A 72,089-nucleotide genomic window follows, 5' to 3' on the forward strand; every position below is an offset into this window, starting at 1 on the left:
CAAGAGAATGGGACAACACTTTTTTTTCTGTAGCATAGAACAAGGGGTAATGGACATAAGCTGGAACACAAAAAGTTCCACTTAAACTTAAGGAATTTTTTTTTTACTATGAGGGTAAGGGAGCCCTGGCACAGGCTGCCCAGGGAGGGTGTGGAGTCTCCTTCTCTGGAGGTTTTCAAACCCTGCCTGGACATATTCCTACGCGACCTGATCTAGGTTGACCTGCTTTAGCAGGGGGTTTGGACTAGATGATCTCTAAAGGTCCCTTCCAACCCCTACCATTCTGTGATTCTATGCCTGTGTTCAGAAAATGAAGCTACATTATTCTCCTGTCTGTCAACTTAGGATGGTGAGTAGCTGCCCTTGTGCAGCAGAAAGATTTCCTTCCTAGAAAGAAACCACTGCAACATCCAAAAGACAGAGAAGCCCCCCTGCCTGGTTGTATTGCAAAGGAGGAAATCATAGCTCACCAACAGTCTCCAGTAACAGCAAGGCTGATAAGCACTTTCTGTGCAATCAGAATCACTCTGAACTGGGAGTAACAAAAGATTGCAAAACAAGCAGCATGCTGTGAACATTATCAGCCTCAACACCATGATTACATGCTCTCAACATACAGCTTTCTTGTTCAGTCTGTCATCTTCCCAGGCCTCAGTGTTTCCCATTTCAGGGTTCCCACAAAGACTGAAAATAGTTGGGATTCTCTCAGGCCTGAAAAGATGTCTCCCTCTTTTAGCAGCAGTGCCAACACTCTGTCTTTAAATCACTATTTGAACTGTAAAGCCTATGAAGTCACAATTTTCAAATTTCAGGTTCTCGTCCCTCTATTTTTATTTTTACTTTCATTTGCAGTCTGATGAATATCTCAGATGGGGCTTGGGATAAAAAAATAGCTGTACTTGTAAATGCCGTTGTAAACTGTGTTTCCTTTGTATTTTGAATTGGTACCTAGCACAAAATAAATTCAAGAAAGCAGAGTAAGAATGTATCATGCCAACTAAATCACATACAAAGTACATTACTGTTGATATAAAAAATATTATTTTCTTCATTTGGAGTTGTGTGCTACAGATTTAGAAGCCACCTCCTGGTGAGGATGTTTTGTGGCTATTTACTGAAAGAAGACCACTTTCTTATTGAAAATCTGGCATTGTACCTAAAATGTAATATTGAACTGCAATTTGAAGTGAGGCTTAGTCACGGGATTAAGGAAGAGGAAATAACAATACTTGCACTTAAAGCATGTAATGACTTTCATTCAAAATCCTGAAAGCACTCTCCAAATATTAATTTTCACAGCACTAGCCTCCCCCCAGTCCTTCCAGGAGAGGATCAACCCTGCATTCCTTCAGGATCCACATTGCCTACTTGGCAGAAGAATGCAGAACAAAGCCAAAAGTATTATTCTTCTTTAATTATTATCTTAAGTGTTAATTGAGATGAGTAAATTCATCCACACAGGGACTGACTGCCATTTATAAGATGATCCTTTTCTATCACTGGCAGACAGAAAATGTTATATTTTCTTGCAAGGCCACCAAATTATTAAGACTTGTAGTATAAAGCAGAATTAAAATACATTAAATAAGATGCACAATTAGTCAGAAATTATAAGAAAACATGGAAGTCTTGACTCTGAATTTTCTGTCTTGGATCACACATGAGGTTTTATTTCCTCTGCACTACTACCTTTCAAGAGGACTGGGAATGGAAATACCACCTCTGGATTACATGATTTAGGATGGCCTTGTCCTGCGGTTATGGCTCAGATCTGCTAGTTCTGAAAAGCAGAATAGCCACATTTGAAACCTTCAAGGAACTGGGCACCTTGGTTTTTATGTCATTTACTAGAGCAACATTAAAAGATTTCTATAGGTAACTAAATACAAAGATGATAAAATATCACCAATATTAAAATATCTTTCAGGCTTGTATTTGGGTTTGGTTGAAACCCAAATTTGATTTCTGGTCCCAAATATCTCCACTCTATGATGTATATAGAATCAAAGAATAGAGTCCAGTGATTAACCCAGTACTGCCACGTCTGCCATTAAACCATGCCCCAAAATGCCACATCTACACATCTGTTAAGTACCTCCAGGGAGAATACATAGACTTTTAAAACACACTGCCCACCAGCTAGACATATGCTAGAGATGCTGAGATTTGGGCTTACAGAAACAGGTAAAAAACATATATTGGTTTAGGATACAGAACTGGAAAGTGTGTTTCCCTCCTTCATCCAACCTGTTCACAAGCAAGCTTTACTGGAGGAGGACAGCCTTGAGCTGAAGGCACAGGGCACGCTGCCAGGAAATCCGAGTTCTATTCCTGGCTCTTCTACAGATTTCCTTGGGCAAGGCAATTAACCTTGTGGAGTACATTTTCAATGGACGTGAGGCCCAGCTTCTCCTTCTGCATTCATAACATTTTCAATGGTGAAAATTGAATTGTAAGAGCAGGAATGAGTGCCTGTACTTTTAATTACCTGATATGTTTTCTCTGTCAGGTAGTTGGACGCACAATAGCTGATAACTGTGTCAGCAACAAAACTAAGACTTCAAACACTGCAGGTGCAAAAGACTCCTGATGCTGCCACAACCAGCCTCAGTGCTCAGTTTCCTCACAGGTAAAATAGGCAATGAGGCTTTTAAAATGAAAATACACTGCCAAACAAAAAACCTAATTTTTGAAGTCCTTGAACATTTGTTACCTGAGATCACAAAAAGGAAAGAGGTCTCAATTTCAGTTTACCTTTCAATACCAATGTTGTATTTTTACTTCATGCATGTTTTGCCTGTTAAAATTTCCCCTTTGTACCTCAATCAGAATAAAAGATTTTCCTTTTAAGAATTCTGAAAGGACAGATGAAGTAAAAACATATTTTAGCTAATCTGGGTACCTTTTAATATCTCTTAACAAAAATGGAAGTGAATTAGAGAATGAGTAAAGTATCCTTTTGGTAAAATAAATGTATTTTAGAAAAGAAATACCACGGCTAAATTTTTTTTGTTGTGCTCTGCAAGAAGACCAGCACTTGAAATAAATGGTGCCACATCTTCTTATAACAATAAGGAACAGGACCCTGAGATTCCAAAGAAGGACACTACTCCCTTAGACAAGCTTCTATAGAAATGAAGACACATACCTCTCTGAAGAGAGGTGAGACAGAACATATTTTTAGTCAATTTTTATACAATTAGTACAAGCATGCAAGGTGGGGGTTTTTTTCCTTTCCTAGAATGATGAAATAGAAAAATAATACAAAAATTGGCAAAAAGAAACAAAAAGAGTGACAAATATCTATTAGTTGTAGGAGAAACATTTCACAATCACTGCTTCTGACAAAGTTTTCAGGTTTGCAGAGATTATTTCTTTTACATATTATTGTAACTGGAGAGTAAATGTATACGTATAAAGCTTTTAAGGCTTTCAATTCATGTCCTTCAGACACTTCTTTAAGAAAGAGAGAAGTCAACAGTATGTTTTTCATAATTACAAAAGTCCTTTCAGGCTCTTTAGACAACTGAAACGATGACCCCTCCCAGGTGACAGTTTTGCCCACACACATGTTAAACATGCCCATGAAAGAAGGTATTTTATACTACCATGTGACAAAATAATAACTACGACCTTCATGAAGACAGTAAGGTAGTCTGGAAGGTTAAAATAACAGCAAAATGTGCAAATTTTCATTATGTGCTTCACACACAACAGTAACACCACAGATATTGTAGTCAAAAGTTGGAAAGACATAAAGTAACTGAAATTACATTATTCTTTCAAATATGAGAAACTGAATTTTTATCTGTGCCATCCTCTATACTTACAGAAATAGCAATTTCCTTTTCCATTCATCATCCAATATACATGACTTAAGTTTTACCTCAACCAAGGTTTGCTCCAAATGGACCATAAAGTAGTTCATTCAAACAAATACATGTTCTCATAACAATGAAACCTCTAGTCTAAATTAGGGATGCCCTAATCACCATGGCATCAGAGAGGGGGACCTCTCACACATAGCTTTTGCTGTCTAAAAGTCAGATATATGTTTTATTTTATTACCTAAGCTCTCTTTCCCACTGTCAAAAGATCTCTAGATGAGAATTCACCACATCTATAACAAAGCCTTTTCTAGGGCAGAATGGACTACAATCTGAGCACAGACTTCTCCGCCACCTAGTGAAGAAGTCTGTGTGACTTTAAGCACCTCCTAGAGACTGATTTTATATGAGACAAAAATGACTGCACTGATCAAGAAATAAGCAAAATTAGTGTAACGGATTCACATCACAGAGCATAGCACTACCAGACAGAAACGTCTACTCAGATAATTGTTTACAAAGTATTCATCATGGGCAAGAAATACAGTCTCAAAACATTTATAGGTCTTGTAAGGCAAACAGAGTTCTTTCGATATGCATTTCTTCAAAATTCAGAACCTCAGTTTCAAAATCTTACAAGTGAATGAGCATTCATAGTCCTTGCCCTGACACAGGTCTTCTGGAACTGCTCACATAGAAATATCTCACAAGTTCCTTGTTTAAGGCTTGATACACAACCTTTGTCAAAACTGAAGTGGAAAATAATCTAAAGAAAAATTATTAGGGAGAAGCATCTTTGTAATGATTTTTTTAGACATTGTTTAGAACCCCTTAAACTGATTCAGTATAAAGTGAAATTCTGCCCTCATTAGAAAGGGGAAAAGCTGAGCTTCAAAAGTACTGTAACATCTAGCTAATCACGATCAGGTCAGATAAAGCACCTGCATAAGGAAATTCAGTTCATTTAAGATTATCTTTTATCTTCTGTCAACCTGAAACATGTCATCTACACTATACAGCAGAAAATATAATTCTGGAAAGAGAGAGAAATTTGATGAACGAGTTACATAGAATCACAGAATCTTAAGGGTCGGAAGGAACCTTGAAAGATCACTTAGTCCAACTCCTCTTCCAGAACTGCCTTTTTCAGTCCTTTAGAACAGTTCCTTTGCATGGCATCAGCCATCTCTCCTCCCCACCAAAGTCCAGCTCAAAGTTATAAAAGTCCTGGGAGTTTCAAGCAATTCTGGCATGCCATGCAGTGAATCTGTGGTTTGGATTAAATAATGTAGAGGTGAAATCAGACAATGCAAAAAAATTTTATCTAAACACATAACAAAACCAATGGAAACAAAAACCAAATACACTTTTAAGCATCAGCTTCAGAACTAGGTTTCAGTTTTCTGCATTAAACTGACACCTGACTGCATTAGAAGTCTATGAAATTTCCAGGGATCTCCAACGCATTTTTTTGGAACAAACTGCGAATAATTGATTATTCAGTCTTCCGCTTGACTCATAACCTTTCAGTAAACTTCTAGACATACACAATTTTATTTAAAAAAAAAAAAAGCCTTGACTGTGAGCCTTTTGCAAAGTGTTATGTGAAGCCACCAGCAAAACTCTTGCCGATTCCCTGAGCAGCAGGCCTCAGTAGCAAAAATCTGGCACTGATGAAGTCAGTGACAAGCCTACAAACCTTCTACTGACTTCTGGGAATGTGAATCTCTACAGCTATGAACTTGACTTTACACCTAGACTACACAAAGTAATTTTGCTAATAAAACCAGGTTGCTACACTTGTCTTTTTCAAGCATCAAAGGCTGTGTCTACAATAGATGGCCAATGTGGATCAGCAGAAGAATAAAAGGGCTGGTGCTGAGGACCTAAGGCCCATACCACATCCCTTTCAAGATTTGTATCTCACTTTAGCCTGGTGCTATGGGTTGAATCCTGACTGGACTGCACTTCTGAAGCACATCTTCCAATTTTGTTTCATTTGAGAGGAATCCAGCCCATGAACTCGGACTGCTCTGCAATGCACACAGTACGTGGGGACAATTAGGAGATACATTTCCAAAACACACTCTTAATTTGAACTAACATGCTAACGTAGATTCATCCAGTGAATTTAGAACGTGATCCTGCATTAAAATCTCTAAAATTAAGGAGTACCAAGGTCAAGATTTTTACCTCCCTCTCAGTTAACAGGACTTGGAGCTTTCGATACGCTTCACACACATGCAACAACCTACAGGGAAGGTGAGTTTTGCTGCAGCACGTACTGTTTCTGATTCCAAGTATGTTTGTTTCCCACCTGCTTAAAACCTTGTTATCGCCAGGATTTTTATTCAACTAGCTCTCCACATTTAGAAAGCTTTTCGATGTAGCTGAATATTTTATCTTCAGAAGAGTCTGTCAGTCATTACTATCTGTTCCACTGACAAGCATCTTCTTTTCCTGGACAACTTTGCAAAGTACACATTATTGCATTGAGATGATCATTGGATGTCTCACACACTTGTAATAAACTGAGCTTTTTGGCCTCTTCACTTGAATTCCCTCCCCTGCCCTTTCCAGTTTTATACCAGTCAAAAAGATTTACTTTTCTTCTAAAAAATAATATATAAATAAATACATTGGGAGTCACAAACATTAAATACTTAATTTGAACCGGCAGAAAGACCAGCTACCGGAATTCTGCAGTGGTCTGTTAGCTCATATGTCTCTGCATGTGCATATTGAAGGAAACAGCAGAAATAATACTTTACAATTTGATGAACAACATATGACACAGAAACTCTACACTTGCAAAAAAAGAGTTACAAACTTTGGAAAATACCTGCCATATAGAATTCTGCCCTCTCCAAGAAAAAAACCAAAAAACCTACACATTCCTTACTTTCAGATACAGAATTGTCATCATTAAGATCTGACATATAAATAAATTGGATTAAAGAACAAAATAATCACAGAGCTCTTAACTGAAGTTTGGGACACCTTCTGAGTACACATGGATGTCAAAAGCCATCTGCTTTTAGGCAGAATCCTCCCTTGATTTCAACCATAGCTTTGCTTGTAGTTGGCACTGTAATGGCTTATAATAATTTAACCACATTTCTTTCTGGAGCAAAATACAACATAACTCTCCATCTCAGTCCCACTACAAAGTCATGCATAAGTCTGCTAGATAACCAAAGTTCCCATTTCTACAACTCAGATTATTCCCCCAACAAACAGTTTGTACTAAATCTAACGCTCTGCTAATACTGTCCTTTCTTCCCTATAAAGACACCAAAATAAAAGAGAAACATTCTAGCCTAAAAGATGCCATGAATGTTATATTTAATCCTTTTCACTGAAAACTCACCTTAGTTTCTGACTATTACGTGTTTCGGAGACAAAACCTTGTTGATTTTTCAAACTGCTCCATTTCCCCTTTTCAAAGAGCTCTTAACCATTCCTATTCAACTGCCACACATTTCTAATGCAGTGGGGATGACCTATCAGTTATAAATTACTCTCATAAACTTGCTATTTTTGCTGCTTCCCCTGGGATTGCACCCAAGGTGAGGATCAGGCAAGCAACACTCAGCATCCACAAGCGCAAAGTCCAAGCTGGATAGGAGGAAGCAGACAGTAATTGGTCCATGTTTTACTGCACTTAGCATCTTTGAGTAGATCACCAGCACAGGTACGTTTGAATACACCCCCTTTTTCCTAATACAAATGAGCCTCTTCATGTACATGAAATCTGCCTGACTTAAAAACTACAGTCACAAAGAATATATCTATTGTGTGGGTGTTACATACATCTAGCATGTCTGTTTTCTCCAAAGAAATATCCTGGGGTACTTTATCACTGGACAATGCTACAGAACTAGTTCTTAAAGTGACTGTGAAAGTCATCTCTCCCATGTTTAGCTGCTGATACTCTGGAGAACCTCAGCTGAAGTTTTAAGTACCTTCTGGTGCCATTTGAGCTTTTGCAAGTATATACTTCAAAGCTGTGTTAACATCTATGCAAAAGAATTGAACCAAATAAGGAAATGAGGAAAGAGAAGGCAGAGTAAAATAAGGGAGCAAAACTGAGACGAGTAGGGATGGATTTGAAAAAGAAGTTTAAAGAACAACGTTGACCAGACAAAGGGAAAGGGAATTGGAAAAGGGAAATCAGAAATGTTAACTTGTGATGGAGCACACGGTCATACTTTCGCATCTTCTAACACTTGATCACATTTTCTAAGTGACATCCCCATCGCTTTTCTTTGGAAAGCCTACGCATAAGTGAAGACTTGCAGAAGAGAGGTGCACAAGGCAGTGAGCTGCATGTTAGCTGTAAACTTCAGTAAGAATACAGAATTCCAAGTATCTGAGACTGAAATCTTTCCATGGCCAAAGAATCAAAGCATACGTGTTGCACAGCCACATCTAAACACTAAACAGTCAGGGAAAGAGAAAACTTTTGATGAAACGTATTACCAGTCACTACAATTATATGAGGCCCAGAATGCAAAAACTAAATTCTAAGTGCAAGTATCCTGCTGTTCATTTTTGCTCTAACTGGATTTAAGGAAAATATGCTGTGTTTTCAGGCAATATAGGACAAAGACTATTGGTTTTAAAATTTATCTGGTGCACACTACACCTGAATGTTATCACCTCTCTTAATCATCTTCTGATGCCTGATACTGCCCCTTTAACCTTTGTTACTCAATTACTGAACAAGTTATCTCATTGTTACTCTCTTTTGAAGGAAGAGTTGTGCCTCTTTTCATGCTGATAAGAGACACATAAATATTCACTCCCAGCAAATATTTAATAGTAAAGTGTCTTGAGCAAACTACTACAGTCTAAAGGTAGGAAGCTGTAGTTAACTTCTCTGCTATCTTAACCCTTTAGTCAATCCACCAGAACAAACACACACAGAAGATGGATGCTCTTTTTTTACAAATGAAGCAGAAATAATTGTTCTCTACAAGAATGGACTTTATAATGTGCTTTACAACACAGCAAATAAATCAAATGATTGGAAGTGAAATACCTACCCATTTTCTGGGCCGGCCTCTGGGTCGCTTTTCACCAGTGGCTTCTGCTTTCTGTAAAGGGAAAAGAAACACAACATATTTTATACTTCAGCATTAACAGACTCAGTAACTAGGAACTCCTTTCCTGTAACATTATCCATAATTATATCTCTTGGGTGGCACTAAGTCCCCCTCCCGCTTCATGGGTTTTCTGGTGGAATGCGATTATGTTGGTTTTTCTGATATTTCTTTGCCAGCATGGCCAACAGATGCCTCGTCTGCCAGCCCTGACCCATGCCATGTCTAGGGGCACAGAGGAGCATGCCCACACATACCCAGCAGCTCAGTGCCCACAGGACAGCCTAGGCTGCCCCAGACACAGACAGTCACGGGGCATGCAGGCTGTTGAGCGGGGCACAGGGCAGTTTGGGAACCCAAAAACCTCCAATAACATAAAATCTAGTCTTTCACAGGCTATCAGAAATTACCTGAAGACATCAAAATAAAAACACAGCCTGTTTCAAATCTGGACAAAGCAGCTCATAGCAGCCACAATTCCTTTCAGTCTCATGATGTTCACGCATGAAATAGATTTGGGCTATCACCATGAACGCATGTGTGTCCGTGTGTTCACATTTGGAAATAAATTCTCTACTTCACAAGAAATCTTTCAAGTAAAAGCACATCCTGAGCATGTAAGTAAACTTTTCACTCATCTCAAACACACCTTACATATTCAGGTGTAAGGAAAGAGCATTGAAGGAGCCCTAGAAGTGATAGCTGTATTTATATAAGCACAGCAGTTGGTCCTGGAGCTCAACATGAATGAAAATATGAGTTCTTTTACAAACTCTTCCATTCATTCACTGCATGCTGTAGTGAATACTACTAATTATGCAGTACACTAAAATACTTACAGGCTTTACAATGAAAATTGCAGGTTATTCTCTCCAAATAGGCTCTGTCCATCCATATACCTCATCAGGTAAATAATCCTGTCCTACTGAGAGTGATAAGGATTTTGTCACCAGCTTTAGTGAGGGCACAACTTGCCACATACAAAGTCCCCAAAAATTAAGACTTTCAGTACACATTCTGTAAATGTGCTTCTGTGTTTCCATGAACTGCTCTTTTTCCAGTTAACTGTATATATATTTGATTTGCCCTTAGAAATCAACTGTGTCATTAAATAAATCACTTGCTGGTCAATCTCTGTAACATATACTGTAATCTAATGCTGTGTAAATCGTATCCCTCTAAAAGAGAACTTGAGCTGAGGAAATAGTGGAGGAATCTCTACTAATAAAGTGCCCTGTGCATTAAATGCAATTACATTGAAATAAGTATCACACCACAAAGAACGCTGTGAAAAACAAAATTTGCACTCATAAAGGAAAAAAATTATCACTCAGACTTGTTAAAAGAGTAAACTTGCTGTTTAATTGTTTATACGCCAGTGTTACAGTAAGGCGAAACCCTCTTATGAGAATACTTCTTGAAGTGCAATTACTGTACACTGTAGATGTATATTTCAGAATTTTGTTCCCTTTTAACGTGTTCATTTCTTTATACCTTTTAACCCGAAGGATGCAAAAAAAAGGATGTGGTTTAGTTTTAACAAGCTGCAGCCCCCTGCATGTATGTTTATTCCATGAAACACTGGGCATAAATCTTAAAATATTGGTTAAAATTGTTCTTAACAAATCAACACCTGACATCTTATCAAAGCACAAATGCCATTTATTTTCTTCCATATTTTATCACATCTGAAGGAAAGATCCTTTTCTGAAACTCTATGAAAAAAAAAAAACCACCTTTGTGGAAATGAAAATTACTTTGGTCTCACAATTAAAGTTCCGACAAACGTGACACAAATTTTAACTACAGCATATAAACTAGTTTGATGTCAAAGACGACAGAAGAGATTTCTTTGAATAACTAATCTTTTTCCTGCCATAAACTGTCATGCAGCATGGCTGCTTGCCATGAACAGTGCTGCACTTTACCCGGGAGGAAGGGCCATGTCAGAAGTGGCTAGTGTTCCTGCTGGCTAGTTAAGGTATTGATTTGTCAAGTGGCTTGGAGATCTTTCAGAGTGAAAGGCACTATATTCCTGCTGTATATGATTTCCACCTCATGTTAGAAGAAAAACATTTCCATAGTTCTTATCAAAACCAAATCTTTCCCAAAGGTGAACTAAACAAACAGCAGGGCATGCCAGAGATGATGTTTTAGTACAAAGCAATTCTGTAAGTAAATAGGAAGGTTTCCACAGACTAAACTACACAAAGTTAACTACCACAATCTCCAAAGTGGAGGTTTTTAATCTATGTTCCATGGGAAAAGAAAGACAAAACATGTCTGGAACAACTACAGTAAGTAGCGGCAGTCCAATGGTGATGATAAAGACACAAAGGTTAGGAAAATATTCCACCTCTTTCCCTCTCCATTTCTTTTAGTTTGCATTTTGAAAGACCGTCTTTTAATATAAGTACTTGAAGAAAGGTTTTATTGCATATCAGACAAATAATTCAATGTCTCTCCATATAATTTTTATGTAATTAATAAGAAAAGGAACATGTAAGTGCCAAAGCATTGCCTTTTCCCTAAAACATATATTTGCATAATCAGAAACATGCGTCTCTTGGCTCTTTGCTTTAATTGAAGTGTTGCCTCCAAAGCTAAGAACAAATCCAGAGAGAACCCCAAGCCATCCAGAGAATAAGGATTCTCACCTGGGCAGCAAGATGCATGTGTACCCAGCCACCCTACACCCCAGCAGATAGTTAGGAAGGATGCTGCTGCCTTCATCCTCTACAGCACTTTTTCAAACTGAGATGTGTTAGGTCATGGTTTTCTTAACATCTGGTGATATGTACACTACAAGGCATAATCTTGCTCTATACAGCTAAGACATGAAACCACTAAACCTAAAGGAGGGTTGGGTACGTTATCAAACATAAGTTTATTATATTTCATGAAAAATTGTTAAAGTTGCTTACAACCAGTAATGTGCTTAGGTCACGTTTGCTATGTCACATTTTAGGAACACATTTACTTGCTTTTCAGTACCTATATAAGAAATTAAGGGTTTTTTGTCCCAGGCAAGAAAGATGGCCCTTCCAGGCATCTCTGCAGTCCCCAGGCAGATCTGCAATTCACCTAAGGCCTGTATCATAGGGCCATCAAACTCCGCTTCCGAACAGTTGTTGTCAGTAACTGCAGGACTTGATTACCCATCACCTCTGCCTCCCTGTTGCATAAATGTACTGAAAGCAATTAACAAGACAAGTATAAATAATTGAACAGCTATAAAGTGCTCTTCAGGCATCTATCCATTGTCAAGGAAGATCTCAAATGCAACAGAATCCAAATTTGGAGAACTCTATCCACTTTGCAAAATGAGCTACTGGAGACCTTAGATAAAAATGTGCCAGAGCTGTAAGTCAGGTGAAATAACCGAGACTTTGCTGTTGTCACACTGTGTCAAAAGACCTTGCCCAGGAGTGTGTCCCTCTCCTAAAAAAAGTTATTTTGTTTAAAAAAATCCAAAAAAGTAAGCATTGGCTGAATAGAAAATAGACATATTTCCTATGTCTTGTTTTACTTATTTTAATTCTAAGCAGGAGTCGGTCTTCTTCTCCTGCTTCTCCCATCTTGCTCAAAACACCTGATTTTGAGGTCTCTTTATTTTTTAGTTACAATAACCACGCTAAGATCACTTGATAAATCTGATCTTGTTTTCCCTTTAAGCGTGTAATGACTGGTGTCAGTGAGAATGAATGAACCATGGAGAAGCCAAATGGATTTTCATGTATCAATTTAGAGCAGAGTCCTGGTCACATGCGTTTGGTTATTTTTTTTTACCTTTGGACTGCTTAACTCAGGGACGTGCCTTTCTACAAACCAAACTCTGGTCGTGTAATGGAGACATGGTAGTAAGTGTAGTCACACACAGTACCACAAGTTCTGGATTTCAGATGATGGTGTTGCAGGCTCTGGAGGTATTTTCATTGAATTTCACTACATCAATAACTCTGACAAAACTGAAAATATTTTAACTGAAGGTGAGTTTTACTAAAGAGCATTTACTTCTGGATATTCCTGAGACATCCCCAGACATTTTCTTTTGAGATAAACACATAGTAGTTACTATTCCTTCTTTTTTTAAACTCACAGTTGTGTTTCTTCCTTTCAAATAGATGAGTATTTATGCCTATACAGTATTTTTGCCAACCCCAAGGAGCTGAACAAAGAAAAGCCCTTGAATGCTTAGGGGAAGTGCAATTGACTGGGAACACAGCTCAGTCTAACAAATAAAACTCAACCACACAACACCTCGGAAATCAAAAAGAAACATATCTACTAGGATCTTCCCACAAAACTATTTGTTCTTTAGGGGGGAAAAAAAATCTTCACTTTTTTGCTAATTTTTTACAAATATTTTAAATGAATAACAGAATGACTTGTTTAAAGATGCAGACTTCAGTAACAGCCTAATTGTAAGGGCTCAAGTACAAGGTGATTAAGAGTCTTTTTCCATCTATCTCATCTCTTAACATGGTGTGTTCCTTCTGTTAATGAAAATTAAGCAACTGAGAAATGGTTTGGTTTTCTATAAAACGCAGTTTACTTTTAGTGTCCGCTTTATAACAAGTTAGGCATGTGTGATATGTAAGGCTTTGTAAATAATGTGTATTACTTAAAATTAGAGTAATTGCCACATTATTTGTTGTCCAATTGGTCTTGAAACCTTCTGTATGCATTGTCAAGTTTCACATTGCTAATTTCCTAACAAGCAGAGTTTGTTTTCAGATGCCCCAAGGCCAGTTTACTAAGACCAAACACAAGCTCTGAAAGCTTAAAAAAAAAAAAAAAGAATTCTCATGAACCAAGAAATTTTAAATATATAACACAACCATGATTCCAGGGTAAATTGTGCCTCATGTGATTTAAGGATACTTCCTCTTTGAAGTACAACAAAACAAAGTCCCAGTTCTGGAGTATTTTTAACTCACTGCCAGTTTGTGCAATACATTTTTAATTGTGATGTGTAATGGTTTGCAAGAGAACACCCAATCAATTAATCATGAGTGCCTTCTCATGGCTGCTCGGTGGGTTCTCCTTGCCGACGTTTATCTTACATGTTGTGAACACTCTAATACATTTCAATGAGCTCCCTTTGACACACACAGGCCACACACTATTCTTTAGAAATTCCAGCAATTTCCAGTTGCGTGCACAGTGCCTGGGCTCACATGTAGAGTGGCTTAGGCTAAGTTAGCCAGCTCTCTTTCTGAGAGTTGAGACAGGCTATAGAAAGCCTTAAGTATCTGTATGCGTATGGATGTGTAAATATGTTTACCACAAAATCAAACATATAGCTCACTCAATTAAGAGGTGACACCCTCACCACCAAATGAAGCTTTCTTACAGCGCCAAAACCTTTCCATTCATATTACTGTTGGGAAAACTAGAGGAATTAATATTACATAAAAAGATAGTCTGAGGTTCCTGATGAGAAGCTGTACCATCTTAGAGAGGGTTAATTATCAATTTGGAAAAAGAGCTAAAATATTTATTTGAAATGTGATCTCAGTTACTTTCCTCTAGTAAGGCTTTATAAGTGTTTTATGTTTTAGAGGATTTATCAAACATTTATACACTTTATCAATAAACCCAGACTTCTAATTACATACCCTTCTAAGAGGGTTTTTTTTAAATGATAAAAAAGACACGTGGCCTTTGGTCAATTAGTTACATTATCAAACCCAAAAGGGTTTGCTTTAATTAGAGCAGTAACTTGAAGCATTCTGAAAATCAAAATGTTACAATGAAATTGCTCAGTTCATAGATTAAAAAAAAAACAAACAGAAAAACAACCACATGTATTAGAATCATCTGGAAAACTCCAGTTTTTGTATACCTACATATATATTAATGTTTTTAAGTCCTTTTTCACTTATATTGATTTCTGAATCACTCATATAAATGGAATAATGTTACTGTTTCTTTTAGAAACATCCCTTTAAAACTCATTTATATGAATTACTTCAAATTTAATCTTATAACAAATATTTCTCCTAGGAAAGCCAACACTCCTAAGAGTAATATTTAAAATACATTTGGATTTGCTAAACTAATACAAAACTGTTCTCTCTCACTTTTGAAGAATGAAATGTAAACTATTTTGAAGTGAATCTGAGGAAATTTTTTACTATACACAGAAAAAAAGCACAACATCTAAAGCTCACTAGATTGCAATGTGGTTTTGATACACTTTAAATGCTTAACCTGTAAAGCATTTTTTACTAATTCATTAACTTCTTGACAGCTTTTTTCCAGCTCAGAAAGTAAAAACTATTTTAAATTTAAAGAGAATTGGAAAGCATCCCTCAAACAAATGTTCAAAACATAATAAACCAGACATGAAACCATACTCATCCCTTAATAATTTCATATTTATCAGTAGTTGCTATAGTAATTTATAACACTGAAAACTATCAAACTCAATATGGTCAGTACCATAGCCATATTGAATTAGATGAGGCCACAAATTTCTTCCACACACATTTTGTAACAGATCTACTTAAAGGATACTGAGACACTTAAGCTCTACAGTTCACCACCAGATTTTTGTAAGCTTTTGTTTCCAATTTAGTACCTGTAAATTAGTGCTGCTGTGTGACCATCAACATAAACAAAACTCCCATATTTGTTTTGAAGTCTATACACAACTATTTGCCTTCACCAAAATAATTTCTACAGAAAGGTATTATTGGCCTTGATAGCAGAGTTTTCTAATGCTGAGCTTTCCCCAATTCAAATAAAATTATGTCACATTTTCAGATGGTATTTGGGATGTAAAGTCCACACACTAAATGCAGTGACTTCAGGGAGCTTCTGCTGCTGCAAATACATTCAGAACCAACAAAAAAAGTTTGCTCCCATCACCAAGCAGAAGTGGTGGTTCAGAAGACTCACAGCATTTCAACTAAAAATCTCTTTGAAACTGATTACTAAACAAGATATAGTAGACTAACTCACAGTTTACCATCACATTTTAAACCTGTAAATTTCAATATATGCAGTTATTTCTGCAATATTTCAATATTGCAGTTATTTGGATTTACTTCTAATTAACCTATGTCTGACAAAACAGCTTTAATATACAGATTTGGTCTGTAGTAGTAATGACTGTAAGTAGCCAAGAAATTAGTCTTTGAAAAATTCTAATCAAGACAATAATATCCTTATTATTGATTTCCTTAGTAGATACAGAACTCAGTAAATACATCAAATACATTATGTTATTTCACTAATCTGTACACTATTCAAATATCAAGATGTCCTTATAGGTTCTGTACCTAGGGTCTTAATGCAGTTTGTTAATTTTAATCTTAAAAATGCAAAACATATGCTTTATGTAGCTTCCATTATTAAAAGGGTTCCAACCCCACAGTTCACAGGCTAAATGACGGGATTTTTTTGCTAGCACTTGATGAAAAAAAAAACATTAGGAACTCTCCCCGTCTTTAATAATCTCACCTTCTGAGCTGCTTTAGAGGGACTCTTGTTTTTGCTTCCTTTGGGTCTTCCTCTTGGTCTTTTAGGAGATGGTTCACCAGTTGGTTCCTAAATACAGGAAAACATGCTATTGTGGCACAAGGCTACAACTAACTCAGAAGATCTGAGGGATAAACTGTAGCTGAGAAGTTACTTAAAACATATGCATTAACAGTATAAATAAGTAATACAGTATTTAAAATGCAACATGAAAAATTAAACTCAAAGTAAAGAAAATATGTATCTTGCACAATACAAGCTTAACTTTCCTTGTAATTGCTTAACTAAAACTTTGAACAGTTTGCATATTCTAGCATGCAAGTTATAGTAAAAACCACATTTTTAAAGATAGCTATGATTTCACTCATGCATGAATGATTATTCAAAAAATAACATAGTTACCCCTTTAATTTCAAACTGCATTTAATTGTAGCAAGATACAATTATCATATGCAGTTTCAAGCACAAACATTTTGGGGGAAAAAAAGTTAACTACGAGAAAACTGTGAAGTAAGCTTAGACTATTTTCTGTCTCAAGGGCGCAAACATTTGGCAGGGGGATTTTTTTCTGTTGTTTTGCAGTCGTTATTGTATTCATACCTATTCTAAATATCATTGATTTGTATTAAAATTCAAATGTAAAAGTTTTATTCAAGTAGAGCACTACCAAGCCAAAAAACCTCGACGAAAGAAAACATCTGAAAGAAAACCCTAACTCTAAAATTACTCCACAGGAACACTGATTATTTTAGCTATTTTCTTAATTAGCTCCTCTGCCTGACAGTAAATAACCAGTCCTTAAAAATGGGTATGAATTAATGAGAGTTTGGATTCCAAATATTTATTCAGTGAATCATAAATACTATAAAATTCCTCTAGCCTTAAATATTATACATTTCATTCAGATTACAGGATGTGGTAAAACTAATTAAATGCTGTTTGTTCTTAAAAGCCTTCAGCTTTTTAATTCCCGGGTAGATGAATGGGAGGCTGGCGAGGGGACTGCCCTTAACTGCTCCAGTTCTCAGTGGCGAGCCTCGCAGGCTCTGCACATCTGGGCTGAACACGTTTAAGGAGACGCACTTTTCTTTCTCTTCTATGCATTCAAACGCTATAGGAGAAGAGGGGGGTGGGAAAAAAAAAAAAAAAAAGAAAGAAAAAAAAAAGAAAGAAAGAAGCAAGCCCCGGCGCAAGCCCTCCGGGCTGATGGGCTGATGCCGCAGCCGGGGCTGGCCGCGGGCAGCCCGGAAGGCTCAGCGGGACGGCAGCTGAGCCGAGGACCGCGCCGGTAAATTCAGTGTCACTAAGGGCAGAGTGGGAAAAGTAGGGGCTCAGCTTTTAAAGCTCTCCAAAAAAGTATTTTCTGTGCCATTTGCAGAAGCACGTCGGTGGGAGAGGAGAAGGCGGGGGTGGGGGAGCAAGGCTGTCGGGTTTCCCCCAGCTCAGGGCTCTACTGTTCAGCTCCCTCCGTGTTTTCGGAGCCCCTCGCAGGCTCTTATGGCAGCGGGCCGATGCTAAATGAATGGGAGTAAACATTTTTAAAGCTCGCGGAAACTGGCTTTAAAAGGAGCTCCACAGGCAGCCCCCACTTCCCCGTCATGACTTCCCAGGGAGGCATGGAAAGGGCTGCGAGCAGCTCCGCGGTGCCCGATCAATCGGTTGCCTCCGCGAGAAAAATTCACATAGCACCCCCACTCCCCCCGCGCCTGTCCCCGCGGCGGCACCGGTGGAGGGGCCGCAGAGCGCGGGGGCTCCAAGGGCTGAGCGCAACTCGGCATTTCCAGGCGATGCGACAATGGCACTTCGGGAGAGGAAGGGGGGGGGGGGTGGGGGGGTGGAAATAACGCACGGATCTAGCAACCTTAGCGCGGATTCAGGTCTTGCGAAAGTCAAAAACAGGAGCCCAGCGCGTCGCTTTCGGGGCCCGGGAGGAGGCTGCGGGCGCGGGTGGGAGGGAGCCCGGCGCCGCTCCCCGCGCCGAACCCCAAGAACAGTCCCTCTCGCCTTGACCTGCCTTGGAAAGCGCCGGAGCAAAGGCAAAAGGTGTTGCAAATACAGGGCAAGCCCCCTCCGGCTACCTCCCCCACCTCCATCGGCAACGGGGGCACCTCTGTGCATGCGATGACGGGGGTGAGGGGGGAGGTGGGGAAGGGGGGGGGACGCCAGGGAGGGCGGGTGGGGGGGGAAAGGGGCGAAAAACTATGCGACTTTCTAGACACCCTCCTCTCCCCCAACCCCAGGATCTAGGGGCAGTCAGGGGCTGGGCTGGTCAAGATCGGAGGCGGCAGCAGCCCCCGGTGGGACCCGACGCACACATAGGCATACACACACAGATTGAGACATTTCAAGGGCTGCGAGAGGAGGGAGACAGGAGAGCCCCGTTCCCCGCTCCTCGCTTTCGCAATTTCAAAATCAGCTCGAAATGACCCAGCGAGCGCTGGTTGGTCGGAGCCGCGCTGCTCCATGTTGCCCATTTACATTGAAAAGCCCCGGCTCGCTCCCTGCACAATAGCGAAAGTCCCGAGGCGGCTCGGGCAGCTGCCGCCGCTGCCGTGCTCCGGGCTCTCCCCGCCGGGGAGCCCGACGAAGCTCCTCGCTGCGCTTCTGCACCACCTCGCCGGGCAACACCACACAACAAAGCCCCCCTCCCCGGCTCCAGGACTCCTTCACTTGCACCATAATACGTACACGTACATGCCTATAATACTATGCGGCTCTACGTATCTATACGATACTGACTTGCGGTTGCTTCCTGGGTCTGCCTCGTCCTCTCTTCTGAGGCTCTGCGGTTGCAGGTTGCTCCTGGGCAGCAGTGGAAGGCTGACCGGGTCCCTCACCTTGTGCACTCATCGTGACTTCTGCTGCTCAGCCTGAAACCAGTCTCTCCAAAGCACCTTGGAAGGGGGGGGAATCAAAACGAGCTCTTGCTGCTTTTGCTGCTCGCTGCCACCACCACACCGGACGTCCTGGTGCTGCCAAAAAGGAGAAGAGAAGGGGAGGAGGAGGAGGAGGAGGTGATGGTGGTAGTGGTGCTGGTGGTGGTGGAAGAGGAGGGGGAATGAATCTCTCTTACAATTTAGGAATGGTTAGTAACATGAAGCAATTCAAAAGAGGGGAGGTTAAAAAAAAAAAAAAAGGAAGAAAAGGCAGAGTAAATTGCAACCCTGGAAATGCAAGGAGAGGAGGGAATACTCCGAGGGTAGTCGGAGCAAACCAAGAAGGGGGGAAAAAAAATCCTACAAATTGAAAGCAAGTGGTGGCTATCGCACTTAGATCGGATCAGGACAAATTAAGATAAGACACACTGAAAATGGACTGAGAACAGTGCACAGTCTTGCCAGAGGCATGCACCCTGGGAAGACGGGGATTTCGGCAGCAGCGGGAGCAGCGGGCAAAAAGAGCGATCATTTAAAAAATAATGATAATAAAACGATTTGGGAGATTGGAGAGAAAAAAAAAGGGGGGGGGGCGGTCCTGGGTTTGTGTCTGTGATGCGAGCTGCTGGGACTGGAAATATTATGCGAGTCCTGCCCACAGACTAAACTAGGATGAGGGCTTTAAAAGGGAGGGGGAAAAAAAAACACAAACCCAAAACAAAAAGGGAAAGAAAAGCCACCTTTACCGTGGGTGGAAAAATCAGGAGGGGGCTGCGCAAGGAAAAAGGGGGGAAAAAAAAGGAAAAAAGAGGAGGAGGCTGAGCGCAAAACCGAAAAACCCGGCGATGGGAGGCTGGCGGCCGGCCAGATACAACATGAGCAGCACGGCAGCCGGGCAGCGGCGGAGCACGCCGCCGCCTCACGTGTCCCGCACCGGGCCGGCCCCGCCGCCGCGGCAGGTTTAAAGAGCCAGGCCGCCTCCGCGCAGCGCCGCGCCGCGCCGGGGGGGCGGCCCCGGCACCGCACACACCTCTCCCGGCGGCCTGCGGCGGGACGCGCGGGCGCGGAGTCGCTCCGCCGCCGCTGCACGTGGGCGCCGGCCGCGGAGCGGAACAAAGGCGGCCGAGACGGGGCCGCCCCTAGGCTCGGCTGGGACGGGCCGGGTCGGGCCGGGCCGCCCGCGCTCCGGCCGGCGGGGAGACTCTTGCCATCGCGGCGGCGGAAAGGGCGTCCCAGGGCGGTATCGCACGCCGGGACGGCGGCGGCCTCTGCAGAGGAACCGTGCCCCGGCGCTGCGCCCGCCAGGACGGCCGGGCTGCGGCTCTCCGCTGGCTCCTGCAGCGGGGCGGCCCTCCGAGCCTTCTCCCGCCCTCGGCGACTGGGCCTCTCCCGAGCAAGCCCTGTCTCGGCGCCTTTTCTCTGTGGCACAAGGAGGTGGTAGCCACAAAGGCCAGAGAGGACTATGATGCTTATGCTCAGCCTCGCAGTGGCTCCATGAGCGACTGCAGCAGTGTCCCTGGTCCTACACCTCCCACAAGGTCTTGGACTGTGGCTGAAAGAGAGCCACCCCTACAAATGTCTCCTCACATCATTCCTCACCTACTTCAAGGTGAATGAGTGCAACAGAAGGAAAGGAAAAGCTACATTCTCATATATGATGCTGAAGAAGGGCTAAGATGTCACTACGACGCTTCTTGCACTAGATGTCTAGATACATCCAGCTGTCTTGAGACCTTATAAATTCTTTATTATGGATAAAGAAGCATAATCAGGGAGAAAGTTACCCCAATCAAATAAATGCGTTGACGAGCAAAGAGTGTGCTGAGGAAGCAGCTGACATTTTCTGTAGAACAGGAAAAGTACACCACAGACAGATGGGCTAAAGAAAAAGTAATCCTAGAACACTTCTTAAGGCTGAAAATATTCCCAAAGTGTTCTTTAATCCAATCACAAGCCTCACAAAGCCTCCTTCCCTTCCATCCCCAAAACCCACCAGCTATGGAAGATGGACACAATCCACCTGTTAAATTCCATAGTTACCAGAAAAAGCTTATAGTCCCAACTATGCTTCCTATAATTCTCAGTTCCCATCACAACATGAAGAAATCCATTGGGCCGTGTGTCCATTTGGTACATCAATAGATTAAGCTGCCATATTGCGATTAGAATGTCAAGCAGAGACTGTAAAGTCTATAATTTAAAGCATAGCAGCAAATAACTTTTATAACATCCCTTAATTTCTTGAAGCGTATTCATGTATCCATTTCCCTGGAAGAAGCTGGTACATGCAATTCCTAAAAGCCTGTAGCTCCAAAACTGCCATCTCCACAGATCCATCCTGTTTGGCTATTAATAGTTCCGTCCTCCCTTGAGTAGCTCTGGTAACAATACCAGCATCCAAGGATTTTTTTATATACAGCTCTAAGCAAGTAATCTTCACATGGGAGCAATGTTGCTAAACTTACTGCTTGAAAGCTGTTCTGGATAAGGGAAGTCTTGGCACTTGTACTGTGCCCAGCAGAACGGGTCTTTCTAGGGATGTCTGCCTCCAGATTCGCAATCATCACAGGGACTGGTGTCAGAGAGCTAAACAACTATAGGTCTTTTCTTCCATTTGAAACTGTCTTTATTCCCTCCTTAATCAGAAGTTCTAACATTATGAACCAGTATGATATCCCTTCTGGGGAATATATAATATCTGGGGATACAACCTGTCTAGACTAATCCAAAAAGCTGTTCTTGCATCATTTTTACCCAGAGTACCCTAACACATGTCCAACATCCAGAACCCAGAAAGCCCAACTTCCTCAAGTGGCTGGTGGAAGCTGAGAAGCCAGAAACAGCTCTTGGTTTTGTTCCATATTCCTTCCCAAAAGAGAGGTAGCAACTGATCCTTCCACTCTTCCAATCCATCGTCTGGCAGTATGGATTATTGCTGCATCCAGTGCAAACACCAAAGAACATAACTGTATAATTCATTGAAGAGAATACTTCAAAGCTGCTGAGTTAGAGATTATCTACTTTCCAGCAGCTTTGGTGTGAGATTTAAGCAGAAGTATTAATTGTTGATGCTTCTTTTTCTTTTTTCTGGGAGCATTCATAATACAGTAGAAAATTTATAAACCTGAAATAAGGCCTGGTCTTCACTCTCCATGAGCCCACAAACTCAGGGATAGCCAAACTTCCTACAAGATGTAAGAAGCGGTGAATGAAAAACAAGGTGGAGATTTTGCTCCCTAACCCAGAACACTTACAAAGTTTGTTTGTTGCTCTGTAGTCAGTGTGATGGTTTGCAGAGGGTTAATTAACCTCTGTTCCCATAGGGGATCTTTTAAATTGTGCAGTCAAACAGCAGCAAAAGTATTTTGCATCACAACATGGAACTCCAGGTAGCAGCAAAGTGGAAAATTACAGGTTAAGTAGGCCTTAGCAATAACAAACAGCAACAAAGAACCCCTTTTCCTTGCTCACTTCTTCATCTGCCTCCTTTCTCAAAAGCCTGTGGATGCAGAAGAACCACAGCCTGTAAACCACTACCATAACCCGTACATAACTGTAACTAACTCCCACCTGTGGAAGTCTAGGAGCTCAGATAGTCTCAGCTGGTGGTGGGGAGGATGGGTCTTTTTTTTTCCAAGCTGCTATGTTTCCCTGAAGGTCTGCAATGCAGTGTGTGTGATAGAAAGTGTGTCACCAACCTTACGGGGCCTGCTCACCACGTCTGTGAGAGTGCAAGGGAGGGCATCCCTTCCTTCTGCTCAAAGGTGGGGCATGTTTTGCCCACCCCAGTTCTCATGGAATGCAAGCTGCTGAAAAGGCATAGCAAAAAGGCAAGTTTAAAGCCTCAGTTTGGGGATGTTGACTTTGAAAGAGGTCACTGTCCAGGGATGGGAGAGCAGATGGGAAAATTCAGAAGATATTTTCTGGTTCTTTCATCAGTTCCTCAGGGAGCTCACAGATCTGCAGTGCCTCACAGAGCTCCTTAGAGGGACAGCTTTGGCCTGCCAGTGCTAGAGGCTACCTTGGCTATAAGGGTCATTGGGTATTTAATTTTTGTGGCCAACCAGAGCAGCCAAAGATATTTACATAGGCAAAGGCTACAATGGGTACTCACCTAGCTGTGAATCCTGATGCTCTGTTTCTAGAAAACCAGTCCTCCCAGGAGAAGTACATTTTGCAAATATGGTCTATATTTGCATGAAAAGTTAATGTCTGCTCTGCCTGCTACTTTTTGAATGGGCTCCCTCTGGTCTCCTGGGATACAAGAGAGAAGAGAAGAGCAGGCACAGCAACCTTGAGTGCTCCTATCAGATGGGCCAGGGTGAATTGCCACTCTTCCACTCAATTCTTTTCATCCAACTGGTGGAACCAACAGCGGCTGCTGCTTCATAATCAGTGATCTGCAGATGGCTGGGAGAATGCTTTAGGGAAGCATGACTGCAACTGACAAACAAGGCCCAGAGAAGAACATTAAGGCTCACTCTCAGGCCCTCTCTGCACTGGGGAATTTTCTTCCCTCCTCCAAATTCCCACCATTGCTAATATGAATGCAGCTGCACAATTGTTAGGGATATTTGGAGTCATAATATATGAGTTTTCATCTCATCAGCCATTTGCAGCACTGTGTCAATTAACCCTCCTCAGAGCAAGGTTAACTGATACACTGCTGAAATCGGCTGCTGGAGCCGAAAAGCTGTCTATACTAAGGCTCCCATTGTTGTAACCCTGGTGCAGCTGCAGTGGAATCAGCTCATGTGAGATTATTTTGGTAGCAATGCTCCAACCTAAAAAACAGCCTAAAAATGCAACACAGCCGCCTTATAGTCTGAAACATGCTTCTGCTGCACCTGAGCAGCTATGCATCTAGGCTGCCACCCTTCACAATGAGGTTTTTCATGCAGTCCCTTCAGTCCAGAAGGTACTTTTTATATTTGTGTATGACATACTCAGTAGACTTATTTATCAACAAACTGGTGTTCCCATCACCTCCATAGGACTGCCTCAGCTCAGTAGCTCTCACTAGCTTGAAGATGTATGAACAAGCCAATTGTCTGTTAGTACCTTTTCAGTGATTCATACATTCATTAAATCAAAACAAAAGTTGCCTTATCACTCATGGAAACTTTGCAATTTGTTTTTCATTTCCTAGTGTTCTCTAGTTTATGGCTGGAGACTTTTGTTCAACATCAGTTTGTTTTTTTAGTGCCTTATTTATGCAGAGCAGAGCCATGAAGACACAAGCTGATTTCTGATAAAGTTCTTTTTCCAATGAGCACAGTTGTCAGAATCAATCCCACTTGTTTCGATGGCCTTTAGGAAGCAGTTATGAAACGGGCTGGTAAAATGGGTGTTTCATCCCCAGCAGAGTAAGATCTTCTAAAAATTCCCTCTCTATCCTTCTTCTGCATCCACATCCAACACCAGCTAAAGCAAGGAAGTGTTGTTTCTGCATCTGTTATATTTTTGAACAGCTATTTATCAGACAAATGCCAGCAGCCATTTTAAGTGCAGTTTGCAAGTATGAACATGTTGAAGTATAGGCTCAGCAAAAACCTCAATGAAAAACTCTAGCTTGCTGAAGCCCTTGATTAATGACAAGTAGGTTTCAATTCATGCACTGCATTTTATGCAAATACAGAACAGAGCTCTATGCAGAATGATGGGCAACTGTGTATGCCTGTAGATATCTACAGAAGCTCAACATACCTGCCGAGGGAAATGGCAAAGGGGCAGACACAGGGAAGATGCTGTCCACAGCCTCTCAGCTGTGGAGGTGAGCTGTAGAGCTCAGCTCAGGGTGCTCGGATGTTGAGCAAAAACTGATTTAGCAGAGGCTTGGAGACAGCTGGGTATTTTGAGGAAGGGGAAAAGAACTAGGTCTCTCTTCATTCATCTCTGATTCTGACGCAGTTGCTGTTTCTCTCTCTCTCCCAGGGATCTCTTTGGACAAGGGAGTGGGCAGAGTAACTGAACTGCCTGCAGAGCAGGTGCAACAGCATCTGTGGAAGGAAGGAGGAGCAACATATTGACCACCCCTTTAGTTCCGATTGAGCTGTGGGGATGCATGACAAACTTCCCAAAGTTATCACACAAGGGGACTGCCTCTTGGTAAACATTTCTATATTTGCTTAAATGGTTTACATTTGTCCCCTGAAAAGTTCTTGTAAAACTGCTAGAATACTCCTGTCCCCGAATTTCTCATCTCCCCTTAGCCCCTTTCCCCTTCAGCATTAGGCGCAGCATCTTGCATATGTTTTTGTACGAAACTCCGTGATTAAAAGTACTTAAGACTGGCTCATTTTTCTCTGCAATGAGTTCAGTTATTTCCTTTTTATACCTTCCAGAATTTACTATACCATATCTAAATATTGGCTGCAGTCCACATGTTTTAGATCATTCTCTATAATGGTCCAGTTGTTATAGAATCCTTTGTGTGTGTGAGAAAGAGAGAACATGCATATGTGTTGGAAGCGAGGCAGGGTGCGTATAATTGTTTGGAAAGAGAATTCAGGGTATATTCATTCCATAAGTGATTTCTGAACCGATAACATAAAAGTGATAAAAATAAGTGAGCAGTGAAATTATAGACCTCCAGTGCATTACCTTGTATGTGTAGTAAACAATACTTCTGATACCAACATGTTATTCTAATATACACACACTACTAATAAAATGACTCATTCACCTTCCGTTGCTATGTAATTTTAAGTATCAGATTTATTGTTGTCATATTTCCTCATTTTTACTTACATTCTAAATGTAGATTGTTTGACCTGGGTCAGTGGGGACCTACATGAAGGTGAAACTAAGGCATTACGTGAAATTCCTTACAAAAAGCTCATTACCTGCTAAAGACTGTACAGAGAATGTACACATGTAAGGTAAGCAAGTGATCAAAGGGAAAGGTGGGATTTGAGGCTTCATTTGGCAAATCATAAGCTTTAACAAACACAAAGCTTTACTCACAGTGTCATAATGTATGAATAGAGCTTTTAAGAACCGAGAAACGCCTCTACTCTCAGGACAAAATGAAATGAGTAGCCACATGTCAGTGGACGCCTTTCACTCTTGCCCGTGACTCCACACATAGAGGATACATCTAAGTGGCAAACAGGTAACACCAGTCTACTGCATGTTCATTCCTTACCTGGACTGATTTTGTGCACAGCAAGTATGACTTTGCTCATAGCACAAACTTCACACTCACAGTGGTCTGAGCGTCCTCACAGTTATGGGTATGGAATCACGAGAGCATGGCAAATGCACAAATTTCTTTTGTCTTCTCCATGTGGACAAGTCCAAAGACGCTCCGGAGGGATGTAAATTCAGGCCACTTTGCCACGTGGAGAAGTTCTCAGCCACCCAGAACAGAGCAGATGCAGAAACCCCTGCGCTAACTATTCTGCTCGTGTTCCACCCTGCAGGGCCTTGAGTCAGGGATTAGTCAGTTCAGAGGGCTGAGCGGATATCATTTTGTGCTGGAATGAATTTCACCCAAAGAGAGTATACTTAGTTTCTATAATTTTTTTTCCTCCACAAGCTAAGATAAATTTCTGCTTTGGTCCATTAACAATACTTGTATTTTTAATCAGAATTATTTTGTGCTATATTTTCTTTGGAAATAACAGTAATACAGTTTATGTGAAATACAAACAAATGAGGGAACGATTTTTACCTAAATGTATGAATAGCATTTTGCCATTTGTCATTGTGATATATTTATCTTTTGAACTTTAAGTGAGCTCAGCTGAAAAAAATGCTTCTCTTCAGCACATGACTGGAAAATATATTACACCAGAGAAGTGTATTGCTGTTTCAGTTTAGAAATTAGTGGCTAAATGCAATTTTCCACTATACTTACTTTCACAAAGTATGTACTAAATTATTACAGTTAATGCTTAGGACAAATTAAGAAAAGTGTTAAAATCAGAATTCTTGTACAAATTAATGGATATTTGGTGAGTATGCATTAAAACTAAGATCCTTAAGGTCTTTTGTTGCCCACTGAAGCCTTAAAACCACTGTAATATGACTAGAACAAAAATTTGACAACAAAATGAACGCTGGCTGAAGGAGAAGAGACCAGCGTGGAGCAGAAAGTTACAGATTGGTCAGTGAAGTAATGACAGTTTCCAGCAGCAATCTTTTCCCAAAGACTTGGGTCTGCTACCTGTCTTACACCCATCTCTTTCTAGTGTCACAGCATGCACTGGTTACTCCACCATAGCCTTTCGAACCAAAGCTTGGCACAGATGCTTCTGGTTTTCAGCTGGGCATGCTGCATGGCTGCACCACAGCAGCAAAATCGTCAGACCTGTGCCTGGCTACCTCCCTTCCCCCGGACGCTTGGGAACAGGGAGGAGGGCTGGCTTCAGGCTGAATGAACTCTTCCGGCAATGGCAGCTGCTCCCAGCCGCCATTTTGCCCAGGGGTCATTTGCCTGTCACATCCCAGACATGTAACCCTCGCATGATGGGAGAGCAGCCAAGCAGCCATCAGGAAAGGCTGGGGCCGGGTGGGAGCTGTGGCTGCTGCCAGAACAGTTCATCTGACACACAGCCCGTTCCTTACACGCTCCAGAGCTGTACCCAGGGAAGAAGGCTGCTGGGAACAGGCTGCAGGCCTGATAAATTGTCCCGTCTGCCACGAAAGCCTGTGCTCCATAGGACAAGCACCTGTTTCCTACAGCATGCAGTCATCATGTTTCCAAACTGTTCCATTTCTTTGGTAATTAGATTGGGTTTTGTCCGTTTTCCCTATGTGCATATAATAGAGTACAAAGGAGGGTGCAGGGCTTATAGCACTCTTTGGGAGCTCAGGAAATCAAGATTCCTCCTTTCCCATAGCCAAGCATTCATTCCTGTTTGACCTTGGGCAATCCACATACACCCAACTCCTTGGAGGTGTTCGGATGCCTACTTCCCACCAAGGTGAGCAAGAATGAAGAGTCTGTTCCCTATCAGGAAAATGCAGATCTGAGTATTCTCTATCTTCCGGGGTCATTATGAAGATAAAGACATTTCTGGCCTACAGAAACTTAGGCAATTGCAGTTATTCAAAGATGATATTTATGAGAGAGTAGTACAAACACCGAGGAAAAGATGCATGGTTACCTAAGGCAAAGAAACATCTTTAAATGTTTTTAGTTGTGATTCAGAATTTGCAAAAAGAGGTTTAAACAAGTCTTCATACTTAAAGTTCTGTCTGAAAGTATTCCTAGCCTTTTACTTTTGTTTTTTAAAAATAATGATATTAGTAAGAGTCCATTATATAATCACAAGAAAATTAAAACTCTCCAGGGCATGATCTTAACTGTGTAATTAACTCGGGTGGTTAAAAGTACAAAGTGAACCTGAAGCAAAATTTGTACCAGAACCACACCTCATTATGTTTTGCTGCCTAAATCTGTCATAAATAGAGATGTTTATTACACATCTGCCATTTACAGTATGTATTACATGAAATGTTATATTTTATTTAGATTTAAAATTTTAAAAACACACGATGACAAGCTGTGTTCCTATTAACACATGCCTCAGGAGCCAGGACTGCACGTTCACGTGGTGCCTTAGGTTTCATTACAATTCAGCCACTCCAGAGTTACAAATCACTTACAGAAGTATAATGTGTAATTAGTGTGCGTGATTTCAATCCATGGAGTTTCACTGGTGTGAAAGAACAATCAAGCACTGTATATCCGTTCACATTTATTAGACGAAACTTTGTAGTTCTTAAGAGCGCCGCTCCTTTCTCTGCTTTCAACAGCAAATGACACTAAAATCTTCAGAGCTTCCCAAAGCAAAAGCAGCTATTTTTTTCTTTTCCTTCACAGAGGAAGTGATTCCTAACTCAAGTGTATGGGCAGAAATGGCAAGACATGCTGCACTAGTTACAAACTTCTTAATTCTCTCTTCTTTGTTGTTTGCTTTCGTGAACAGTCTGCCCCCGTGGACTAGCTCCAGGGCTGGCTTTGAAGAAATCTTTCATAGAAAAGCCTTCTCAAAAAGTCATCTTGTCCAGGATCTGCATAGATTGAAGCCCCTCTGTTGATATCAATTATTTCCAGCAGATCCTAAACAATTCACTCATCCAGGGAGGAAAAGCAAACATAATTTCTCTGATGCAAGAACTTTCATTAAGAAAAATACCACCTACTAATCAGCTTTCTTTTGTAAGCTGGTTGTCCAAAGTCAATCCTCTATCACCATTTTCTGGTTATCACATCCTCTTAGTTGTGTTAAGGTAGGACAAATTTAATGCATCTTACATATCTTAGACATGTATCTGCATAATGAACACTTGATGTTGTCACACTGTGACACACTGTCTTGCTCAGATCACTCACAAAGATCACCCTCATCCTATAAACAGCAGAATCTCCCAAATTCGTCAATGCCACACTATAATTCAGACCTGTACATAAAATAACTGGCAAAAACTGAACTCAAGTCATCAAGTGTTAGAGAGAGGGATGCAATTAAAATGATTTCTGTAACAGCATCGTTGTCCCCCAAGGAGACCTCTGTCATCAGGTTTCTAACTTAATTCAGAGTACTTGGGTCACTTCAGATGCCAGCATCACCTCTAGCAGAAGAAAAAAAATTAAAATGCTATCTGGGCTTAACAGAAAAAGATCAAGATGCTTCCATTGGCAGAAAAGCTGCAGTAGGAACTCAGCAGCCCTCTTCCTATTTTGTCTGTCATCACTCCTTTGAGTACACTCAGGTTGGTCCAGCAATAAACATACACACAGCTTGGAATCAGACACAGTCTCTTCTCAATTTGTTTGTCAGGGTCCTGGAGAGAGCTGAGTTAACCACAAGCGCATCCAAGTGACAGAGGATATTGAGGAAGGGGAAAAAAGAGTAGGGGACACAAGAGGGACTACAGCTGTGGTTGGGTGTGCTGAGAAAGGCATATTCAGCATAACACTGAACACTTTTTCATTTACCCCACTTATAAGACTACTCAGATTTATTGACAATCTTTTTCATACACCTTTTTTTTTCCTTGTACTTTTAAAGTCTGGCTATCTTAGGGACACATCAGGAGGTCTAACTACCAAACCTGCTGGAAGGAAGAAAAACACATATTAACACATTAGAACCCTCTTAATATTATCCAGAATAGCTTTTCTGTGGAGCCATTTGTTGCACAGCAGTACAATGGCAATCCTAGGGTCTGTTTCCATGTAATTGAGCATGTATAAAAGCTAATACCTTAGTGATTCTCAGCTCATGTGGAATAAAATTCTACATTGCCTGATATGTTAAAATGGATACCAGAAATTTAACAGAGATTCAGAGGAGGTATTACCTATCTCATCCATTAAAGGATGAAATTCCATGTTCCAAAAAGAGAAATGTCGTATTTTGGGATGAGAATATGTAACTACTTGAATTTGGTCCACTTTCAGTACAGAACAGTCAAAAGAACAAGCCACTCCAAACAAGAACAAGTAAAATACATGCAACATACAACATGTATGTGTCTAAATGTATGGCATATAAAGATATGTATCTCAATAAAAATTTGAACTCTTAAGAAATAGAAAGTCACTGTTTTTCTCCTTTGTCCTTAAAGCCAGATGTTTAAACTTCCATGAGTTTAGTCACAAATGTTTTAAATCATAGAATCACAAACTGGTAGGGTTTGGAAGGGACCTTTAGAGATCATCTAGTCCAACCTCCCTGCTGAAAAAGGTCCACCTAGATCAGGTCACACAGGAATGCATCCAGGTGGGTCCTGAAGACCTCCAAAGGAGGAGACTCCACACCCTCCCTGGGCAGCCTGTGCCAGGGCTCCCTCACCCTCACAGTAAAATTGTTTTTTCTTATGTTTAAGTGGAACTTTTTGTGTTCCAGCTTCATCCCATTACCCCTTGTCCTGTTGCTAGCTACAATAGAAAAAAGGGATGTCCCAACCTCCTGATACCTACCATTTATATACTTATAAATATTAATGAGATTCCCCCCTCAGTCTCCTCTTTTGTAGAGTAAACAGCCCCAGTTCCCTCAGCCTTTCCTCATAAGGAAGAGATGCTCCAGTCCCCTGATCGTCTTGGTGGCCCTGCGCTGGATTCTCTCCGGAAGTTCCCTGTCCCTCTTGAGCTGAGGAGCTCAGAACTCGACACAGGAGTCCAGATGAGGCCTCACCAGGGCAGAGTAGAGGGGGAGCAGAACCTCCCTCGACCTGCTGGTCACATTCTTCTTGGTGCATCCCAGAATGCCACTGGCCTTCTTGGCCATAAGGGCACATTGCTGGCTCATGCAAACATGTAAGTCACAGTTTCTCATAGAATCATTATTTCATAACAGAAGACCTTGTATTTACTAATGGTTAGGATAGATGCTACATCAATAGTAGAACTGAACAAGCAGCAACTTTACTTTGATTTCTGACAATATATAGGTAACATATGCCTAGTAGCATCAGCACAGATACTTCCATTGAGTTGAATAAGATTCTTGGACTGTAAATTGTAAGGAAATCCCAAAAATCTAGATGCCAGACATTGCAAATGGGTATGTCCTTTAAAACAGAATATATTTATCTGGATTTCTTACTGCCTGGCAGATTGAACCCTTTCCTAAATGCATTAACTTTGTATGAAGTAAAAAAAAGAAGGTGAATGAACATTCATAAATTAATTGGCATGACTAATAATGGAGTAACAGAGCTGCATGGATTTCCAAAAGTCTTATCTCACTCAGACCAAGGTAGCTTACCTTCACTGAGAATTCAATACTTCCTAGGCTCAGTACTTTGGCCAGGACCCAGGTGAGTAGGTAATTTTCTTCTCTTCAGTGTGGTTAGTCCCATACCTAAAATTGAGCAAGAGATTGTGTGCTTTGCTGGGCAGAATGCAGAGTACTCCTTTTCAGATTCTCATCTGCAAGCTAGTGAATATAGTGACACTTTGTATTTTGTTCTGTTGTAATGGGGCAGCAAGGATTTGAAAAAGTAGAATAAAGAGGAACACTGATGAAAATAAGAACAAAGACTTGGAATTTGTCTCACTTTTGATTCAAAATAGACCACCAATATGCTTTTCAGGATTCTGCACTGTTGCAATCAGCAAAGAAAATCAGCCGAAGCTATCTCAGTTTTAAAGACAGATGCTGTTGGAAAGATAATTGTATCACTACCCCTATGAAGTTAACATCTGGGGAAGCGGCAAGGCTCTACTAATTTTGCAGGGACTTGGGAGTCTCAATACAGAGACAGTGGGGAAGACTGGAATTGCATAGTGCTGGAATATTTGGGAAAGGCAAATTGCTTTTGATTTCATGATTTGATAATTTATTTTGTTCTCTGGGAAGGACAAGCTTCTCACATTGTATACTTTTAGAAGAACCTCTTAATACATTCTGCAAAATGGATGGATGGTACACCACCAATCACATTCAGCCTGTTCTTCTAAAGAAACAATCCATTTATTTCAACCAGACTTAAAAGAACAGTCAAGTCTCAAAAATAATTATGGTCCTACAAGTAAATGAGAGAGATCTAAATGACTGCAGAGTTGGAGAGTTGGGCAGAATTCAGACGTAGTGGTTAAATTTGACAGTAGCTCTTTACTGAATCAGTACAAATGATTGACTAGCCATCCAGAACATGTACTGTTCCAGGCTTGCTGCAAAACTCCTGTTTTAGTCTGGTAGGGAAAGTCAAATGTGAGGTGGTTCACAACAATAGGAAGAAGGGGAACCAGAGGATAACCAACACCCTGACAGAGTGTGTTCAGGCTTCATCAGATACTCAGAAAACAATGCAAATTGTTGCTTCAGATTTAAGACTCTACACAGTAAGTGGATAGATGTAGATATCAGTAGTAGTTAGAGCAGGAGAGTGTGAGAAAGAGTATGAATGAAGCAAAAAGGGGTTTAAGGGATCAGTGTTTATGGATAGGAACTCTAGTTATAGCAAGTGCATTTTTTGTTCACACTGGAAACATACACACTGAAGAGACATTTATTGGATGTGAGAAATGTGATGCTGCAAAAATTAATTAAAAAGGAGATATAAAGAGTTATTAAAATGGAATATTAGAGAAGCTAAATGACATTTATGTACTCATTTCCTCTAAAGAATTTTACAATGTTTGAAATGTAAGATTTGTGTTTCACAACAAGTAAAGAAGTATTCTCGTGGATTTCCACACAAAACACCCTGAGACCTGATGCACAAGGTAGAACATAGCAAATGGTTAGACAGACAAAGGTGCAGAGTTAGTGGCAGCTCTGGTCTGACAGTTCAGCAGATTCTTCACGACAGTTCTCATTGCAGGATTATTGCCAAGAGGTATTCCCCCTTTCCAATCAGTTTTGCATTTTTATTTACTTCTGGAATGCTGCTTGCTTTCATGGGATGCTCATGTGAAAGAAGATGCCTCAAATAAAAGCATTTGAATGGTAGCCAGAAGATGTATTCTTTTGTATGTTCATCTTTGCTGGGGTCACGTTTTGCAGGGAGAGCCATCTGGAAGAAGAACCAAGTCTCCTTATAATGTCAAGGGTTTTTGTAAAAGAGTCAAACAAATCCCTTAGATAAAAAAATACTGTGTCTCTCCTGACAGTTTATAAGAGATTAATATCTCGGGAACAAAATTTAAAGTTTTTGCTTGGTTCTTATTCATTCCTTGGGCAGAATTCCATTTATTTCAACAGCTTTGCTTGAGGAATAACCTCGGGATTCATCTCTTAAAGGATATCAAGTATCTTCAAGATTTTCCTAAGTGCAACTGCGATCCTTCAGGCCCAAATATATTCTATGTTTCCCAAATTAACCATTCCAGGGTCTCCAGGAGAGAGCATCATAGGTCTTTAAGCAAAAACCTGAAACATCATTATTTAAGCCTGGAAACACTGGTTAAAGGCAACACTCCTCTGCTTCGATGTTCTACAAAAATGTAAACAAAAGCTGTAATTTGTGAGGTTGAGGATTGATCAAGTTTTTGGAGTGCAAAATATCCCTACAGGAATCTGGTGGAAGTATCTGAAATTACTGTAGGGAAGAAACTTGATCTTATTTTAAACCTAATTAAAGCATTCCGCATCTCCACAAAAACCTCCAAAACCCTGGAGATCTCTGATGGTTTACCCTCTGGGGAGAACACACAGATATGAATTTTAATAGTTTCTTTTGGTAATGTGGTGGATAAAGACAAATTGATTACAGCAGTCTGGAAAAAACAGGTGATGCATTACCAGGACCACTGGGTTCATGTTTTCCCAGACATGGTGAGGGCCACCCAGATTGTAAAAGAAAGTTGATATCTTTAAAAACTTGAGTTCTATGATTTGGGGCTTGATATGGCTTTCTTATTTCCGGCTACACTGGATTACATCAAAAGAAAAATAAGATGTATGGTCCGAATTGTGTTCTCATATACACAAAACAAAATATAGGCTAAAACTTCTGACATCAATGGATTTGCTCCAGATTTGCACTCAACAGAAGAGCAGTACTATCCTTCTGATTATAACAATGCCTACCACTATTTTGAATCGGAAGAGCAATGTGAAACCAAAATAGAGCAGAAATCTAAGAAATCTGAACTCTGAGGTAACTGTTTCTGCATATTTGCATGAAATACCAAACAGAACACTCTTGTAGAAGTCCCTCATGAAAATAATTTGTACCTAGTCTCAAATTTTGTTTCCAAGAGAACAGTAGGCATGCACCCAGATGGGACATAAAGTGGGTGTACGGTGACGACTGTAGGCTCCTTGAACTATTCAGTTTCTTTCTAGCTCATTTGGATTTATACTGGGACAATTAGATTTACACTTGAGAACAGAAAAGACATTTCACTGATGTGCATTAATATTATAGAAGATGGCAAGTCAGATGATAATCCTACTATTGTTTAATTCTCTAGCTTTGAACATTGTCTGCATTTGTTGATTGACATTTGGTACACATGGATATATACACCAGTACAAGTTTGCACATATGATCACATTGGATCACATAGGATCAGACTGACATGCAATCTGCTTTCAGATCTACCTGTTCTTTGGTACCATAACTAGCCTGCAGCCTGCCACAGAGCCATGAATGTGGCATGCTGAGGACTCTCACTCACTCTAATGTTCCATATTAACCTAGGTTTGTAAAAGAACGTGGATCCTATCCAAACAGAGACTAATTCTGGAAAGCTCTGCTCAGCTACACCTAGCTGAAAAAAATATATTTAAAGTATCTGTGCCATGGAAAAGCCTGAAACTTCTAGTTTCCCACATGTGCATGTCTGTCCTTTATCAGGGCTAGAAATTAAGTATGTATGGGAAACACTGAGAGAGTAAGATGCCCTGTAAAATGCATTATCAACCATCCTCATAGTTTGTTATGATTTTTCATATTTCTAAGTTATGTTTAGCCCTTGACTAAAACAGAGAAACTACACTGAAAACAGCAAGTGGAATTTTCTCGACCATTAGGACAAAGTCATGCTTGGCATTAAACTCCTATTTACATTTAGCAATGGCACAATCCTAACAGGTGGAATGGAGAAAGTCCATCTTCTTCCTCCTTCCAGTAGCCTTTAATCTGGTGGTTCTAGCACCCTGCTGGAAGGCAGTTCCTTTGGGTGTGAAGCCCCAGCAGCAAAGCTGGGGCTTGACCCTGGTTTCTTGTGCTGGAGCTGTGCACTCAAACAGTTATAACAAAGGCAAGATGGTTAGGCTACCAGAACTAGAGCCTCATTTCAGAAGAAAAATGAGCTGTGTTGAATTCCTGACAGAAAACATGTTGATTACCTACTTCAAGAAGTTCTAGGCTGTAGATGCAGAGTGAATGGATAAACAGTTCCTGACGTAGTTCCTGCTGTAGATGCAGAGTGAATAGATAAACAGTTCCTGCAGTAGATCCTTCTTCAGCCTCAGTTCCTGCAGTCTCATTCAAATGAGATCCACTGGTTTATAGATTTACCTCCATTCTTCAAATTTCTCAACTGGCCAATACGTGGCACTTAGAGCAACTCAACTTGCCAGCTGTTTTGGAACACAGAGCCCAGGCATCTAGCACAGAGCCCTGAGGAGCAGATATGAAAGACTGGTGTTGCAAGAATTAACAACCTAAGTCTCTGGATCTGGTCTTCTGCATCTGTGAACCGTTTTGAACACCAAACCAATAGACTCAATTCTTTAGGTCTTGCAGAGTAGTGCCTGCATACCTGAAGGAAAATCTAGGTCATTTAGCTTGCATTTACAAAGGTGTACTGGCTTAGCTGCCCTTGTCTGCAAGTTGAAGGTAGCCCGGGAGTCTAGCCCCTGTCCTTTGTCCAGTCAAGGAACTTGGGATACAAGTAGGCAGATATTTAATTTTATTTGGTTTGAGTTTTTCCATGCAAGATCTAAAGTTACACAGGTCTATATTGAAGTTTTTTCTTCTGAGTTACAAGCCAATGTCATACCTTTACATAAATCCTATTTTTTGGTCCAAACACGAGCTATCAGCTTAGCTGGTATACTGCAAGTTAGTATTCATCTTTTGATCCAAAGCTCATGTTGTTGTATGTATGCAATTCTAGTTCAACATCAACTCTTCTTCCTTGATAAAATATAATATAGTCTCCCACCCACCTCTAGAATAGCAGAATCGTTGGATCTTGTAACAAGCACCAGTGCATGGTAAACAAGAAGATTAAGGTGCTTTCCTATACATAGAGTGAGTCTTTGACTTGAGAAACCAAACTGGGAGGGGAAACTGCTAACATGCAAGAAAATTGTATAAGAACGAGCAGCATTTCCAATAGATTTACAAGACTGGGACTTACTGGCTTCAGAGAGTAACTGAAAAAACAATCAAGACCAATTTAAATCATATTGTGTAAGATCTGTTTTTCATAAATTATACGATTTTACAGCTAATTTGCAATCTGGTAGAGTTTATACAATTTACTATGGTGTTATAGTTAACATAGTACAACAACAAAAACCAACACAATAAAAATGACCCCATGACTTAAAGATAAAAAATATCAGTTTCCCACAGAGTTGTGACAAAGATTCTGTGGGGGGTTTTTTCCCCTCATTTTTTCTTATTTTGCTGTAGAGTTGAATCATTGACTAGTTTCTCCTATACCCATTCTAACCCTGAATAGCTGAACTTGTAGAGCTAATCATAACACACTAGCACGTAGGCTGCCATTGTTCAATGCTGGTGCCAGAAACACTGAGAAAAAGTGCCATGCCATGGCTTTGAAAATAGCAGGAAGTAACTAAGGAGTACACATATTGATGAGGAGGACAAAGATCAGATTAGGGTTGTATTTAGTCTGATATCCCATATCCAAGAATGTTAGCAACTAATGAAGGATCATGAAACCAAACAGAGGAAAGCTATATGTCATTTTACTGTCATATAACACTGCCTGTGCTCAATTAACTATTTAGACCAGCCATCAATAACTTCCATTAGAGTAAGTTCAGTTTCAGGAGCTAAGAATTTGTCCCTCTACAGCTCTCATTCTTTACTTACTGGTTTAAACTGAGTATACATGATTATAACAATCCAGTTGCTTTCTTTGGGCTTGCTAAGTTCATGGTCTGAAATTTGCAGCAATCAGTTCCTTTAGGTAACTGTTTACCGCATTGTCATATTTTGCTCCCTTCACAGTTGATTGACCTTCAGTTACACGAGGAGAGTAAGCAGAAGCATCCTATGTGTCTTCCCTGCATTGTTCACTATTGCATACAGCCTATACAAAGACAGACAATACACTTCATATCTTGTCATTTGCCTCGGCTGGTTCTGCCATCTGACAGACATTCTAACTTGTTACTTATCTATGCCTTCCTCTCTTGCCTTTGCAGTCCAGGGTTGAGATTTCATTGACATTCCTCTTGCTTTGATTAGCTACCAAAAAAGAAAAACAAAACAAAAGAGCCATAACTAGCTATTGATCTTTTAAAAAATGTGACCAGCTTTCAAAAGCTATCCAACACTGTGACGATCTTACTGATGTAACAGTACCTCTGCCAGAAAACTAACAAGAGCACAAGTAGCCAACTGAGACTTTTTACGAATTACAGAAGAGAAAATCAGAGACCTGTCTTCAAAGACAGCAGCAGAAATAATACAGTTCTGTACTATGGTTTCCATGTGATGAACTAGCTGTTCCAAAAGCCAATATTCTTTCACAGGTTGCCAAGGCTGACTGAAGGAAACATCTAGTCAAAACCTGTAACTTAGGACTAGTTTTCCAGTTGCTTGGGCAGTTTCTGACTTGTACAGGTAGCAGTAAAGAGCAGTGGATTCATATTTCGTCACAGAGCTTAGGTTAAATCCAAACATTGAGGAGGGTCTCCTGAGAATTCTTTGTGTGATTTGCATATACTATTTTTGCCTCTGACAATCCTGGCTATAACCTGCAAGGAGTTCTTTCTTTGCTCCATGTCGAAATTTTTGGCTGGTTTATGTTTACAGAATCAAAATCAGAATCAGTGGAAGAGCAATAGAGGAAGCATGAAAACTGATGTAGAGCAAAGAGCAAACAGGGTAGTACCAACCTTTGCTGATACCTACAAAACCTTATCCATTAACCTTTGTTTACTTTCTCCATGTAGGATGTGCTCTGTCTTCTCTCATTTTTTGCAATCTAATGGATGAGTGAGTTAACTGAGGGGATCTATCTCTATAAAACAGGGAATCCATTTTAGTAGATTGACTGAATTAGTTGGCTGGTCCTCCCATTGGAGCAATTTGCTAACAGCAGGAGTGTATCCAGCAAAATGTAGTTCTTCACACAGACCTCCCAAGTTGTCCCATCTCTCCATCAGAGAAACTTTTGTGGCGCCTGGGGAAGGGAGAGTCCTTCTGTGAAAATAAAAATAAAAATGCCATGTCTAGGTGGAACCCTGGAAAAATTCCACAGAAGAAAATCTCATTATGAACTCTTTCCCTACACACTGTGTGGCTAATCTGAAATACTAAAGAGGAAGAAGGAATATTAGCAGGGAAGGAAGAGAAGCTTGGAGTAAGGGGCACCTGGATTCTTTTGCTTCCTCTTATTCCAGCTTTCTAGGAGATCTTGGGTGAGAGACACAGCTGTTGTGCCTCACTTTCTCCTCAGAAAATAAAAATTGATTAATACCAATGTCCCTCCCAGAATCATATGGAGAGATTATTTATTAGGGTTTATAAGAACCTCAAAAAGAGAAAGAACATATTTTTTCAAACAAATAAAGTAAGTTGTGGCATACACTTCAAATGGCTAGTGCAGTGAAAAAGACAAGGATTAACCTGCAAACTTAACTCTAACAGATTTATTTTGCATGATGAGCAGTGTTCCACATTAAGATGCTGTCTTGGTCTGTCTGTTTTCTTCAACATGTACACACTATAAAATATATCTTAGATCAACTGACTGACCTGTTCATTGGCGGGAACTGAATGTGTTTTGTTGGCAATTGTTTTGAAAGTTTCTAAACCTTGGTAGTTCCCCCAGAGAATTGCACTCACTTTAGTCAATCCTTAAAGCTAGCAAGAGGAGAGGTACACAAAGGCACATTTGATGCTGTTAAAACTGTTATGTTTGGTTGTGCATCTGACTTGGCTTTCAGGAAAATAAAATGGCTTATATAGGCTTGGGGAGGAGAATCACTTAAAAGCGCAAGTTATGAACGTGGACTATTAAGCTGTTTGTCTCTGTGTTCCTTAATACCTGTTTTCTGTCTCAAAAAAATGCACACAGGGCTGTTTTCAGACTGAGGATATGTTATAGTCTCTCATCAGTTATACAAGTGGGACTGAAAAATACCAGGTTCGCACTATTTCTTTGCTCTAATGCCTGTTTCAATAGAGATAGGAGTTCTGGGAGCACTGTATGACTTCATGCATTTTTTTTTTCCAGCAGTGATGATAAAGAAATAACATGAAAGCCCAGCCCAAACAAAATCTTTGAACTGGAAGATGAACTAGATAACAGATATATATTTTCCAATTCATTTCTATTTGTGCTTACAAATTTTTGGCAGAGCAAGTGCTCCCTTGAGTTCCCAGATACCCCGTTCTGTTGGAAATCTTAAAGGCACAACCCAATGTATGGGCAATTTTTCAAGAGCAAAGGAAATGGGAGAACAGCAGCCCGTTTGTCTCTGAAGCTGTATAGCATCTACAAATCAATGCTCCTGAGTGCAAGCAACTTTTCAGTTCATTCTGGTTTATATTTAAGAAAAACATTTGCATACAAACTTGCTAGGATGTATGTTAGTCAAAATGTATTGTGCTCCCCTAAAAGGGACAGGGAGGGAGAATATGAACTCCAACTTCTGCAATATTGCAGCTGCTCTCAATTAAAGTGAGAGGTGGTTTCTAGGGACTGTATCTATGGTATTTATCTTTCAGCTATTTTTTATTATTTTGCAATGATTTCATGAATTGCAATTGCAGCTTAATAAAGGGGTGTTACAGTAGTGAACATATTGTCTGCCTATTTCTTCCATTGAGAATCCCAATACCCATTATGTTACTGTCAGAAATTTAAGGTACAGCTATCTATAAAGTACCAGAAAGTGAACAAGGCTTAAATAAATCCACCGCATCCACAGAAAGCACCCTCTACTGAAGGATAAGAGGAGACAAAATGCATGTGCTTTCAAGAGCCTAGAGAAAGATAACCTGGCAAACCACTGTCACTAGGTTATGCACAACAGAATACAGACACAGATAAGTCTTATATTTAACACCCTAAGAAAATGATGGAGTTTCATCCTGGTGCATAATTTTTTACATCCGCCTTCCTCTGAATTCTATGTGGGGCTTCCGTGCCACTTAGTAACCAGCTTCAGCATTAACATTCAAGGGTTAACAAAGGACATTCTGCTTGTGCAGGATAAAATCCACTAATTGATTCTAATTCAATACAAATATTTCTTAAAAGTGGGCCTATTCATATTTGTCTATTTTCTATCTGTCACCTGAAATTATTGGACAAGGCGTATGGTGAGCTGCCACAATACCTGTGTTATATCATGTCTCTGAGCTTCTTCCCTGATTCTGGCTGATTTTTTAATATTTACCATCTCTATGTGAAAGAGATGGTCACAGACAAAATTCTCTCTATCCTTGCTGTCCACAGCACTGGCAAATTGTTACCCCTCCTGTCTGAATGTATGGTACAACTAGGTAGCTCTGTTAGCTGCTGAGTAAGGTGAAAATAACCACATTATGCTTATGATCTAGGGTTAAAAGGAAGCTCAAAACAAAGATGGTATTGAGAGTCCTGTTACCCATACATCATCAGCCCACATTGCCAGATATTATCATTTACTATCCTGCAGCTCAAACCATCCACAGAAAGGGTATCTAGTGCATATCTGGGCTATAGCACAGTCAGCCCCCTGCACAGAAACTAGAGTATATGAACAGAAACTAGACACAAACAGTGCTCACAGACTCTGGAGGGCATGGGTACATCTGCTGAAGTGACCTTTTCAGGCAGACATGAGGAGTCACAATGAGCATGGTTGGTGAGTCTGAGTTTTGACAGCCAGCTCATCTTGTTCCTTGGATAACACCGCAGATGTGTCACAAGAAACTAATCAGACTAATTCCCTGCCAGGACTGTAATGTTGGTTACAGAATATAAAACATAAAAAGTAAACCTCCAAATCCTGCAGTAGGTGCAATCACACAGGAAAAAAAACAAACAAACAAACCACACTTTCTGGTTTGAACAGCTTTTAAGGAACAGCCCTGCCAGCAGAACTGCAGAAATTTCAACAAGCCCACCATTTGACCAAAATGAGCTTTGTAAAACTGTGTTCATTTGGTTCATAGAACCACAGAATGGTAGGGGTTGGAAGGGACCTTTAGAGATCATCTAATCCAACACCCCTGCAGAAGCAGGTTCACCCAGATCAGGTCGCATGGAAACATGTCCAGGCGGGTCTTGGAAGACCCCCAAGGAAGGAGACTCCACACCCTCCCTGGGCAGCCTGTGCCAGGGTTCCCTCACCCTCACAGTAAAATTGTTTTTTCTTATGTTTAAATGGAACTTTTTGTGTTCCAGCTTCATCCCATTACCCCTTGTCCTGTTGCTAGATACAATAGAAAAAAGGGATGTCCCAACCTCCTGACACCCACCATTTAGATATCTGTAAATATTAATAAGATCCCCCCTAAGTCTTCTCTTTCTAGACTAAACAGCCTCAGTTCACTCTGCCTTTCCTCAGATGGTTAGTTCAGAAATGTTTCGCCAATATAAATGTAAATTATTCAGAATACTTGGTCAAAAGACAGTGTAATAGACATGCCCATGTAATCAGGCATTCCCATTTCTGAATGGTTGAAAACACTTTATTTTCACATAGCAGCCGCTATGGAAAATAAAAAAGGTAGTTATCACAGATTGCCCACAGTCATGAAAAACAGTACTCTTTCTAAACCTAGCAGTCTAAGGTGACAGTTGCTAGTCAGCTTAATACGAAAAAGGTTATTTTTTAAACCTGCATGCTGCAGTGTTCTATATTGACACTGAAATAATAATGCCTAATTACAGCACAGCATATTCCCTTTGCTTCTGTGCTGTAACTAAAACATTTTGGAAGATGGAATAGTTGAAAATCTCTATTCCATCTCTGTTCTAGAGAAAAGGTCAAGCATCAGAAACAGGGAAGGCAGCAGGCTGTTGTTTCATATGGCCCTGTCCATTTTTCTTGTAAGCACTTGACAATCTTGCAGCCAGCCCTTGTAAACATTAACACCAGAGAGTATAGTAGACTGCTAAACTACTGTCGCAGAATAGAAGCATCACAACCTCCAAAGCAGCGGAAATAGTGAAAAAAAAGAAAAAAAAACAGAGATAAATTCGTGTCAACAGATGTGTTTTACCACTAATGATCATGAAGCCATGATACAGTTTTAATTATCCAGACTTCCCCTTATTATAATGGCCCCATAAAATCCTAACTAAATAAAAAATAACATCAATATACATAAGATAGAAAGCAGATGGCTGAGATTTTTCAACAAGAAGACATTGCTGGAAAAGAACAATTGCTTTTGAGAGTCAGTCGCCTATTTGGCTAGATACATTCTTTTAAAATGCTTTACTACATGATTAGAAGGTTTGAAAGAGTCAAATGCCTGAGGAGTGTTCTAACAGATACAGAAACATGAAAGAGTGACTTCCCTTTAAAAACACTGGTCCAGATGCTGTCCTCTACCAGAAGGCAGAGAAGGGCAAAGCAAACTCAGACACAGCCTTACATACATTCTAGTAGAACAGAAAAAAATGTTGTACTACTGAGTCTTGATAGCAGTAGCCTTATGAACACAAACTTAACAACTGCTACTAATATGGGGGTTTTTATCATGTTCATTTGTTCCTCAGACTTCCATCTCACATTTCTCTCCACACTCTCTAGCTCTCCAGCCTAACTTTCTGACTTCTGCATAATGGCTCCATGATTTTTGCAGGCAGATACTAATCATACTCCTCGTGCCTCATCATTTTCCTCCTGATGCTGTAGGTTTCTGCATCAACCACAATGAAGAATATTAAAGAATTCCTCCATAATACCATAAGTCATCTGACTGACTGTAGATACCCACCTTATGGAAGCCTAATAGATTTAATTTTTGAGACTGCTTTATTAGTCATTGGAAAGAAAGAAGGTAGAAATAATCTGTTTCTAAACTAAACAGCACAAATACTGCTAATAAGTTGTGCTCTAAAGATATTTCTTTATGTCCTATAAAGGAGTCTGGGGTATCTCTCCATCATAGAGGGCTCTACTATAGGCATACCAAAATAGGTGAGATGAATCTCAGACCTGTGTTTAATGTGAGTGCCAAGTAGTGATACAATAAACAGAGAACAACAGGGAGGCTCTACATACCGCTGATGAGTTTTTCTGTCTCAGTAGTGCCCTTGTAAGTTTGTATTTTTGATACAATTACTAAAATTGAGTAAGGAGAGTGGCATTTTTCACTCTGATATGGAAATTGAAAGTGCTGCCATCAGATCTGAACTTCAATCCTTTGCAGTCAGGTACTAATCATATTCCTCCATGGATGAGAGACATGGAAAAGCAAGTCTGTCCCAGGAATGTTCAACAGTTTTCAGGGCACTGTCAGCACTAGGGTGAACACAGCAGAAAAAATAAATGTTGTTGAGGTCTTAGAGTGGGCACAACAACTTTCTATCAGCAGGGATCATTTCCTAGCACTCTCAAAATGGGGGCAAGATAAAAGCTTCCCTAAACAAATTGCCTCAAGAGAAAATGACATTAAGCCAGAGGAACTTTCATGAGAGTGACTAACTGAATGTACTTCTACCAGTCTGTAAAGAGTAGACCTATAACTGTCCATCAATACAAAGCAAAATGAGGGGCAATTTAGCAACTTCTAGAGCACTAGTTTAACTAATCACAGAAATTCTCTCATAGGACCCAGTCTTGCAAGATCTTAAGGGTAATCAATCCCTGGTCTCAACAGAATTAGAGGAGGATAAGCACCATGAAGGGCAGGTCCTTCAGACAAAAATTAAGTCGGGAGTAGTTCCTAAAAACCTTCCTGGAGATGTGTTGGAGACCTTGTAAATATTTAGCAAAATGTGAAGCACTTGGGAAGATTTACAGAAACACTGTAAATGTTTCTTCTTATGGTGAAGGAGCCAGTCATTTGCATTTAAAGTATTCAATAATTTTGCTGCTTCTTTGCTCCATTGAGGTTTTAACTATCTCAAGTGGATATTCCAACTTGTAAACTTCTAGAATTCCTGGATTTACTAGAATTTTGGTCCCATAATCTTTCCATGTTCTACCTATTTTGGGGTAATGGGATGAAGCTGGAACACAAAAAGTTCCACTTAAACATAAGAAAAAACTATTTCACCGTGAGAGTGAGGGAGCCCTGGCACAAGCTGCCCAGAGGGGTTGTGGAGTCTCCTTCCTTGGAGGTCTTCAAGACCCGCCTGGACATGTTCCTATGCGACCTGATCTAGGTGAACCTGCTTCTGCAGGGGGGTTGGACTAGATGATCTCTACAGGTCCCTTCCAACCCCTACCATTCTATGATTCTACGATTCTGTTTTGTAAAAATTACAACAGTCAGACAGTAACATATTTCTATGTGTCTTAGATTTACTGAATCTTAATCTTTTTTATAATTCTTCTCCTTCATAATCTAGCAATTGACATAACTAGAATGTATCACATTTTTCCACAGTGACAAGAAACTGATTGGATAAGGCAGGCAAACTTTTTAAGGGAATAAACCAGAGCATATTAACTTAAGAAGCTCTCTTCCACCTAAGAGTTTCACACAATTAAAGAAAAGGGAAAAAAAAATCATGCCTCTGAAATCTATACACTTAATGTGTTCCACAAAAGCCACCAACAATAAACTTCTGTATAAACAATCTAAATTAGTGGCTTCACTTTAACTAGTCAACATATCCTAGTGGTAGGGTAGAACCTCAAACAACAAGCATATTTGCAAAATTTTTCTCGTGGATTATACCAAAGTGTCTAAATATGTACAGATGTGCTGAGGCACAGTAACAGCCTGCAGCTCATAGCCAAGGATTAGAAAGAAAAAAGTTACTATGTCTCATTCTTTCTTCTTACAGAATATAATGTATTAGTCTTCTCTTTTCAGTTTTCTTCATGTTTACTTAAAAATTGCTAAGCTATATTTACATGGCTAATGAATTACTATCATTACAATGCACTCTATCATTAGGCTAGTAGCTGCCAACTACCATCTGTTTTTCTCTATGACTCTATTTTCAAAACCTGTTCTAATGGAGAGCTTTAACTACCTTTTAAAACCCAGAGGAAAAAAAAAGAGTAAGACCTAAGTTACTGAATTCAGGACTCTCTCACTTTTTGGGTCTCTGAAGGAAAAGGCAAGATGACAGTCAAATGGAAATAGGTTCTCAGATCCCAGTTTTTTCAATGGTCAGCATAGATATTTTGGTGGTTTACTATATGAAAAACTGATGTTGATCAGTTTGTGAAGTTTTGTGAAAATAACCACCATAGACTATTGGCAGGAATGCTGGTCTTTTCAGTGTCTACACATGCATTCAGGGAAAAGACTATAACCAACAGCTTTTCCTAGTATCATTCCTTCTTCACCTTTAATTCATCGTCCCACTTCCAACTCTGCCCTTCCAGTTTCTCATGGCCACTCTCTCTAAGCCACCAGAACAACTGGGAGCCACCTGAGTATGCTGTCTCTTGTTTTCTGCTTATTTCTTTTGAAGGAATGTCTCTTTTTTTCTTTTTCTTTTTTCCCCCTTTTTTTTTAGCACTGTGTAGTAATAGGCAACTTTCTAAAAGGGCAGTTGCTATAGTAAGAAGAAAAAGTAAATCTATGTGAGCATTCATCTGTGCACAGGCTGTGGAAAGATGTTAAACTGCACCATTTGTGGTGTCCCTTTGAGTACAATTTCACAAGGGCCTGAGAAAGGGTCTAGAACTATTAGTGAAAAGGCATAGCATGAAAAATGGGACTAACAGGTGCATGTTACAGTAGTATTACCCGGCAACACCTGTAACAGAGTATGGGACTTGTAATAAATGGACATTGCCACTCTCTATAATTCTATGCTGGAAAAATTCTTTCTAAAATCTACAATAAATGACTAGAGCATAGAAGGCATGCTGGCACCTTTCCAGTGTCAAGAGTTCTTACCCGCATTTCAGACTTTGCCCAAAGGACCTGCATTAGATAAGTAAAAGATTAGGGTGGATGCATGTGGACAGAATCTGAATGTGGATGGAAAACAGATTGCTTGTGTGTCTGGAGCAACATGGCTGTGGGAGGAACTGTGGTTCCCACAGACTAGTGAAGAGTATCAAGGCTGAAAATGCATTGAGGAAATAGGGAACAGGGATTGTCTGGTGATGGTGCAAGGGAGACAAAGGGAATGCAGGATTAGAAAGATGAGTATAAACCAAGAAGTATATGTGGAGAAATATTACAAGGGTAAATTTAATATTGAGACTAAGCAAATATGAGGGTAAATGTCTGGAAGCAGTCTCCTCTGCACTACGGTTCAGAAGAATGTGGAAGGGGGAAGCAATGCAAAGCTGTATTAAAACTGAATAGAGCAGTAGTATAGGATACTTCCAAGCCATTCCATTAAATCATGGGATTTTCTCCCATCCCACAGAGGTTTAACTGCCTGTCACACTCCATATGATTCTACACCAGGCTTCCAAGTAAGTACAAATTCATCTCAGCATATTTTCGAGAACATTGGTTTGGCCATCTTAAAAGTTGGAAGCTAGCAGTGGTGTGGGAGCTGTTTTGTAGCTGAAAACTACCTGCTTTATGTTTTATAAAACCAATCCATAATGATGATTAGCCTCTTTTAAAACCATTTGTGTAATAGCAATTGGCAAGTTTAATACTTGCAAAGTGGCTACTAAATACATGTAATACTTTCATAGCTAAAAATTGTTGTGGGTGAATTTGGTACGTATAAAGGCAAAGGACAAACTGCACTGGCCTGAGTCAAGAACTGCAGGGAGATACTGTTCGAACTTTCACATGCAGCTATCAGTGCATCCAAGTTCTTATCTGCAATGCTTCAAAGTGAAGCTTGGGCAAAGTCCTTGCACATGGTGACACCTCTGCATGATTCTGATCCTGACCCTCTCTTCTCCCACTGCTATTGGTCAATCTGGTCAGGCTGCTATAACTATTCAAAAGAATAGTTATTCATTCCTCTAGAACAGAGTGAAAAAATCTCAGCTGCTAGAGCTGTGAAAAGTAAAGATACTTAGAATGAAGCAGTGACAACTTAATTCATTTTTATTATAATTTTAGAAGATTTTTGCCTACCATTCCTTCCCTTCGCTATTTCACCCTGTCAGTTGTGGTAAACACTTACTCATCTGTTTGTGAGGCTGTGCCGACATCACAATTACAAAGCCACCAGCAGGAGAACAGTCATTGTGACTTGGAACAAATTTTGGTGCAATTAAAACTAATACTTGAGAAGGCAAAATTAGCAGCTGACATGAACTATTTGCAGTATGTCCTATCCTTCCAAGTATTTGGCATTATCGTTCTCACATGTCACAATATGTACTCAGCTAGACGATATTAGATATTCCCTCCATGCTAGAATCACAGATTGCACTACTGTACTGTACTGTACAGATTTGTGTTTTCAAGACCAGACAAACATGTTTTTTTAAGCCCAGATCCTCCAGGGAATACACATGGCTTGTTACATTCTAACCCCTGGCACAAGCTGAGGACCACCTTGGCACTCATTTGGCATGGGATTGGAGCACTGGCACAGGCTGCCCAGAGAGGTTGGGGAGTCTACTTCTTTGGAGGTCTTCAAGACCCATCCGGACATGTTCCTGTGTCTAGGTGGACCTGCTTCTACAGGAGAGTTGGACTAGGTGATCTCTAAAGGTTCCTTCCAACCGTGGATCTGCTTCTGCAGAGGGGTTGGACTAGGTGATCTCTAAAAGTCCCTTCCAATCCCTAACATTCTATGATTCTATCGGATGATCCCTTTGTGGACAGTTTCTCAGGCATAGTTAAGAGGTCTCAGCTCATCAGTTAGTGAAACCCATAATCGAATTCACATACCTCACAGACAAAATTATGCAATGCTCACAGGTAAATAAGTAGTTCTCAGGTGAAAGAACTGCCCCCAGACTCAGGCTCTACAGTTAATCAGAAGTGATGGAGATGTCACCATTCTGAACTGACACTGAATACCAAATCCGGCAACCTGCAAATGCTGGCATCTATACTGACTGAAAATCTAGTTATGTCCCTCATTTTTGCTACACTTGTAAATCATGTGATTGTGTTTGGAGTTGATTGAGAACATTGCAGTGAAATATTCTGATAGTGTGTGTGAATAACAGTTTTCTGGAAAATTTTTATTCGATAAAGGTTTTAACATCTGAGCACTGCTCTGGATGAAAACACATATCAAAATATTGGAGTTTCCATCTTACATGACATAATTCCATTTTGGAATGTATTTTATTCCATTATATGAATTTGAATTGGTAACTTAAGAGACTACTTGTTCAACACTATTCAATACCATTCAACAGTCGTTCACCTCCCTCTGAGACATGCAATAAATCTTGCACTGCTTGTAGGTTCTCCTCTTCCTTATAGTCCTGGTTGTCTTCATATCCACAGCTGAACTAGACATCCAAAGAGGATTCCAGCTCAGACAGATAGATACTATCAGCCTGACTATAATGAACTGTAGTTCAAATCCCTTTATGTTTCTATCTAAATCATTTTTTTCTCAAGACAGATAGATCTCATTTTACATCATTTATCTGAATCTACAGTTAAAAATATATCTAGATTATTTCTGTGTTCTGCTACAGACAACACATGAGACTTTGCTCAAATCATATAAATTCAGTTTCTGCTCCTATAAAATTATATTTGTATCTACTTCCATATTGTAAGACTAAATTGTCTTTAGGGGGCTGAGATTTTTTGTAACACAAAAATCTGCGCCCAGATAGCTCTGCACAGATGTCATAAAACATTGCTAACTTCCTTAAGATTTGCCCAAAGCATGACAGAATGACTTCAGTACTTGAAAGTGCTATCACACAATTATTTAAGCTATCTGTGAAAAAAATAGATGTTATTCAAGTCTTTCTTTGTGCTTTTATTCATCAGTGGCAGCAATAAGTTCAGAAAACCTCTGTTGACACTGTAACATGCCACCCGAGTGCTTCCAGTGCTTCACAAATTGCCCTATAAAAGTGGGCAATTTTAGTAGGTGTGATTTTGCTAAACTTTCAGCATGTGCATGTGCTAGGGTAGCTTGTCAGGCCAATAAAATCTCACTGAATTGAATTAAAACTGAACACTGGCTGACCTGCAAGAAGTCTGCACACTAGCTATCTGGTGCTGCCTGTAGCTTAATAGCTAGACAAACAATTCACCATGCAAGAAGGTATTTTTCCAGTTTCTCAGAGCTGACAAAGTGAAGCAAAATGCAATGCAATGGAGCTGTAGCTCACAAGACCATTCCTAGAAATTAAAACCAAACAAAAAAAAATGTCCTATGGATGTGATCTGCCTCTTATTTCTTAAAAGACGCCTGATGCCTGATGACAGTAACACCTCTTTAAGAGTATGATCACACAGTTGCCTTTCCATGCTCTCCAACACAAAATAGTTGTGGAAGGTTGACAAATTAATGGAATGAGATCCCTTGACAGGGAAAAACATCTTTTATTTCTCCATTGACTTGAGTAATTTGTTCTGAGCAAAGAAGTACAGGAGAGGATTCCCTCAGGAGGCAATTCTTCCTCTCCTTGCTCAATAGGAGATGTCTGTCAAGGTAGTTGTTCCTTAACATGGGCCACTCTATTCGTACCTATGACTTCCAGCAAATGCTGATTAACTAAAGCAGTAATGCACAGGAAGGTAGAACAAGTCATTCCTACAAACAGATCTTATGTAAGCAAAGTTTCCCACCCTGTAAATCTTCACAACTCATAGACAGCAAAAGGAATTAAAAATTCAGATTACCACCCACAAATCCTCCTCTCTAAAACAAATTGTTCCAGAAAAATGCGGCACAAAACTTCCCTAACCTTTCTCCTCAACTTTTTGACTGAACTTTCCAGGTGAGGAGGCTGTATGACTTCAGATGTGACAGGGAGTGAAACGTTCCCAGGCTATAGACCAGAGCCCCAGCTTTGGTACCTAATGCTCTGGTGGAGGATACGTGAAAACACAAGTATCAGGACAGAGACCTACTGCCTACAGTTGAGGCAGCTCAGAATTATATATGTGTGTCTTTCCAAAGCCGATTCAAACTTAGGTTTGCTAATTCAGCTCAAATTCGAATTGCTTTGGACAACAACAAAACCTTCTGCTAAAATTGCCAAATTTAGACCAAGGTGCAATGCTTTTGGTAACTTACGATCATAAAAGTAGAAGATGCAGGGATGAAAACAATGTTTTTAAGATGAAAGTAAGACACTGTTGGGTGGTAACTAATATTCAAAGGTTATTTCAGGCCTTCATACACTTCAAAAACTCAGTTCTCTCACACATTTTTCAGATATGTTCATCACCAAGACTGTCTTCTTTTTATCAATGGGCATTCAGCTATGTCCCAATGTTGACTTCTGACTATATTTGTTGCAATCAAAATTATAGTTATTTATAATGTGAGAGCACTCAGTGGCCTCAAAGAAGGATTTGGATCTCCTTAAATACAAAGATAAATCCTTCTTTCCCTCTCTCTGCATACAGACACCAGTACAGAATCATATCTGAGACCTGCTTAGTCCAGGAACCAGTGTCAACCAGGTAGCCATGGGATAGTCTGCCCTCACAAAGTTGCATTCTAGTCCCTAAAATTTGTCTTATCTGACAAGCCATAATGCACTATGAAGTATCAGGTTTTATCGTCTCTTTTAAACCATTAACTATGTTAATGGGGAAGTTCTTGCTATCATATTTACTTTACTTGTAATATTTTGCTATATTCTTCACTACAAGATGTTGGTGAAGTCTCAAGTGCTGCAGTCAATACCTGTTTGCATAAGAAAATATTTTCTTGGTCTGGTTTTCAGTTTGCCATCTTTCACTAGAAATGCCTCTTGTAAAAGAAGGTTCCAAATCAAATCTGAGATGATATATTCAGCTATTTTAAAATTATTAGTTATCTTACTTGTCTTCTGAGTGGATCAGTTCCAATCTTTTCAGTCTCACTTCAGTCTTTCCATGCTCCAGCCCTTCGATCTCTTCTCCATAAAGGCAGTCTCCTTGTAGAAACGGCATGACTAGAACCACATGCAATAGTCTCATCAAAGAAAAAAAAAGTTGCTGATTCCTCTAATGGCATTAAACATTTTCTGTATTGTTCTCCAGAAAATTCTTTACTCAACCTACATAGCCCCCACCTTGAAGACTTTGCAGTCTAATTAGAAACAAGCCCTTTCCCTGTCAAATACACATGGAAGGTAGGAAGGAAAAATGTGATGATCAAGCAAAGTCATTAAGATGACAAATTCTAGTGTTCTGTTAGTTCTGCAATTTTCTTCAACAGAATTGCTTTATTTATACTGGAAATGCTTAGGAAATGATTCTCCATCACCTTTGTACCTTAATAGGGCAGCTGGGCATTCCCTGATGTAGGAAATCCCTGCACAAAATAAGGCAGTGTAGGAGGCCTTCATAGGTGGCCAAGGCGGAAAGGAGCAAGTGGCATAGGATAGGCCCTTGGGAACTGTTCTAACTAGTGTAATTTAGAGCATTCCTGCTCTCAGTTATGCCAGGGGCCACTTTGGCATCAAGTCAACCTAGAATCCAGGGACATGAAAAATGGCTTAGCGCCACTTTCCCCCTCCCTATACCCTGGGCTTGCACCATGTGTGGTTTGGCTGGTTCCAAGGATTTGGCCCCTACGTTTTTTAAATAGAGCATTTTAAGCTGAAGTTGAAATGTGAAAGAAAATGGAATATGAAGAGTAAAAGTAGCAGAAACGTGCTAAAGGGGGAGATTAAAAAAAAGAAGGGAAACAGAATGGGTGGTATCGGTACGTGTGAAGCAGAGCTCATGTTCAGCAAACTGAAGGAGCATTGGGGAGGTCTGGGTTCACTTCCTAGCTATGCCAGAGACTTCTGAATGCTAAGACTAGTCTGTTAAGGTCACTTTCAAGGTGACTATTGAGCTTCTTTGACCATCTATGCTAAATGTGTTTAGCTTATTCCCTGAGAACTAACCAGCTTTGCCAGCAAGCATCGTCACAGAGTCTGAGGTCAGAAGTGCCTTTTAACCCTAATTACTTTTGATATGGAAAGAAAGCCACTACTTTCTTGAGGAGATCCACAAGGCATATGCATGGGATAGTTTTGGTGCAAGGCTGCATGCACAGTACTAAAAAAAAGATGCTCTTCACCACAGATTCTCTATTGTGTGACATAAGAGATTACTCTGTATCACACCACAATAATGGAAATCTCAGGTCCCACTGAAGTCTGCATTCAGAGTAGTAGCAAGTGCTTTTATGGCTGGAGGACTCTGAGATTTCACCTCAAAATGTGCATGTTCATCAAGATTTACTTAAAGTCTCTCTTCACCTTGCTTTCTCATCTGGGAATGCTGTTTCTTGTCCAGCAGTAGTGTGGTATGGTTGCATTGAGACAGAATATAAGGTGTGTCTAAACTCAAGAGCAACATGAAAAAGGGGAAGAAACCTTTAAATTGGTCAAACTTCAGCCTCAGTTTTGAGTGTGTATTGTCAAGTTGACAAAAGGTGATTGTCACTAGCATTATAATTCAGAACGTGTGCAAATACTAAAATGCTGGTAAAACTTGGAAAGTCTTGTCCTGAAAAGATGGATGATCATATTGGAACCGTATAATAGCTATGATACTCAACTTGGGCCACATGATGCACCACCTTGTGCCAATCAGCCCTGTTGTGCCCCTTCTCCTTTCTTTCAAGCCTTCTTGATAATACGCACCTTTTCCACCTTAATGACAGGGCAGAGGAGGTGTCCTTTCTCTTCCCTATTTGAGCAAAGGTGTTTCTCCTTACCCTCTGCAAAGTGCTAGAGCAGGAATGATGGGCATATAGGTAGAGCTAGGAGGGGTGTAAAAATTAATACCCAACACCTTCAGCATACTTTGTCCTGCAGCCTCTACCATAGGATGAAGTCTTTCAAGGATAAATCCTCCTCTTCAAGCAAGATTAACTGGTAAGGAATAGTCTAACAAAGGAGTAATGGAAGGGGGGGGGGGGAGTTTATTTCCTATTTATGGCCTCTCAAACCTTACTGACCATGTGTAAAAGGTTTAATAGTATCACAGTAGAGGTAGGCATTGTGATATGTTTCTGCAGTAGGTTTGTAGAAGATCCATATAGCATACTTACCACTACTGTTTATCCTGTTTTATGGTGTGAGATAATGTTCATCAGCCTTGAATGTGCTCTTTAGCACAAGCTGTAAGTCTTTGTTAGAAGTGCACAGGGAGACAATCCTAAATTTTCCTGACTCAGAGATCTTCAAACCCCAGGCTTAGTGGAATACTATCCTAAACTTCCCCTGTTCCCAAAGCCCCTTCAAACACTAGCATTGTTCTCCTTATCAACCCAACCTAGGGCATCCTCCCTCTTAAGTATGATTCTCCAAACTGCCTTTTGCAGTTTGAAATTGCACCAAGCTGTTCAACTTAGTGCTTCCATGCTGCTGCTATTGCATTGCTTGCCTCTCCCACTGTGCTCTATTACTACTCTTTAGATAACCCACAGGACCAAGCCCACCCGTTGTCTAGCTCTCCCAGTAGCAAAACAAAGCAGAAAGAAGAAAATAGAGAAAACAAAACAAAAAGCCCCAGTTCCCACTCTGGCTGAGATTTTAAAACACAGAGTGCAATTATGAAAAAGTTACCCAGATGGGACCCAGAGGGTGGGTAAGGGAAAGGAGAACTGTCATCCAAGTGGAAAAAAAATCAGATGTATGGTAGCCCTGTTCCTGTGCCATGTACAATGCAACGATAGTTCTCTTAGCCAGCATGAGTTGGCTTAATTGGATGTAAGGAATCTTTCTTTAAAAACAACCCATTCATTTGATAAAAACCCAACCTAAATGATCGCACCAAGTACAAATATTTCATTAAAAAGCTTGTTCTCTCTTAATTGAGGTTCCTTCCTACTTTTAACTCTCTAGCCTACCACACTGAAAAAACAACCCTGTTGAGAATATGGTTTCGATGTAAAACAATAGGCGAGTGCTTTTAGCATTTTCAGTTTTTCTTTGTATTTAAACAGAGATGATTTTTCCTTGTTTTTGTTTGGTTGGGTTTTTTTTTCCTGAAATAGCTCCCAAAAAATTCACTCTGGGAAAGAAATCAGACAGAAAATTGTGATGTATAGGCTGAATAACTGGAAGGCTGTTTGGCAATCAGCTGAATGGAAACAGGCTTTATAATGTCCCAGCACAAACACAGGGGAGTTGTAAGTTTCACCTGTGCTGTATGGCCATGCATAATATGTAACCATTTTACTACAGCAACAACTTCAAGCTGACCATTGCTGACTGTACAAGTGGAAAGATATTTGAAGGGTTATTATGTTTGTGTAGGATGCAAAAGTATTATCACTTATCAAGAAAATACTATTGCTTATTTCAAAAACTGTGAGAATGACTAAAGTTGTCCTAAGTATAAAACAGCTGACACCTAAGGTACCAGAGACTTGCAGTTATCTTTTCACCTCTCCTCTCTCTGAGGCTAATCAAGTTCCTGTCAAAAGTTACAGTAGCCATAGGACTAGCCTAAATCACAGTTGCTGGTACAATGCATCATTCAAAATAGCTTGCTCCAGTTGCATGCCCACTATGTGCTACCAGGTTTTCTTAACAGTAAGTCACACCCCAAATAAGATCAGAGATAGGCCTGGGTGGCAGCTTTTTAATGCATTTTTCTACTGCCAGATGGTCAGAAGCTGGAGGGGTGGGAGGAATCTAAATTCTACTAAACAGTTACTTACCATCTTGAGTAATTTCCAATTTTGCACATTTATCTAACAGAGAAAAAATAGTATGAGATAATCAAAGCATATTTAGATGCTCAATCAAGGTATACCAATAAGCAGTATAAAGTGACAAAATCATTAGTCACATTCAGTTAAATTCAACTTTCTCAGAGAACAAAAAACTCAAGATACCATGACAGGCAAGTTAGGAGTGGGGTGGTGGATCTAGAGCTGATTGTGTGCAGTTTTATGACATCTCAAAGATTTTATTTAGAAAATGTCACGAAGCACCACTGTTAACAAAAGCAGTTACGTGCTCTTTCACTTTGAATCTGTCACAACGGTGTTCTAATGCAACGCATTTCATCATAAGAGCACATTTCCATGACTCTGGTTATCCTTTCCTAGATGTAGCTTTCACATGTTGGCAGATAGGACCCAAGTCCCAGCTGCATCTGGCCTTGAATGGCAGATGTCCACAGCGTGGTTAAATATTGTCTTGGCATCACCCGGGCTCGCCCCGCCCTCCACTGCTAAAACGGCATGCCATAGTAGGTTGCTTTATACAACATGCTACGAAGGACAACCCTCAGCTGGTGTCAAGTAGCTATTTTTTTCTTCTTCTAGAGTAACATACACTGTAAACTGTACAGTCCTAAAATTGACCTAGAGAGGGGGAAACCCTCCCTCCACACACACATACAAAAAAGGCAAACCACTATTCCACGTATAACTGAAATGCAGCTACTTAGACAAGACAGGGGAGAGAGAAAAAGTGCAGCCGGGAGCCTGTGTGTTTGACTCGGGTGCACTAACGCCTCCAACTCTTTCCCCTCCCTCTCACTCTTTCCACAAAGTCTGCGTTTTATTTATTGATCGGATGTACTTTAGAGATCGGAGGGCTCTTCCCCTCACCCCCTCCCTATCCAACCCCCCCGCCCCTGAAGGAGAAGGAGTAAGAGGGGGAGGAGGCAAAGTGGGTGCATTACGAGCTGATTGTGCTCTTGCCCCGACCTCCAACAGCCTGATCTGCCTTTGAAGTTTTCCACCCCTCGACTTGAAGTGAGATCGATTACAGAAGAACAACAGGGACAAAGAATCTGCTGCTTTACGTGCAGCCACTTTCCCACGATCGGGGCAGCCAGCTCGACAGCAGCCCGGGATCACCGCTTTCCCGATGCTCCTCCTCGCCACCATTCAGAAAACACGCCGCTCGCGCCCCAAGCCTTCCACTTCGCCTAAGAAAGCCGGGGCGAGAGTAGGGGGGTACAAAAATGAATCATGTTATTTAAGAATGAAGGGTCTAAGGGGCAACTAACACGGCCTCAATTTTTAGAAGGAAAGAAGAAAAAAAAACCGTAGGGTATTGGGAAGGGAGGGGCTAATTTAAAGCGCAGATAAATTAAACCCCAGGGGTAAGTGGGGTAAGTGGCAGAGTTTAATGCCAGTGCAAAGCAAGAGCCCGTTCCCCGGGGTGGTGGGGGCTCCGCGGGAGCCGGCATGGCAGCGGAGGGAGTGCGGCCACCCTGGGGACGGGGCAGTGGCCAGAGCTGCCCTCGGGCGCGGGACAAACCTTTTACCTTCGGGTCTGGTAAACATCTTTGTGTGCGGCTGTGCGTGTGTCACTACCGCTGGGACAGCCTATAAACCGTGAGCAGAAAGGAGGGCGGGGGCGCCGGGGGAGTTAAAAGGGCAAAACAGAGATCGTAAATGCCTTACCGAGGCGAGCGAAGCCGGCTCCTTTCAGCCCGGGGCCGGAGGTCCCAGACCTTGCCTCGGCCCGCGGGATCACAGAATCTTAAGGGTTGGAAGGATCGCCCTCCCCGGGCGCCGTGCGGGAGCCCCCGGCCCCGGAGCAACTCCTGCTGCCCACTCCCGCCCTGGCCCCAGCCCCCGCGGTGTCGCCCCCTCCGCCCGCTGGGCCAGGAGTTCCCCCGGCCACCGAGCCCCGCCGCTCGCCCACCCCGGCCAGCCTCAGGGGAGCTCACGATCCCCTCAAGGGCGAGAGCGAGCGGCCGCCGGTGTCGCGGGGACTGGGACGGGGGCACACACATGACACCTCTTTCTTCCCCGGCCCGCGCTGAGCAGGGAGAGCTGTTGCTGAAACTCTGTTTGAACTCATCGCACGCCGGCTGGCTCTCTCGAAGAACAAACAAAAGCGGTTAATGTGTCACTGGGCATCCAGTCCATTCATTAAAAAAAAAAGGGAAACGGTGTCCCGGCGCTGGGACCCCCAAAGAAGGCGGCTGCGGAGGGGGATTTCCTCCCCGCCCGGCCGGGCTCCTCCTCCCCAGACTGCGCGGCGTCGGGGCGGCGAGCGAACGGGACGAGGACAATCAATAGCCCAGGTCACAAATTACTGCAGGAAGTGTTAGCTGCGCACCAGCTCCTAAACAAGATCGATTGCCTTCCCCCGCCGCAGACCCAGAGAGGGCTCCCCCTCCCTTGCCTCCCTCCCTAGCTCTGCTGCGCCGGGCCAGGCCGGGGGATTCCGCCCCGCTCAAGGGACGGGGCGGGGGCGGCGGGGCCGGGCGGCTGCGGTGTCACCCACGAACCCGCCCGGGGGAGGGCCGGGCCCGCGCCTCGGGGCCGGGAGGGGTCGCCCCGGAGGCTGCCGGACGCCCAGTTGGGTCGGAAGTGCCCCGTTCCCCCGGCGTTGTGCGCGGGTGACTCAGGCCCCGTCCCGCTTCCGCGGGGGTGGCCGCCGCGGACTGACGCAGGACGGACTGAGTCAGCCCCCCCACCCCGGTGCGGCGGAGGAGCAGCGGGCGGCCCGAGCCGTGCGGGATCGGGCTCCTCGCCGCCAAGCACCCGGCCAGCTTGGCACCGCGGCACCGCCGAGAGTGTTCCCTGAAAGGAACCGGGGCGGGGGCGACGGGGAAAGGAAAAAGAACAAAGGAAAGGGAAGGGAAGGAAAGGGAAGGAAAGGAAGGAAGGAAGGAAGGAAGGAAGGAAGGAAGGAAGGAAGGAAGGAAGGAAGGAAGGAAGGAAGGAAGGAAGGAAAAAAAATGTGTAACAAGGGTGGGCAGCTATTGTGGGTTGCCGAAGTTTGGGCCAGTGTGCAATGATTCTGCGGGAAACGGGGCTGCCTCAGCTCTTCCCACTGCTGGTGCAGCTTCATGGGGAAATTCCCTGCATGCTTTTAGGGTTTGTTTTCTTGTTACCTCTTTCAACATTTGAAATGTTATGCAGGTTTAATTTTATAATGTCTCCTAGATATTACTGAAACAGTTGTTTCATGCTGATAATTACATTAGAAAGATAAATAAGGGTCCTGCTTTAAATGTGTGCATTTATATAAGCATGATTATAGCTCCCCGGTACATGTGTACACTCCTGCGTCTGTGTGAGTGACATTACAGGTAACCAGGTCACACACAAAACCCATTATGTTATGTTGGTTCACATGAAGAGTCATTCTCCCAGCGGTGATGTAATTGTTCAGTAAGGTGTAATATATAGTCTGTATTACATGCATTCTGAAGATAGAAATACCGTTACTTCAAGTAATCAAGTTGCAAAGACATGCATACAGTTGGGAAAATCATAGAATGGTAGGGTTGGAAGAGACCTTTAGAGATCATCTACTCCAACCCCCCTGCAGAAGCAGGTCGACCTAGATCAGGTCGTATGGAAACATGTCCAGACAGGTCTTGAAGACCTCCAAGGAAGGAGACTCCGCACCCTCCCTGGGCAGCCTGTGCCAGGGCTCCCTCACTCTCACAGTAAAATAGTTTTTTCTTATGTTTAAATGGAACTTTTTTGTTCCAGCTTCATCCCATAAATACCTACGTTAAGGGTGCCAGCTTAATCAAAATGCATTTTCCATCACAGTGGTGATATTTTAATTAAAACATTAGTGTGCTGTTGGTTTTTTTTCCTACTGTGCTTTCTTTCAATGCATAGGATAGTTTTATGTTGAGCTCGTTGATAGTTTTTCTGTTCTTCTTAAACCTGCGACTTCCTGTAATGTTAACTGCATGCTAGTCAAACCTCACATTGGATACAAAATATCCTCATGAGATTTTTCAGTCATTCTTTCATCATGGTATCTTGTTCTTAGGGACACATTAAGAAAATTATGCAACTTCCTTATGAAGTGAGAGTTCTAATAGATACTTAACCATCCCAAGGCCCAAAGGATACCTGCTTCACTTCAAGTGCACAAAAGCTGGCATCCTTTGCCCTCAATTAGGTTATTTTCCATAAAAGACATTTCAGAATTTGACCTTAGTGCCATTAGGCTGCAGAGATGTGAGGTGCCCATCACCATAGCTTGGGGGATGGTATTAGATTACCAGCTCAGGTGTTCCTAGTAGTAATATCACAGCAGCACATTGCTCAGCACACATTAACCACCCAAGGTAGTGCCTTAGCCAGCCTGAAGCGAGTTTTACAGCCCATGCTGAGCTGCTTGCTGCTGTGCCTCCTGCCAGGATAACTCATGCTATCTCACTTAAGGTAGCTTAGACATCTAGGAGAGCTGTGCTGATGATGTAAACATACGTTTTGCCTTCATTCTCAATTCCTTTCACATATTCCTCTTCTCTGTGGCTAATGCAGCTGTTTCACTTGACCAGCTTTCCTATTGCTTCCTCTTCACCTGTCCTGCTGCTATGTTTTCAAAACGACACATAAAGCAGAACAAAACCGTATTTTGTCATTTAAACAGTGATGGGGTCATTTTAAATCTATGAAGAAAGCTTGGACCAAAGTATACAAACGTACTTATTACCTGATTTTGCCTCATTAGATCAACATCCATGACCTCTCTGTCATTAGTTTTTGCACACAGAGATAAATGTACACACAGTAATATGTACAGTAGTCAGGAAAAACAAAGCTGATATGGCCCACTTAAAAAAATATTAAAGGTGTTCAGTATGCAGAATATTACTACAAGTCTTGAACTTGCTGTCACTGCAGCACCATTAGTCTACATCATTAATGTATGTCCCTTAACATACATCTGTACTCAATGTACCTTGTAATTACCTCATTATGGTTAACTACTGCTGACCCCTGTGTGGAACATGTTAACACACAGAGCAACTGTCAAATAGCTAGGGAAAAGCAAGGGGAGATTTTTCAGAACTAAGTTACAGCTCCATTTACGTGGTTTGTACCACAGAATTACCGTTATCATAGACTTTTCTTCCACATTTAATTCATTGCCATTCCATAAATGTTTCTTTAATAAGCAAAACAAAGAAATAGCTAAAACATGACAGGTGAAGCAAGTCAGAAGAACTTGTAATAAAAGAACCAGGTGGTGATCAGGCCAGGCACCTACAACTCAAGATTAAATCCTTGGAATTATATGATAAAACTGCATTCATGTACTTAAACAGTTCTTCAGAGCACTGTTATAATAAATAATTAGCAATCTGTACTTTTACCACAGAAAAACCACTTGCTGCTTTTCTCCAACCTCCATTTGCCCCAGATCCCAGGGCAGTGCTGCTGTGCACAGTTTCACAGCCTTGGGGAAAGATAATCCATTTCTGTCTCAGTTTCTGTATGCTACAGCCATGGTTACAACTGCTGACTTTACCTGTAGCACTGACAGAGAGAGCTGGAAAGTCAGGCACTGTTATGATGGACAATTATTCATGCTACATACCCAGAAACTTCTCCAGCCTCTACACATAAACATAATTATGCACTCCTCTCTTGTATAAATATGGGTTTAATGTTCATGAGCAAAATTCCTTCATCCCCATAGCTTCCAAAATTAACCTCTCCTTCCACCACCTCTCCTGCCTCCAAACACAATTTAGCCTAGCTGCATCCGTTAGTGAGCAGCTATCTTAGCTAGCACTATTTCTTTAGTTCTTTTCATATGCCTGCTATAACTGCATGTCCTCTCTTGCAAAGTGGTGAGCAGGAGAATAAGGCAGCTGGAAAGCAAAGCCCTAGTCACATGGTCCTTGAAAGGGGTGCACCTGAAGCACCTCTGGGTGACTCTTTCCCCAGGAGGCAGATGGAGGAAAGGGAACAACTAGTCAGGGGAGGTCCTGCTACAGACCTCGTTTATCCCTTTAAAACCTTAAAGAGGGTCTGAAATCCTTCATAATATGAGGAAAACCATTTAGAGCTGTCAACTTTGCTAATGATTCTCAGTTGCTTGGCTTTCTCTCTCTTGGCTCTCGTAATGTCATTGTTTGCCCTGCACCCTGGTTGCCAGGGCGATTTCCAAGCCAGACAACACCTGAATTTCTAATGCTAAAAGAAAAATAAAATTTCAGGGTTTCTTTACACATCATAAAGAGGGACTGAAGGCCACACATTACTCAGACAAGCTGTGGTGTTGGCAGGTGGTAAGCCAAGGACATTCTGGCTGTAATTGGTGTCATTCTGCCAATGGGGAGGCTTCCCATGCTGCTTGATACCTCCTGTCCCACTGCATCATTGCCAGCACTTGGGAAAAGAGGGAAACCAAGGAACAGCCCAACCTCTGCTGTTATGCGGGTAGAGCTTCCTTCCATGAAAAACAGTTCTCTCAGGCTCCCTTTTTCTTTGTTTCCATGAAATGGTACCAGCCCAGTTTTGATCCTGGCAATGCCCTAGAAAACTGGGGACAAATGGTCTCAACAGGTATAACATACAGTTGGCTGTTTGGAAAGATGTGGTAACTAAGTCTGTCCCAAATTTAGGAGCTGGCAGCCAGGGCAGCCACCTTGCCAGCACCGCCCTCCCTTCCCAGCAGCTTGTGGGAGCAGGGGCCCGGACACAGCCTCCTGGAAAAGAGAGTCACTGCAGGTTCAGCTGGAGGAAGGGGAAGGTGTGGGCTGGACTGGACTGGCATCAATCACCAGGAATTTCTACATTGGGGAAAAGCCGTGAGTTCTCAACAGTATCGGGTAGCACATGATTTCTACATTGTGTTTCTTTTTTACAAGAGCTGTTCCAGAGGAGGTCACCATTACTTTGCTCATTATAAATTTGTGGAGGGTGGTGGGGCTGTAATTGTCATGCGTGCATCCTGCAGAAGAGGAGAAGGTGTTAAAACAGAAAAGTGGATTCAAATAATAGGCTCTAAATGTGCATATTTAAAAAAATTCCATCTCACAACTTTCTTGGAGTCTGACTCCTGATGTTTTCATTTGTTGAGTTGGGAGGAAGTTAGCAGCTCTGAGCATAGTGTTTGAAATAAACCATTCAATATCTCCAGCAGCAGTTCCTAGAACTAAAAGTCACGACCAGAAGTGGGGTCACAGAAGTTACAAGTGGGGTCACAAGCTTGACAAAAATGAAATTGTTTACAGCAGCATCTGGGGTTGTAAGCCCATCAGAAGTGCAACTGTAATGTTTACTGTTTGCCCATCTCCAGTACTTGTGTATTTTTTGCGAATTTCCAGCTTCCAGAGCCCAGTGATCTGTTTATATGCAAAGATCAGGAAGCACAATATCTCTTTCTGTGTTGCAGGGACAAAAAAGCATGAAAAGGTGGGAGAAATGTATGACTTGGAAGAAATTGCCCAGGATGGAAAGGTTGTGTTGGTTTTGTTTATTTTTTAATGAACTGGTGTTTCTACAAATGTTCAGTCCCAGTGCTAAGTGGAAGGGTGTTTCCACTTAGATAAATGTAGGAAAGCTCCTTCCAGGACAGATACCACCTTACGCTTTGTAACCTGCACAACTTTGGCACCTCTAACACATTGCTCTGTTTCTCTTTCAAGATTAAAGCTTATATGTTCTAGACTGACAATATACTTTTTGTTATGGCCAATCATTCACTGCAGAGACCTTGAATTTAGTCACAATGAAAATCAAATTAATTTGTCTTTATTTTTTCTCTGCAAAGGCAAAGAGACGTGTATCTGTGTCTGAAGAAAGAGGTGATGTTTGGAAGAAAGAAGTTAGAGAATTAATGACACTGGAACTCATGTCATCTTATGCCATTAGTTTCTTTATCAAGCTGAACCTTTTTGGCCTTTGGTTTCCTTATAAGTCAAGTGGGAATAATTTATGCTTTGCCTGACAGCCACTCTGAAATAATTAACATTTGTAAACACTTTTAAAATCCCATATGGGAGGTGGAATATCAAAAGAGTACAGTATATCGATGGTCTAACATTTTGTTGTTGTGAATACATTTACTAATAAAATCCTATCTTTTCATCAAGTTAATTGATTTGGGTAGTAGGTTTTTTACAACTCTCTTCCCATTTTTCAAGGGATATCATACATCTAGTTTTGTGTCAGAGTAAATGCATTTGGATGAACGATGAAATCCTTGAAAATAGAACTTTGTAATGGAAACTGTGAGATGGTACGAGTTATCGTAGTCTCTCCATATATGCAACGTTTTGTGATGTGTGTAAGTGGATATTTCCTTAGTGTCCTGACCTTTTTCTGTACTGTCCAGTGATAGGACTAGGAGTAGTGGACATAAGCTGGAACACAAAAAGTTCCACTTAAGGAAAAAACTTCTTTCCTGTGAGGGTGATGGAGCCCTGGCACAGGCTGCCCAGGGAGGGTGTGGAACTCCTCTGGAGGTTTTCAAAACCTACCTGGATGTGTTCCTGTGTGACCTGATCTAGGGGACCAGCTTTAGCAGTGGGGTGGACTAGATGATCTCTAGAGGTCCCTTCTAACTCCCACCAACCTGTGATTCTGTGATCTGTGTTATTCTGTGTCCAGAATGACTAGCTATTATGCCCAAAATAGCCTTTCTTGGTTTTTTTTTTTTTTCTTGACAGTTACACTAAGTCTTTGCAGTCAGTATTTCCTAGCCAGTCATTCAATCAAGAATAGATCAGCGATGTTCACACTGCCAAAGACAGCTTGTACTACAGGAGCTCTTCAGCTTAGCTACTTCTCACAGCTTCCCAAGAACAGCTTCACAAAGGAGGCTTTAGATAGATGTTTTGGTCATTATGGAGCCTAAATCCTTCTGTAATCTGACCTGTTCTTCCCTGGAAAGCTGACAGGGAAGGCATTATCTGATCACCTTTGGGGGTGAAGAAGGAGATCTCCAGAAGCTGAGATTTCTGATCACCCACTTTCTTAAGTGGGCTGTGCAAACCTCTTTCCCCATCCAAAACAAGCAACCTAACAAACCCCCAATCAACAACTCCTGCTTCTCCATTATGCTCTGACCAAAAGTGATGCTTTGCTCCCTTTTTATTTCAGCTGCTTCCTCCATCTGCAAGGCTGGTTAGGTTGTTAGTGAGACTTTGTTTGAGATACGGGGCATGGCTCTAGCCTCTTGAAAGCTGTTGATTTCCTTCGGTGAGGAAACCGGCGTGTGCTCATTGAGAGCCGGGGTTTGGGGGGCGGGGCGGGGGGCTGCTGGGAGCCGGGCAGGCAGCACAGTGCCCACCCGCATCGAGGAGGCGCCTTCAGGCAGGGCGAAGAGGGACTAGAGCTGCTGACAAAACCAACTTTGTTTCTCTGTGCCTTTCTTTTGGTGCTAGTGGATGCGTAGGAATTAGTCACCCGGGCAGTGAAAGGACAGCGCTGCCCGGCTTCAGTGAAGGGAGTTCGCGCCCCAATCAGTACAGCCCCCTGCACAAGAAAAAGGCGACTTGCTAATTATTAGACTTTCCACAAAAGTTATTTATTTGCCTTGAAACAAAACACATTCCATTCACAGTCTCATACGGCTTGTTTTTATGAAAGAAAAAAATAATAATAAATAACCCCGAAATGGGTATTACTCCTATTTGGAAGAGAATGGTTCTGAAAATCACCTTTCAGACAAAGGAAAGCTGACTTGTTACACAGAATTAATTGGGAAAAGTTACTGATAGTCCAGGCGGCCGTTCAGGGGTGTGGATGAGTGAGGGGGATGTTTAAATATAGAAATAACCATAAGTATCATGACTTCTAAAATTAAAAATGAGCACAAACAAAAACGTACAGTTGTCGGTGAAATTAATTCACTGGAAAGTGAGGATAATCCATGCTCATAAAAAGCAGAAAATAATTTCACACGGTTGACAGTTTTATTATAGGAACATAGGAAAATGGTGACAGAAAATGATATTTCGATGCCGATTGTTTTATTTGTGCCTCTTTCTCCATGTTTTCTTTTCACAGGTCTGAGCTTTTAATACACCCTGACTGTCAAGTAATAAGCAAATGGAATGGTGTGAATTAATTATCTCTTTCATTTAAATGTACATTTTAATTAAGTTCATTGGTGGGAGAATTGACATCTTGAAAAGTTCTTTACATTTAAGAGATGTTAAAATAACAAAATCACTGAAGCTTAAAGAACATCAAGTAGGAATGGCATTTGTTTTCCATAATTGACTTGGAAACGTAAAAGACTTGTCTCGCTGACTTTTAAAAGACCTAAAAAAATAAAAGAAATTAAAGAACTCAACTAATTTAAATGATGATTTCGTTAAGCACTGAATCTGTAATTAACACCAAAGTGGTAGCTATAATTTAAAGTGTATTGCCCAGTGGGAATTCCCATTTTCTATACCTAAAAGAAGAAAACTTTAAAAGAAGAGTTAATGGAAGGCATGGTTTATTATTTTTGAGGAAGGATGGAGACTCGGTCACTGCTTTTTATTTTTATTTAGTTTTAAATAGAACCTTGTAAATATTTTTCATACCTACAGCTAAACTGGTAACATGGAGGTGTTTGCTGTTTTTACAAAAGATTGACTTTTCCTCTGGAACAACTTCCTTGTTAGTAAAAACAAAGCCAAAGGGAAAAAAAACCAACAACAAACAAGAAAGGGAGAGAAGGAGAAAGAGTGAATGAAAGAATGAAAGAGAGGAAGGAAGGAAGGAAGGAAGGAAGGAAGGAAGGAAGGAAGGAAGGAAGGAAGGAAGGAAAACAGAAAGAAAGAAAGAGAGAAAGAGAGAAAGAGAGAAAGAAAGAAAGAAAGAAAGAAAGAAAGAAAGAAAGAGAAAGAGAGAAAGAAAGAAAGAGAGAGAGAAAGAAAGAGAGAGAGAAAGAAAGAAAGAGAGAAAGAAAGAAAGAGAGAGAGAAAGAAAGAAAGAGAGAAAAAAGAAAGAAAGAAAGAAAGAAAGAAAGAAAGAAAGAAAGAAAGAGAAAGAAAGAAAAAGAAAGAAAGAAAGAAAGAAAGAAAGAAAGAAAGAAAGAAAGAAAGAAAGAAAGAAAGAAAGTGCCTCTTGTGTATCACAGCAGAGAGAGGGAAAAGGTCAAAGTTTAAACTGAGCTGGCTGCTTTGCAGGGTCTCCCAATTCTGCACACGGGGCTTGATCCGTCCTTTCCTTGTGTGCCCCTTGCCCCCGCTGCCTTGCTTCCTGCTCCCCCTTGCCTTAGCCCTGTGAGGAGAGGGGAGGAGAGGAAAGGAAAGGAGAAGGGTTTAGCTTAGGATAAGCAGCAGTCCTTGCCACAGCAGGAATTTGCCAGAGGCAAAAATGTGGTGCTGAGGGATGAAGTGGCTGAAGGCATTTTAGAAAGGAAATAAAACTGGAAGGAAATGAGTTTTTGCAAATTAAAAGGTGAGTGTCTTAAGGTATAATAAATAAAATACATTTTCTCAAATTATAGAGAAAAAACACACTAAATGCAATGGATAACACAGAATCTATGGAAATAAAGATTAAACCTTTAAAAGGAGAGAAGGAGAAAGAAATACAGGAATATAATATAGCGCCCAAAGATTCCTTCTTTTCAGATGGAGAGCAAAAGACAGTGGTAGACATGAGTGCAGCATGTTCCCTCCATGTGCTGTATATTCCACTCCCAGGATCTGGGTTTCCTGAGTTTTTCTTTTTTGAGCCATTGGGGGCCAAAGAGGGGGAAGGAGAGGTGGGAGGGCTGTTTCTGCAGGCTACCTAACCAGGGCCAACTCTGGGCTGTGGTGACATCTGTAGAGGCATGCAGGGTCCCAGCAATGCGGCCAAATGGCAAACTGAAGCAGCTGCTCCTCAGGAGGGTTCTGCCCAGCCAGCACATGCCTACCTCCTGCCTGCTAGGCCAGGCTTCTCATAAAAGCCATTTGCAGACACAGCAGGGGAAGGAGAAGGTATAAAAGTCTCATGGGCTTGAGAAAGAAGAGCACCATATACTGGCTCCCATCTCTAGAAACATTTCTTTTTTCTGAGCTGCCTAGTGAGTGACTAACATATAGACAGAATCGGTCCTGTTTGGTAACCAGCACTGCTCACCCTGCAGTGAGGAGGCCAGACTCTTTCCTTGGTGGCTCCTGATCTTGACTAGGTTGGAGACTGGGTGGCAGAAGGCAAGCAGAAGCCCCAGCAGAGTAAGGAAGGGACTAAATGTAACTCTCCCAGCCAGGGTAAATGATCTAACCTTCACTATATTAACCTTAACAGGGCAGCATATTGACACCACAGCTTAGTAACCAGCCTTCGGGAGAGAAGCTTAGGACTCCAGGTGATGGGATGCATTTCTGGAGAAAGCATGATGGGAGGGCAGCCTCCCCAGGGTTCCAGAGGACTGTGCTGGCCTTGGTCCCTTCCAGCAGGCTGGGTGGGGTCTCCAACGAGGCACCTCTGTCCTCAGAGCAGATGCAGCAGCATGTGCTGTTGAGAGGTATTGCTCCTTAGAGTGAATGGCCTGAAAACACAACGCTGCATCATGCAGCTCACAGGTGCCTTTTTTATTTTTTTGGATCTGGACCTATGTATGCAATTTTGAAAAGGCTTTTGAAGTGGGCTCACTCCTGTTTTAATCAGCATATTTTTAAACAAACCTTTGTACTTTATATCTGTGGTGAAAGCCAGGCTGGTTAGTTGTGGTTATGCATAGGACTGACCACAATTACTGAAATCAAATATGATCTAAGGCTGCTAGAAGTTGCCTCTGCTACTAAAACTTTAGCTTCTTATTGAATCAGTTGGTGTTTATTTTGCTGATAATCATGTCTTGGTATCAGAAGATAGAGTGCAACTCTTGCTTCTATTTTTGTAAGACAAATACCTGCTTAGCTGAGCTACCAGGCAGCAAAGTAGCTGGCTTGGAACCCTCCTGGTGGCACAGACAATGTCTTCTGTGTCCAGCATTCTTTAGACACAAAACTTAAAATGGTTAATTTACTAAATAGGGTGTGTAGGAGGGTTTTAATCATTTATATTTATGGTGAGGTGCAGTTGGAGACTCAAGGCCTTAGCGGTAGGGTGGAGTCAAGGGGGTTCTTCCCTCCTCCTGAGCTCTTTATGTCTTGAACTGCTGCCTAAGGCTTGGGACTTCAGGCTTGTTTTCTTATCCCTGAAACCAATTCTGCCAGCATAGATATCTTTAGATCATGTTGCAACTGTTATTACATGATTATACATTAATTAAATTGGGTTTTCATTACTCATCACGTGGCCATTGTACACAGATAGGCCGTGGACTTGTACCCGTCACTTTCAGCGTTGTCAGGTGTTAGGATTTGGATTTGTAATGGCTTGAATGACACCTCTGTTGGTAAAAGCAATGGCAGCTGTAATGCTTGTAGCTTGAAGGTACCCTCAAGTGAAATTCTTTGTAGATTAGCTTGCACATATACACATGCACAAATATAAAGCAATGTCTAGTCACTCACATCAACAGGACCTGCTCTTGACAGGGGAAACTGAAAGACTGCATTTGAATTGCAGACCTTCCTTTTGACAGAGATGGGAAGGAGGAAGGAAGATGTGGGCTCTTCTAGGGCTCTAATAGAAGTCTGAAAAAAATGTACACTGGAGTCCCATGCTTCTTAGTTTCAGTACTGTATCAAAGCAGTTAAGACCTCTTGTTTTTCTTTATGCTCAAATGGTTTGCATAGATCTGTGTCACTGTCCCCATCTTGGACCAGCAAGCAGGTTGGTGTAAAATCTGAAGTCGTTCTGTAAAGTGGTGGCAGCACCTGAGAGCAGGATCTCAGCCCTCCTGAAACCTAGTTTGGAGACTGTGAGCGTAGCTAATGAAACATCATCCAGCCCTTAGCTTCTGGCTCCCAAAGCTGCCCTGAAGCATATTTCTCCCTCAAGTTTGCCAGTACAACCATTCAACAGCCCCAAGTCATTCTGTTTGTATTGAGACTATCTTTTATTTTTAACTCATTTACTGTCTTCTTGTGTGATACCTGGCAAAACATTGAACCTTTCCCTGCTCCATTCTCCTTATCTACCAAGCAAGGATAACACTCACCTCTGAGGACTATAGGAGACTAAATTCATTAGTGATGTCAGAGGACTCTGCAATGCGTGCAAGTTCTCTCTAAGGCCAGAGCATATTTAAAATCGAATAAATGTGTGGTTCCATCTCCAATTGTTTGCTGTGGCTTCTCTGACTCATAAAACAAGTTGCCATAGTGGCTGTAGAAGTTGCTGCCTGTGGCCCTTGCTTTTTTAACCACTCTCCTTTCTTCACTGCATAGCCCACAGTTATGCCTTTTCCTTAAGCAGCTTTCCTTTGGCAAAATGCAGTTTTCTCGTCTGCTTCTCTAAACATAAAAAGTGCCTTTCATTTGCTTGCATTTGAGTTTTTTGCATTTTGGTTTTAACTTTAATGCAACAGTTTTAAATTTCATAGATGCCTTTTGTTAAGCCATTACTATGCTTTTGTATTTCATCATGACCCTGAAGTGGTTACAAAAGACATTTCAAGTACAATAAAAATCCAGAAGGATCCAACAGTTTCAGTCACCTTCCTAAAAAGTGCTGACACACGACATTCATGTTATTTCCAATGTTTGTGAGGAATATAAAATATTATTTTAAGAAGATAAAATTTAAAAAAAATCACAAAGTTTAGAGGACATAAATTTTCCTTTTAGTTTTCTAAATGTAACTTCTAACAGAGCTCAATCTATTTGTAATTACTCAACACTACAGAATCTCTCCTTGGGCAGAAGATTAGATAATAAAGTGTCTCCGACAAGCACTAATCTTTAAAAGGGCCAGAGAAACAGCACCCGAGATATCAGTAAGAGCAAAAATTCTACTTGAAAGAATACACTGGTGTTTCTATTTACCAACTTATCAGCTTTGCTTAAATTAACTATGACTGAAGTATGCTCTACCCTTTTCCTCAATTAACTTTTCATTCATTCACAAATTCGTTGGGCCTCACCCTGGAATGAGAGCCTTCATTCTTCAAAGAGCCGGGGTGACCTGCTACAGTTGCCAACTAATCAGAGAAACAGAAAAAGGCTGAGATTAAACCCCAAGGAAGCCAGGCTATCTTGGAATTCACTTGCAAGAATAAACATTGTCACTCACAACAAGCAGATCTGTAGATATTTAACAAACCCCAGGGTGCTCCATACAGTGAAGATTTCCACATTTGATTGCCATCTTCTCCACCACAGGAGTTTTCTTAGGTCTTTATCTAATCAAGAAGTTAGCTGGTGTGTTAGACAAAAGAAACTTTCAGCACGCTTGCACACTTGCACAGACAACCCTCTATGTTCCTATCCATTGCAGTCAGCTCTGATGTTCTGATTCATGAAAATCACATTCAAATAATAATTTAAACAACAATACAGAATTGAGAATCATAATCTCTGCGTGCGATGAGTCAACTTAAGTGTGACCTTCATATTTTGTTAGAAACAAAGGAAACTCATTTAAAATTTCTTGTGGTTAATGCTACCATTTCCAAACAAGCCTTGTAATAACTTTGCATTCATTATCCTTTTGCAGAAAATGTTGTTTCAGATGTCTTTTCACTGGCAAGGGCAAGGTTTGTGCACTGACTGAATGCTTGGAGCTAAATTGATATGAGACACCCTTAGAAAGTAAAAATCTGGCTCTGCAGTCAAAAAGCTGCAAAGATTGAAGAAAAAAGTCCTCAATCTGCCGAGTTGCTGGGATGTGCTGGTGCTGTTGATTGTGGTTTTCATTTTATGCAGCAAAATGTTCAATTCGGTTTAAATGCTACAGAGCTGTCCGCAGAGCGCCTGCCAAAAACAGTCTGTCAAATAAAGGTTTCAAAAGAGTAAAATTATCAACAAACAATTTTGAGTAAAGTAAACTTTCTAATATACTGTTTCGCATTGTATGCCTTTGAAAGTCGTTCCTGATCTGTTCTCCTTGGAGGGGCAAAGTATGAATGGTAAATATCTTCTCATGACCAGTGTGTTCATACAAGGAAGGAGATAAAGTGAGGGAGGAGGAAACAAAAGCAAATGTGCTAAACATGCATGATATATGTCATGAGGAATGAAAAAAGGTCAAAGAGAGTGGTTAGATCAACGGATGTCATGCCAGAATCATCACAACACACCTGAACAGTGTGTATCTCCAACAATCACTTTGGCTCCCCTTAAAAATAAGATATGGGATTTGCTGTATTCTGGAAAAGCATAGATAATGAATTCTTCTGTAAATTGTCAGACAGGGATGGAGAAAATTGCATAGGCTTCCTCAGACAGAAAAATTTGTGTGCTCCAAC

The 72,089-nt window shown here is 41.1% G+C and overlaps 1 protein-coding gene across 1 annotated transcript; it reads right to left on the reverse strand.

Moving 5' to 3' along the window:
* Positions 1 to 8,848: 8,848 nt before the first annotated feature.
* HMGA2 (high mobility group AT-hook 2) lies at positions 8,849 to 19,270 on the reverse strand. Its single transcript, XM_062017565.1, has 3 exons — positions 19,160 to 19,270; positions 16,403 to 16,489; positions 8,849 to 8,926 (listed from the first exon to the last, which is right to left on the reverse strand). Exons 1-3 carry the CDS (start codon positions 19,268 to 19,270, stop codon positions 8,849 to 8,851), a joined length of 276 nt encoding a protein of 91 aa, XP_061873549.1.
* Between the last annotated feature and the right edge of the window lie 52,819 nt (positions 19,271 to 72,089).

The sequence above is a fragment of the Colius striatus genome, chromosome 1 (assembly GCF_028858725.1).
Source record: "Colius striatus isolate bColStr4 chromosome 1, bColStr4.1.hap1, whole genome shotgun sequence".
In the NCBI taxonomy this organism is placed as follows: domain Eukaryota; kingdom Metazoa; phylum Chordata; class Aves; order Coliiformes; family Coliidae; genus Colius; species Colius striatus.

Bases quoted from the DNA above. Each gene is read 5' to 3' on its own strand.
- HMGA2 (XM_062017565.1), bottom strand. From the start codon at position 19,270: ATGAGTGCACAAGGTGAGGGACCCGGTCAGCCTTCCACTGCTGCCCAG. The intron at 16,490-19,159 runs GTCAGTATCGTA...TCCTGTATTTAG, and splicing joins GACCCAGGAAGCAACCGCAA to GAACCAACTGGTGAACCATC. The intron at 8,927-16,402 runs GTGAGATTATTA...TTCCCTTTACAG, and splicing joins CCTCTAAAGCAGCTCAGAAG to AAAGCAGAAGCCACTGGTGA.